Below are 72,089 nucleotides of genomic sequence, written 5' to 3'. Positions count from 1 at the left end.
TACCACTGGTCAATAACCCTTCCCCCTTCTCTCCTTCTCCATTCCTCCTCCCCTCACCCCCCCCCCCCCCCCCCCCCTCTTCCCGCCAATTCACTTTCTCCTCCAGTGAACCGCTCCATGGAGGCCACGATGAAGAAGAAGCTGTCACAGCAGACGAAGCGGGAGACCCTGCGGCGTCTGGTGGACGCCAGGGAGAGAGAGGGGCGGAGCCATGTCGCCGTCCACGCCCACCTTCAGGACCTCCAGGCGAGAATGGTGTCACAGCCATCAACGTGAGTGCAGTACTTATTAGTGGGTCCTTTTTGATGGATTTGTTTGTTTGTTTGTTTGTTTCACTTCCATCTGAGAAGATGGCTGGATAGCCCATATTCAGCTGAAATAGCTGGTCTTTTATGGGGTCCACTTGGATGTAAGGTGGTACCACTTCACCAGGTTAAACACCCGGCTCTTTGCAATGAATAAATGAAGCGGGATCTTTTAGGTGCATAAGTTGTGACTCTCTCACACACGGGACCTCCAGTTTATATCCTATCTGAGGGGCTGAGTGTTTTGCCTCTTACTAGAAGGGACAGTATGATTACACACAACATTGCCCAGTGGGACTCGGGAGTTGAACTTGGGTCGTTTGGATCGTTAGGCAGACGTGCTCCCAACTGAGCTACACTGTAACTCACCACCATGGAGGCAATCCTTGTATTGGGTAAAGCTACTGCAATTTTTTAAAAACCACAACATAGTTCTCAGATGCACTCAAAATTCATCTTCCACCATTTGAAATTTGCTTGCGATATATCGAAAGGTTCTACCAAGAAAGTTGTCCGGCTGATGAGGTTTTGCCAGGGTAGTGAGTTGTTATGCAGTATTTTGAGATCAAAAGTGTAAAATAATTTCAAAAGTGTAAAATAATTTCTTTCATTTTTGATGTGTCCTTTCCATTCAGTGGTGGGTGTGTAGAACATTGGCTGTACAAGATCTGTGTGTATAGTATGATGTATTTGTCATTTTGATCTACTGCATCTTATCTCCATAAGACAAAAATTTGTACTATATCATAAGTATCAATGTTATTATTTGGCATTACTAGTGTGGTCAAGGTGTTCATACCGATGATATTGGTTGCCTACTTCGCAGGATGCTGGAAAACTTCCCAGAAGAGTGGACAAACAGCGGGGATGAAGAGCTTTCCGAACCCTTACTCAAAAGGTGACGCCTGCCTCTGATGTCTGTTTTGAATCACTGGCTCATATTGCTGTTTATAAGATACTAATTTCACTGTGTTTTGTTGTAGTGTCTTAGACTTTAATGTTTTGGAAAGGGAATGTAAATGTTAGAGTCTTAGGTATAAAATTGTGACTGTAAAGTGTAGAAAAGTATTTTAGATTATGCTGTTTTACTTGGTGAGAAAGATTTTATGTGTACAGTGCACTCCTGTTTTAACGAACACCGTTATAATGAAGTTCCAGTCACATCAAAGTGAAAATTCAGGCCGCAACATTATCCGCTCTATGTTTTTTATTGTTTATTTGTTCAGTTATAATGAAATTTTGATATAACAAAAGAAAACTGCCCGTCCTGAGGACTTTGTTACAATGGGAGTCCACTTTGTAATTTCAACATTTTCATAGTATCTAGATTTATGTCAATGTGCTTACAGGAATGAAAACACAATTGCAAAGTTTTTTGAGAGATGTGTGCACAAAAAGAGAAAAGAACAGACAACCCCAACCCAGCTACACTCCAATGTGGTTGGGTACAAACCTGCAAGGCTTGTTTTCTTTTTTATTCCAAAATTATCACACAAACGTGATTGCAGTGAATTATGTTGGTTTCTTTGCTCTCTTCCTGTCGCATTAGATACTCATCCATGAGGTCACGTGTTGGCGAGATGGTGGAGAACCTGTGTATGGAAAAGAGACAGCTTGGAGAAAACAAGGTAGGAGGATGGGTGATGAAGCTACTTTAAGGTTGTCAATGCAGTGGGGTATAGAGGGCGCATCTTGCTGATGGTCTCTCACTTTGGTTTGCAAATGCTGTCACACCTATAAAATCTCGGCGAAGACTCTTACTCTTGCCGCAAACTCACAGCCGTCACCTATTTGTCTGTCTGTCATAATAAGTATCGTGAGATGCATGATGTACATCATTGGATGGTCATGTTTGTATGTTTGTACAGTATTTGCTTTGAGAGATATGCACATGTCTTGTTTCAGGGTGTCCGATTAGAAGTAGCTTAAAGGGATGGCACAGTATTGGTGGAGATGAGAATTTGGCTTTTGACTTTTTGTGAGATACCAAGAAAACACTTATGATATAGTACAGAGCATACAATTTTAAGAGGAATTCAAAGTTCATTTGATGAAAATCGGGTTTGGAATGACTGAAACATTTAAAACCAAAATAAAACAAAGTGATTGTAATAAAGTGTGGGTCCCACACTTTATAAGAATCACACTTTTTTGATATCTCAGCTATTTCAAAACCAATTTTCATCAAATAAACATTGAATTCCTCGTGGATTTACATGCTCTTTTATATTTCATACGAGGTTTCTCATTATCTCACCAACAAATGTTAGAAACCTGAAATTAGGTTTCAACCAAAACTATACGATCCCTTTGATGGCAGACTGGATTGTCATTGATAAAACCCATGTACACAGTGTAGGTCTATGCCAAGGTGGACAGGGATGGGGTTTAATGTTTCCAGGTTAGCATGCCTGTACAGTGACAGGGCATTAGACTGCACATTACTTGAATATGAGACCGTTCTGAAGCAAACAATTGAGTATATGAATATAAGAAAGACCCAAGTCCATGGAAGACCATTTTGAGTAAACTAAAAAAAACTTCATACCTTTTTTGTTTGTCCAATAATATTCTATTTAACTGTGATGGGATGGCAACATTGTATATATACAAATTAGAGCATATATTATTATGACAATTAACATTAACATTAATTGTGGAGAGGCCATTTTGTGTGATGGACTTGGGTCGTTCTTTGATTCATATACATGATATTCTGCTATAGAGATGAGAGAAGGACGAGAGAGGGCGCTATAATATGAATGTAAGAATGACCCAAGTCCTCCATTCTTACATTCATATAAGATTTAACTCATTTATTTCAGGCACTTCCGGGGGTAATTAGGATTTATCATTTATACACAAGATGAGTCCATGCATAAGCTACAATTTCCCATGTCAAACTGAATTTGGCCAAAAATTGGACTTGGGTCGTTCTTATATTCATATACTCAATTTTCACACAACAATAGATATATATTGTACTCTTAAATAGATCCCACAAGAATTTGAACAATCATCCCCCAGCATTCCCACGGATTCCCACTGATCAGTTACTAGCCATCCCCTTTAAGGCAATAGGGAGACTTGGTTCTGTCAGACAGAGGAGTTTCTTACAGTGGACTTGGGACCAGTCAAAATCCATACAGTAGATTAAACTCCCTACGGTAGATCAAACTTTTGTTATAGCAGGGTTTGAATACTTAACATAGCAAAGTAACTTTGAATTGTCAGGTAAGAAACATTTTTTTTTTTTAAACTGGTTATGTCAGTGTTCTGAATAATGAGAGTTTGCTGTAGTGTAGCTGATGATATGTAAGACTGAAGCAACAACAGTGAGCAAGTCCTCAATATATGGTTTGGTGGTAAGGCTTACGATAAATGTGTTATCTGTATATTTGTTAATTCTTGTTTTTGTGGGGTGATAATTCCCCTTTTGCCAACAGATGCTTGTTGAGACCTTGCAAAGCCTGAATGACTTGGATGTGCCCAGCTCAGAAGAAGTCACAAAAGAACTGGAAAGGAGTAAAAAGCTAGGTACTGACTGCCTGTGTTTCTTGAAACTCTTACACAATTTCCTTATACAGTGTATTTTAGGGGAAAAAAAGTGAAGCATGGACCAGATAGTTTAATTGAATATGAAGCATTTCTAAGACAAAAGTATGTTTTCTGCCCCTGTCCAGGTGCCAAACGCAATATATATTTTCTTTTATTCCCACATCATGTTATCAAGATTGACAGAAACCTGATCAATGGATTATCTTGATAACTGACTCAGGTATGCCACGTGAGGTATAGATGTGCTGATAAAGATTTTTTGCCAAAACCCATGACATCAAAGGTCAAAGGTCACTAAACTTTGACTGTAAAATGGCAGTTTTAAGCTATAACTTCCATTTGTGAATGTCCAATAATGATGTATCAGAGTTGATAGACAGGTTTGAAATAATTGACAATTATTTGCATGAATATGATAGGTGATTGGTCAACTTTAAAGCTCACTGTATTTTGGTTAAATGTATGAAATGTGTCATTTTAGAGCTCTGATTTCAGCTGGGAGTGCCCACTGGCAATACTTTTCGGTAAGCAGGATAGATGTAAATCAACAATTTATAACCTGAATGACAGGTGAAAAATTAAAATTCAAGGTCAGAGGTCAAGAAAATTATCAGAACTCCTAGTTTTTGGCCCTAATTTCCACTAGGTATTTGCAGTCAAATAAAATAGTTTTTGATGTGATGTAGCTTCTTGTACGTACCTAAATTCAAACAAATAAGGGAATATTTTAGTGAGCTAGATGTACCGTCTTTTTGAAAAGATGATTCTGTTGAACAACTCTAAATCCCTCTTGTAGAAAAGAAGAAAAAAATTATCTGGAAAACAGCAGTGGTAATTGTTTCAAGATAACAGTCCAATTTTTCGCAAGTCTTTCTGCGGGGGATATTCTTGCTGATGGCCTGTCTGTTGTTTGTTATTCACTGTAGTGGCCCTGGTGGTCGAGAAACTGAAGAAGCGTAGCCCCAAGAAGACACCTGCAAGTGCCAAGGCCAGCTCCAAGATGTCCTCCGCGCCTCTTCCAGACACCCACGTCGCCCTCAAGAATATGTTCTTCAACGTCGGCAGCAGCCGCCCTTGAGCATATGATGATCGACATCTGCAACTTCAAGGTTCACCCAGCCGTCTCCCGTTGTTGAGTTTTTACCCAGTTTGTGGAAGGAAACACTCGTACCAGTTAGTTTGGTTTAGGAGAGGCTGCCGAAAGATCGCTTTGACGTGAACATTTTGGGACCTCTTGCGGACGACACGCAATCCAACTACTTGGACAGCCCGTGAGTCTAGACTTTGTCTGTGATGTTAGGTCCCATTGCCAATTGCTCGGCATTGGTGCAGAGGTGGTGTATTGTCAAACTGCGGAGAAATGCTCTTCCTTTCATGTATTCTGTTTTTTGTTTTTCAGATTATGATATGAGCATTTCATTTTGTTTTGAGTGACATGCAGGTTGACACCATTTGCAGATGACAAAGCTCTTGTGTTTGGTTTTATGCCTTTATTTTCAAAGCTCGTACATCAACATTTAAAGCTATCTTGGGTATTGGAGCTTTGCCAGTGTGTGTATTGGCAATGTAAACAAGATCCTCTTTTGAGCTCCCTATACCATGCAGCCGTACCCGCTACATGCTATGAGGATTACAGTCAGCACTGGCTTTCGGCAGAAGCTCGGTGGTGTAGTGGATAAAACGTCTCTCCGGTATTATCAAATCAAGAGATAATTCGTGGTGTGCCGTCACCTTCGTGCTTATTTCAACACCTGCATATTCTTTCATTCTGTTGTTGTTTTTTTTCCTCTCTCTCTCTTTCTCTCATTTGCCTTTTTGTTTAAATCATTGATTATGATTGTGATGTTAGCCTGTTCTACTCTCTCTCTCCCTGTTCTCTGTTTTGTCTCTTTCTCTTCTCTATAGTACTCACAATCTTAGGTTAAAGTAGATTAAGCCAAGACTGCATGAAATTTTCTCTCTTATTTGTGATATTGACTTTTGTTATAAACCATTGCAAAAGATTTTTGAACAACCCCCCCCCAAATAAAAAAAAAAAAAAAAAAATCAGCTGTGATACTTGATACAGTTTCCATTATCATTCCTACTGGCATGTGTTTTCATCTTGCACCCGGTAATGAATATTTTAACATCTTATTTCATTTCGTAGTCAACTAAACTGATTCAACACATAACATGTGTGCAGTAAGCTAACATGGACTCCAACTGTTAAATGACACGAAGTGCAGTGTTTGCTGACACAAAGATCTCGGCAAATTGATGTAAAGAATCGGTGAACAAGTAACATCCTATACATTGAAATACAAGCTTTGTGTGTTAAAAAAATTCTCGAAGGCGTCAAACTCCTCCTACGTGATGGACATACCAGTCCTCAGCTGTCTCATCACTAATGAAAATTGAAGGCGGTCACTATTAACATTGTGTAGAAATCTTTTGGGCTATATTATGACCTGAACAATTGGGGGAGATTATTCCCATCCCAAAACTTCCTGAAATGAATTCAATTTGAAAGTTTTCTTAGAGACAAATAATACAAACTTGGAAGCCCCTTTCTTTTTGGCCTAGCTTTTCGTCTTCTTTTCTTTCCTGTGCCGTTTATGAGGCTGGTCTGTTTCATCGCTCACACAACCCCAACATCATCAACCTCATCTTCGTACGTGTGGTTTTCTCCCCACCCGAAACTCCTCAGACTTGATATCATCAAACTTCTGTATGGTGTCAACTGGCTGCGTATAAAACCTATGCTCCAGATACGTAAACTGTTTACAAACCATACACAAGTCTGCCCACACTCGTCAACCGTTTTGTGTTTCCTCAGCAGATTGACATTACGTAGTAATACTGTTACAAAGTGGAGGTTTGTAGTATTTCCAACAGACTCTCATTTCTTTGTGGGTGCAAAAACTGATAGTTCTTGAAATTTCAGCTACCCCTATCGCAGTGTTGCAATGTTGCATCTAGCTGGAGCGGAACAGCGTTTACCGTAACATTCTCACTTTTTGTTTGTTTTTTTGTGCTCTGTAACTTTACATCGTACCCCTTCAGACACTTCTCACAGAAGTAAGATCTGCGATAAAATGCGCCGAGGGAGGTAACCAAGTCGAAGTGTTCATTCTGCCAGTACAAGTTATATGGCTTGATCTCGATCTTTAGGGCCAGAATAAGCGTGTTCAATTTGGCTTTCGAAATGACAATGACTCTGTAGTTACTCATTTTTGAAGTGTTTTCAAAAGACTGGATCTCTTCTAGACCGCATTTCCCATGTACGGGACATTTACTCCTCTATGCAAATCTCTCTCGTAGTCCGCTTGTTGTCCATAACTTTTCCTTATTGAGTAACAGTCTGGGTCATATTTTATGTGAGCCATTCCCGTCACTATCGCTCTTGCGCAACACATCTCATCCACGCCCTGATATTTTATTTGGATGATGCTACGCGTTTTCAGCAGCTTTTCATTGAGGTTCAAACCTCTTTGATTTGATTTCTTTCTCTCAGGCAGGACAAAATTTGTGACATTGAGTGTCCAAAATTTCATCGAGTGACAGCTCCTTGTGTGATTTGGGCATTGACTGCAATTTTGTGCTGAATGTATTGTGCATCAACTGGTTGTTCCTAACGAAAGGCATGCTGATTGATTTATCCAGTTTAGAAGTATCAAAGACAACTCTTTTTAAAGAAATGTGTGTCCCGAGCACCTTCAACCACGTCATCTACAATATTGTTGAACAGCCCATTCGCACGAGGCAGCATGTCAATAGTGGGACCGTTTCTCCCAACCAGATTTAAAACAAACAAACAAACAAACAAACAACGTATTCAGTCATGGTGGCATTATACTTCTTACAAAGTCTTTGACTGACCTTTCTCACACTGTAAATCGGCAACTGATTTTGTAGTTGGGGGAGAGTGTGTTCCTCCGCTTGCCGCTTCCTGACTGCGGTGGATGAACCGTGTCATCTACAACCATTTCTGATTCACTCAGATTAAAACATTCTTCGGCACTACTTGCATGTGACTCTTCCTCACCCAGAAATTTGTGCGCAGGCACAACCTTTGGACTCACTTTCTGCATGTAGCACTGATGCCTCGTGGAACAAATATTCTGCATATTTTGCAAAGTGTCTGGCCACATCGTGGTTAACATTGTTTCTTTTCAACATGCTTACACTACATAACACACTGCACGTTCCACATTGAAAATACTTGGGAGACGTCCTATTCTCCTTGTGATTTTTGAAGTATTGCTCATTTTTGAAGTTTCAATTGCATTTCTTACAATGTTGAACCTGATCGGCCTTAGATAGGGAAGGACAAGAAGTGGAACAGCAGAATTTGCAAGCGTTCTGGCACTTATGTTCGAATTGACATCATAACCCTTGAGGCACTTTTCACAAAAGTATGATCTCTGATAGAACGCACTTGGCGATGCCACCAGGTCATAGTGATCATTGTACCAATACAAATAGATTGCACGCTGCCTGTCATCAGGTCCCGCATAGACGATTGTGTTAAGATTCTCTTTTGATATCAGAATGACTCTGTAATTATACATTCGAGTCGTATTTTCAAATTGCTTGATTTCTTCAATACCACACTTGACATAAGGTACGCTTGCCTCTCTGTGCCAACTCTTGGCGTACTCCTGCTTTCCATAACCCTTTCTGATTGAATTCCAGTTTTCTTCGTTTTCAATCCTAGTAATGCCAGTTACAATGGCTCGTGCACAACACATGTTATTATTACCCCTGTCTTTAATTCTATCGCATAGATCATTGTGTTCAAATTCTCTTTGGATATCAGAATGACTCTGTAATTCCGCATTCGTGTCATATTTTCGAATCGCTTGATTTCTTCAATGCTGCACTTGACATGGCGTACGCTTGCCCCCTCTGTGAAAACTCTTGGCGTACTCCTCCTGCTTCCATAACTCTGCCTGGTTGAATTCCAGTTTTCATCATTTTCAATCCTAGCACTACCAGTTACAATGGCTCGTGCACAACACATGTTATCATTTCCCCTATCTTTGAATTATGATGCTCCTCATTTTAAGGAGTTTTTCTTTGAGACCAAGATGCCTCTTAGAACCTTTGCCTCCTTCTGGTGTGTGCAGATGGATAATGTTAAAGGAAACATTTTCATCCAAGGTAACCTCTTCATGCGATTGCAAAACCGATTGGAGTCTTGCAGAGAATGCATCGTTATCCAATTGGTCCCGCCTTACAAATGGCATACTGACGGGCTTATCCAGTTGAGGTGCATTGAACACTACCCTGACAAAATCCCTATCGTTTGCTCCCGCAACCATATCATTTACGATTTCATTGAATATACCACGCACTCAATGGATCATATCAACTATCAGACCATTTTGAGCAACAGGTTCAAATGAGACGGTGTAACCAGTACAATTTGCATTGTACTTCTTATTACGCCTGTGGCTTACTCTACTCACATTGTACAGAGGTAGAGGTTCCTCAACTCTTGACAGTGTTTCGGACGCCGAACGCTTGTTGCTAGCAGCTGACAATAGTCCACCATTCTCAGTCTTGTTTTTCCTCTTCCCAACTGGTTGCTTGGGTGGTAGTCCACTGGTAGAGAGTTCCCCTTGGGTGTAATCCACTGTAATGTTCTGGGCTGGGGGTCTTGCCACTGGCTGTCCAAACCCGACAGAGGTACAGGCTCTATGTACGGATGATCCTTTGACATCACAATATGTTTTCATAAGGATATTCACCATAAAGCGAATATTCATGCAGATGCCTATATATTTGCAAATATAAATTGGAGCATACAAATTTCATATTGTATCACCGCTATATCGTTATCACATGAGTGTTGAAAGAGCATGTCTGCATGATATTCACTGCAAATAATCATCGTAACACACACACACACACACACACACACGCAAACAAAATAAGTTTATATCTTAAATGTACCTGCTTGTTGGGGAATGTTGGGTGTCTCTTCCACCTCTTGCGCTAGAAAATGTATTGTCCAAGCGAAGATCAAAGAATAATGTGTACAGTTCTGGCTCCAGTTCCTCTTACAACTCCTCACGCATGGCAGAAACATCAGCCAAACATGAGCATGCTTGCAAACGTAAAATTTTAGCCGTCGTGACCGTGGTTATGCTGAATAGATCTGCTATCGGCGAACAATGTTAGAGGGCATCTTCTTATGAGCTCAAAACACCATTCCCTAACCTGTGCAACATGCCACAGGGGTTGTAAGACTTGGTATCAGGGAATGGGCCAACATAATGAGCATTATCTTCTGTACTGGAGAAATGGGGGAAAAGCCTTTCTTCAATTCCTCGACCCCAAATGTAGGTGGCAAAGAGGCCAAAGGCGTAGATAAACAGACGTTGAAAATACTTGGTACACGTCCTATTCTCTTTGTGATTCTTGAAGCATTGTTCACTTTTGAAGTTTTGATTGCATTTGTTACAATGTTGAACCTGATCGGCCTTAGATGGAGAAGGACAAGAAGTGGAACGACAGAGTTTGCAGGCATTATCGCACTTATATTCGATTTTGACATCATAACCCTTCAGGCACTTTTCACAAAAGTGTGATCTATGATAGAATGCACTCAGCGATGTCACCAGGTCATAGTGATCATCTTGGCAATACAAATAGATTGTATATGCTGCCTGTCATCAGGTCCCGCATAGACGATTGTGTTCAAATTCTCTTTGGATATCAATATGACTTGTAATTCTGCATGCGAGTCATATTTTCGAATGGCTTTAACATTTCTTCGATGCCGCACTTGACATAAGGTATGCTTGCCTCTCTGTGCAAATTGTTGGGGTATTCCTCCTGCTTTCCGTAACTGTGCCCGGTTGAATTCCAGTTTTCATCATTTTCAATTATAGCACTACCAGTTACAATGGCTCGTGCACAACACATGTTGTCATCACCCCTGTCTCTAATCCTTATGACGCTCCTTAGTTTAGGAGTTTTTCTTTGAGACCAAGATACCTCTTAGAACCTTTGCCTCCTTCTGGCATTTGCAGATGGATAATGTTAAAGGAAACATTTTCATCCAAGGTAACCTCTTCATGCGATTGCAAAACCGATTGGAGTCTTGCAGAGAATGCATCGTTATCCAATTGGTCCCGCCTTACAAATGGCATACTGACGGGCTTATCCAGTTGAGGTGCATTGAACACTACCCTGACAAAATCCCTATCGTTTGCTCCCGCAACCATATCATTTACGATTTCATTGAATATACCACGCACTCAATGGATCATATCAACTATCGGACCATTTTGAGCAACAGGTTCAAATGAGACGGTGTAATCAGTACAATTTGCATTGTACTTCTTATTATGCCTATGGCTTACTCTACTCACATTGTATATAGGTAGAGGTTCGTTGACTCTTGGCAGCGTTTCGGATGCCGAACGCTTGTTGCTAGCAGCTGACAATAGTCCACCATTCTCAGTCATGTTTTTCCTCCCAACTGGTTGCTTGGGTGGTAGTCCACTGGTAAAGGGTTCCCTTTGGGTGTAATCCACTGTGATGTTCTGGGCAGGGGGGTCTTGCCACTGGCTGTCCATACCCGACAGAGGTAGAGGCTCTTGCAGTATTCTTGGTCACATCTGGAGCAATCTCTTGGATTTTTTCTCCCTGGAACTGTTCTCCCCCGGTCTTCAAGTTTGGCATCTTTTCCTTATGCTCCACTCCTGTGTTGGGATGGTGTATGTAAGTAGTTTTGTGTCACTCATTATGCCCAGAGCGACATACTCTGGACACAGTTCCGACTATTTCATGGAGATTTGCTTTCTCCTTTATCAACTCCTCATTATTGATTCTAGCTTTGAGTTTGTCAAGTCTGATGGATAGTTCGCTCACGGCAGAGACTACTTGACTGAAAGTTTGTAGAGATCACCATTGTCCGTACTTGTCTCCTGGTCAATTTGACTGCCATTATTGGCATTTGTGTGGCGGAAATCGTTGTTTAGTTCATTGTCTATTGCACTTTGCAGCCTTTTCACCAGGTATCTTTTACATAATTGTTATTAAGTCAGCGTTTCTGGAGTTCCGCTTTTAGTTCCTTTATGCAGAGAGATTTTATATTAGCAGTGACCACTGTGACGTCATAATAGTCCAGTTCAGAAAAGCTCAGCAACCATGCGTAAAGCTGACACAGATCGGTTGGGCACACAAAATGTGCGCATACTTGCTCTCACAGTCATGCGTAGTATCCAGGGTGAAATGTGCGTAAAGTGTTTATATATTTTGCCCACGCTCGGAAAATAAACTCAAGTTTAGAAATTGATCAGGATATTTGTATAAAATTGCCAAAATCTTCAAAATGTCCTATATTTGAGAAAAACATAAGTCTCACCTCCGTCCTTTTGCCGTCAGTATAGTATATTAAAGTCCTTTGAGTCTGCTATTTAGCTGAAGAAAGTGCATCTTTCCGGAGCTCGTGAAAAACATGTCCTTCCGATTTGAAGACCAGAAACACCCTTAGTTTGTCGAAACGGGCGGATGTGAGAGCAGCCTTAGTATGTTGAGCTTAGGAGCTAATTTCAGTTCCAAGTTTTCGTGAAAGTTTGTCAGATCCTTCTGCGGCTGAATACTCACAACTCTGGAACTCAATTTGTGTTTTGCAACTGTTCCTGTTGTCAAAGTTAATTTTATTTTTCTCTTTCCCATGTGTGGGTTGAGACTGAACATGTTGGGCCAACCACTCTCTACTAGCAAACTTAAGTTTGCCATGCTGTTGTACCCTGTGCAGATTTTTTTTGTCATATCATCAACGATGAATCTATGACACCCCAGCTTTTGCATCTTACAGTATTCTTGGTCACATCTGGAACAATCTCCTAGAATTGTCTCCCTAGAACTGTTTTTCCAAATTCTTGAGATTAGTAACTTACCCACCAGCTCTGCTTCTCTTTAGCGTTACAAGTTCACTTTTGGATCTTGCTACCTTTGCTACCAAAGTATCTGTACTGTTAAAGTGGCAGAGTTTGTACTGACTTGAGTTATCCTAGAGTCAAAGCCCCCAAAATGGAAATTCTTGTGAAATCACAAACTCATGCTCAGGGAGAGGAGGAATACTGTCCTATTGTGTCGATGGTAGTAAGGCAACATGACTTTTGTGTATCAGGTGAGCATTGTATGGTTCATTTTCCTCAAAGTATTTGAAACAAAGAAGCAGTAAGCACCTGTGACTAGCAGCAAAAAATCTCCACCTGGCATTTGTGGCTCGTATTTTTGGACAATCCAATATTAATTATGTAAGACTTAAAAATAAGGTACAGTTCAAAGTCGTCTTTACTTGTATTCTAAGCACTTCTACGTAGTATTAAAGTATACATTTCCTAAATTGAGCTCAATGCCGGTATTATCTAAATTGCAAAAGCAGATACCTCTGGTATAAAGTTAACTTCCAAACAATCTGTGTCCTGGTAGAGTTGAATCATGGTCATCCTCACAATGTACAGATATATTCTGATATGCGGTCATTGGCTGCATCCTTCATAGGAGAGACTGGAGATAAATTTGGGGTCTCAACACGCCCTCAATTTCGCAGTTCAGAATCCTCAGCTTCCACTTGATGTGGCCACCCCCAGCGGGACGGAGATCGTGGTCCTGGAAATTCTTCGTCTTCGTTGGGAAGGTTCCTGTTCTCACCAGTGTTACCTAGCTGCCGCCATCCAACAATATATGCACAAGTTGTCACTTGTTACCACATCTGAGGTATTGTTGTAAACTGGGTTAATGATGACACTGTACGACGCCGTCTCCAGTTAAAATCAGGATCGTTTTATTAGGGAAACAAAACAGCCCCAGTCTGTCGATACAATGATTACGTTAAACTCCGGGTTCCCGCAGCTATGTACGTGTACGTAGTGCTTGTAACGAATGTACAAATGTACTGAGAACTCACAAAAAGTACATCCAAATGTCTCTGAAGTAGATATATGAAAAATGAATTAAATCTGCGTCTCTGTGTCTTTGTGTATTCTCGTAAAAATAAAAGTTGCGTTGTGCCTATGCCAACGATGCCAACTGCACGCAAGCTGCATCATTGGCATGGTCACAACGCGCCCTAACGCGCTTTTTGCAACAATAGCGCATTGTCCCGTTTACCACAGTATCCCATTTCTGTAGGTAAGGTACACTTCTATTTGTAGGTAGCAACTTTCCATTTGTATAATCCTATTCTTTTTTGTTTGTTAGATCAATGCAGTCTATACAGGCCTATGCCTCTGAATCTATCAAAATCAAACACAGGTAAAATTAATAAGTACATGCATCTCTTTATCAGTCTTTCTAATAAGTTTCTCGACATAAAGTATTTAATGAACATGGAGTAAAACAGGACTGTCAACCTCTGCAAACCAGCATTCATTTTGATGGACACTGAAAACTGATTTTGAAGGGGAAAAAAGACATAATAGATAAATTACACTCAGATAGCAAGCAAAATAAGTGATAAAAAAACATTTTTCATCTTTAAAAAGAATCCTCTTCTTCAATATCTAAATATAGTTAAAATCAAAGTGACATACTAGTTGGCATCACTGTCCAAAAAAAAAAAATTATAATAAAGTGTATTAAAGCAGCTAAAAAGTGACTCAGTCACAAGTTTTCTTTTTTATTTTAAAAACAGCAACTTTCACTTAGTCCGAGGCATTGAGCCAGACTAGGATCTCCATGTAACTGCCAGTGTAATGAACACACTTAAACTTAAAGAGTTGTTAAATAGATAACATTGATAAATGATATCATTTTGATATACCAGGTAATTAAAACTCACCTCACTTTTCAGTTCACACAGGGCTTTTGTCACCCTCCTCACCACCCTGCTGCAAGTTGCAACACTAATGCTGTGCATTGCAGCACTGTTGTCCAGCACAGACCCTGTGGCATAAAACCTTAATGCAATGAAAACTTGCAGACTTGGAGGCCTGCACGGTTCCTTTCTGTTGGATGTTCCAGCTGGCCTTCCAGGCTGTCAATGAGGTATATAACTCCTTCACGGTCAAATTGGTACTTCTTGAACATTGCGGTATTGTTATAGCAGTCAAGAGGAATGTAGCGATCCCTAAAAACCCTCCTCTCTCCTCAATCACCTGTTGAACAGCATAATATGCCAGCTTGATCTTGCTTGTGTCGTCATAGTAATGGTAAGTTGTCGCTCCGGCATGTCTTTCACCATATGGTATTATAGTTGTTCGTTCCAGTATGTCTTGGTCCTAAGTCTCTTTTACAGCAACTTTCCCTCAGTCTCATGGCATTGAGCCAGACTCGGATCTCCGTGTAATGGACTCCCATTACCAATTCACTGCTCCTGTGGGATCAAAGGTGGCGACCAAGGGTCCATGCATTGAAATGCACATCAGCTTGTGCAGCATTGTCACTGCCAGGCGAAACCTCCAGTCAGTTTTGGTACGCTTGAGGAGGGAAAATCCCCTCTCACAGGCACCCATCAACAGGGGGAAGAGAAGGGAGTTGTCGATCACTGCCAGGATGTTGGGGCACTTCTCTGTTAAGTCTTGGTAGGAGAACTCCTGCTGCCAGACCTGTGAATGGTGTGTGGGTGCCTCCACTAGCTTCCTGGTAATTTATAAGACCCACTTCGAAGGCATCCTCCGGGAAATGGGCGCTGCATACCAAGCTTGAGCTGCTCGGCCCAATTCCCAATCGGCCCTCGTCAGCTTTTCAGTTTTACTCTTGCAGTCCAAATTTTCTGTAAATTTGGATCTTTCAGAAAGGAGTGAAGACTCACCCCATCCTTTGCAATGTTACTACATCCTGCAACGATGCATCGTCTAGGCATGGTTTACAAGGTGTGGCTAAGACCTCCTCAAACAATATTTTCCTTGCAATACAATGTGGATACTTACATAGCGCTCTTGCAATGAGCGAACATGTATCACATCGTTTCACAGAAATATAATATCCACCTTACACTTGGGAGGTAGGTTGATGAATGATATTATTTTGATATAATTAAAACACCTCATTTTTCAGTTCACACAGGGCTTTTGTCACCCTTCTGACCACTCTGCTGCAAGTTGGAACATTTATTCTGTGCATTGCTGTGCTATTGTCCAGCACAGACCCTGTTGCGTAAAACCTCAATGCAATGAAAACTTGCAGACTTGGAGGCACAGCATGATTCCTATTTGTCGTGTGTTGAAGCTGGCCTTCCAGTCTCTCATTGAGGTATATCACCCCTCTACGGTCGAAGTGGTACTTTTTTAACATTTCAAATCGATAATTAGATTAAGTTTAAAAATGAAGAAAAAATAGCTAAGTTACTATGTCATTTTATAGTGAGTCATAGAGAATTATGTATAATATTCGACTTAATGTTGGTGGAAATGTAAACATTTTTGGAAAGTAAGAACATTTCATAATGTTTCTATGTGATATCTTGATATTTGATCTAAGTAAACTTTTCATTCTTGTTAAATATCTTAAGCTATTTATGATAGGCTAGTATTTATTACTATTCACATTTCTTGAATCGTCTAAACCTGAATAAATAAAACATCTATAGAAATGGGGAAAAAATAAACAGTATATGCACTTCATTTGATAGATAAATGTGATTACTTCGTTTTGTGGTTCCGTGTTGACTCCCTCAAATTACTGTCTATGCACTAACTTCTTGACCAAAGGACCCTTTTGTTCACCAGGTGCCTTCTCGAGGGCCATCAGTCCATGATCACACATTTTGAGAGCACTGATTCCTCTTGCAATTGTCAAATTAATCCTCCCGAAGTTTGAGGCTCAATCTATTGTAGGAAAAAAGTCAAATAGATTGTAAACCAATAAATGCACATAACACTCACAGTCAGTTACTACATACATTGTATTGTATTCAATTGATAGACCGTACGAACACAGCTGAATCTTTTATATATTGATATCAACGTCTATCAGTGTGTGTGTACAATAGCTCCTTGGTATACTGTAATAAGCGGTATTCAAGAAATATATAGGAAAAGAAATACTATAATAATGATATTAACCAATATTCATTTATTGCTTTTTCTAAACAGACACAGAGCGCTTCAACAATTTTAGCAAAATACAAGAAATCAGCAATGTTTACCAAACAAAACTAAACAGAGAAAGTACAAAGCAAAACAAATAAACAATGACTTTACACTTGTCAGATCACTAGCAGTGGAATTAAGTAAGAGCTATAAAGAGGTCTTGCTTTTGGAACAAGTAAGTTTTCAACAGTTTTTTAAATTGATCTGTGTTAAATGCTGTTCGGGTTCTTGGGATGGTTAGCACAGTACGTGTAATGGACGGACCTGAGGTTATAAATTGACTGACGGATGTGGAGGAGCTCCGAAAGATACACTGGTACTTCATTATGGAGGGATATGTATGCAAGTGTAGTAGTCTTGAATTCAATTGTCACACGGGTAAACTTGGGCTTATTGTACATTAATTTAGCATATGTATGGGAGAGAGTGTGAATTGCGGTTGAGGGTAGCTCTTTACAAACTTAAGATAAGATTAACCTATTTAGATAACTGCTGTAAAGGGGAGAAGATGCATGGTAATCTTCTGGAATTTATTGTAATTTTGATTTGTGACCTGTCAATAAAAATTAGGTTGCAAAAAATTATGTCGTTATCGAAACTAAGCTACAAAATTAAAATTAGGATTAAGCTAAATTGGACACCGGAAAAATAGTAAGATGCAATATAATTTTCTGTCTTTTCCTTTTACTGATAAAAAATTTGAAACAAAACGTGATCATAATACATGTGCAATAAAAATGCAGGCATGTACTTGCGTACAATTTGAATTCAGGTCAGATTGTGATAGATCTTCTAATAGTAGAGTCTTACTGAAATATTAATTAAGTCTAATCAACTGACAAGCGTTGAAGTAGAAATTCCAAATAAATGAGTCCAAATACTTGGCAATGTATTATCTGGACAGTGTGGCTCAGTTAGTCAAACAGACTTCTCAAATTGACAAAGTCCCCTCAAATACATGAAAGGGCTTCTGGCTGAGCCCAACGAAGCCCTCAGCCCAGAGACCCTTGGGAGATATATCCTGAAATATGTAATACGTGTACATTGTATGTAATAAGGGGGTACGTCCATTAGGCAGTCTAGGGGGATCCCCCTCACCGCTGCTCTCTGGGGATCTGGCAGGAACCGCACTAGCGCCGACACCCCACAATAGCGATGGGGGAATCAGGCTGTCCAGGCCCTAATCTGGAGACCCTCTCCACTGATGGAGTGGAGAAGGATTTGCTGATCCCCAGGGCAGTGCCACTGGGGAAGGCACCGGCTGATGGTGTGGACCCCCGTTTGGTCTCCACCACCCCTGAGGTGGAGGATCAGTATCCTCCCCCTAGTGCCCAGATCCAGGAGAGCCCTGAATAGATTCTCTTGGTCTGGCCACTGCTGGGCGAGTGCGCTCAATCCTGGTGGGTCTGGAATAAGTCTGAGTGAAGGCATTTGGCTGGCTGCGAGTTTCCATTGTACGCATGATATAACCGTTGGGAATTCTCTGAAGAATTAAGCATGTACGGCAAGCTTGGTGAGAGTCTGCATTGTTCCATGTGTATCTGGGTCATTTCCCATGTGCGTTTTACATGTATGCATCACAAACTCTTTGACATATTCCTCCATTGTTCCTGTTTTGGATACCAGGGCTCTCCTTGTGATGGTTGTGGCTGTGGAGGAAACTAACTCCTGTCTATACATTGTTTGAATTTCCATGTACAAGAGTGGTCACATGTCTGAGTAGTTTCTTGATGCCATATTCTTTTTGCATGTCAGCGTGATACATTCTGGTGGTGACACTTCTCATCATTTCGTTTTGGGCACAGTACCAGCTCACTTTAATGCATTGTGATCCTTGATTGACTCAAGATGGGCAGCAGCAAGATGAGAAATGAGAGTTTTCAGTTTGATTTGAATGTTGGCGCATCACTCGCATCAACACTCTACCAGCTGTGGTTTCTGCTGAAGCTTGGCACCTCTTGGGCTTAACAGAGCAAACTTTGCTCTTTTGATTTTTACGTCAGGATGGGCTTTCATAGAATTTAGCTTTCATAGAATTTTGATGGAGATGATCTATTTTATAAAATGGGTTCAAGAATGTAGCCAATAGGAAGCGCTGAAATGAGTCACGTGGGCGTTGTTTATTGTAGTCCCATTGCACTTGCGTGTTATCTTATGGTAAATTGCCGATCGTCTGTGCGCGCGGCTCCTTTGAATTGCATGCAATGCTTATATGCAAAGGTTGATATCGCGATTGAATGACGAGGAATTGGATGAATTAATCAATGGAACTGATTCGGCGAGCACGAAGCGATCTCTGAAATTCGGATGGCAAGATTTGAGGCCTTTGTGAAATTTACCAAGACTTCATTGACGGATATTTCCCGTGAAAATTTGGATCAGCTACTGTCAGCAAAACGTAGTAAGCTTACCGTAAATACAGTATTCAGACAATCAGGTATGCAGTACAGTACAGTACAATATTAGATCTACTGTTAGTAGTATTCAGACAATCAGGTATGCAGTACAGTACAGTGTTACCGGTACTGTTAGATCTACTGTTGCAGGTGAAGAACAGTACAGTGTTAGATCTACTGTTGCAGGTGAAAAACATAATCATAGTCCCATTTTATAAAACAAATGATGCACAGGATTATTTCGTGGCGTTAGTGAAGGTGTGGCGTTAGTGAAGGTGCGGCGCACTCTCGAGTATTGACAGTGGTGCAACATGCACTCGGCGCATCCTGTGCATCATTTGTATAATAAGAGCGATCTAGGTGCATTGAAGCCAAGCCTGATGTTCTTGGTAACTGCGTGTTTGTCCGGTATTTCCTATGCTGAGTCAATGCAGAAGAACTTCCTGACGATATTCATATACTGAGGGTGAAGGTCCTTCATACACAACTACGTCCCTTCTTTTAGAAAGAATTGTCCGTCTTGCTGCTGATCTCACAGAAATAAGAATGATGATGATAATAATGATAATAATAATAATAATATTAATAATAGTCAGTCTTGCTGCTGATCTGACAGAAATAATAATAATAATAATAATAATAATGATAATAATAATAATAATAATAATAATAATATTATTATTATTATTATTATTATTATTAATAATAATAACAACATAAATAATTTACATTTATGAAACGCATAATAATCATAAATTCTCTATGCGCTTGACATACAGTGTATATGATCAAACATGCCATCCTAATCATTAGTACTTGCACAGGTAAGTTTTCAGTGCATTCTTGAAAAAAAAATCAGTGGAAGATATGCTTCTGATTGAAAGGGGTAATGAATTCCCGTGAGAGGGAGCTGATGATATGATGGATCGGTTACCATATATTTGTGTGTTTACAGGATAGCCTGACAAAAGATGCTGTGAGAAGAGTTTTTGTTGGAATGTGATGGTGAATAAGTTCTGTAATGTTGAAAGGAGAAAGATTATTCTGAGCTTTAAAACACATAATAAATAAGCTGTTTTATCCGGGTAATTGGGCAGAAAGGGGATCAGGCGCTCAATGTTAATTGGGGATGGGCCGAGAGTCTTTGTGGGTGCCATTGACAGTGCCCCGCGTGCAGGCTTGAGCTGTGTGGGCAGAGGAGCCGCAATTTGCGCAGACATGTGCGAATCTATATGTCGCCCGCTTGCAAGAGCCCACGTTGAATGCGAAGCAGTGATTGGCTCGTCCGCGTGCAACGTCTGCCCCTACTCGCCTATCTCTCGTGGGTGAGGAAGGGGACCCCCCGCGACGACCTCGCAGGTATGATGTGGCGGCTCCTGACCCAGCCCGGCCCCGCCTGAAAGGGCTGCAACGGAGTATAGGAACGAAACGCTGCTCTGGGCTGGGCTGTGGCCATGGTCAGCCTCAGCTCTGTGTCAATAGTCACCCACGAACGGAGCACCAATTGTAGCCTCCGCAGCGCATGAAGATCGAACTATGTCCATATATTTGAACAACTTGCTTGCTCGACCTCCCATGTTTTCTACGTACACAGAGGCGTATGTCAGAAAGGCCGACATCCACATATCGATATTCGCAATTTGCAGGGTGCGACTCGTGCTCCTGACCAGCAGAGACCCTCCAGCCTGCACAAGGCTGAATGATGTCTCCTCACTCAGGGAACCGACGTCCGATTTGAGGAGGATGCCCAAATCAAGAAACTCCCCCTTCCATATTTTCTCTTTAACCGACACGGGGAAGACGCTCCCCAGATCATCCCCTACGCATGACAAGGGCTGGGGGAAGCGCACCTTAATTGTCAGGTGGGTCAATGAACTGACCAACCTGGCTAGTATCTACTGATTTGATTGCATTGTGGTGCTCACACACCACCGCGTCAACCACGGTGGGCCAAGAGGCGCCACCATGCACACACGCAGACACACCGCACTCACCGGATGCTGCAGGCGATCCGCCTTGAACAGCTACTGTGTCCCTCAAGAGTATAAATTGTTCTAACTCCCTTGCAGTCCGTTAAAACGCATTAAATACAGCACATTTTTCATCTGATAACCAATGAAGTTTACGCAGAATTGGTGTAATAGAATCCCTAGAGCGTGCACCCACTATCAATCTAGCTGCTGTGTTATGAATTTATTGAACCCAACTCCAGACCGCTGCTCGCATTTCCTCACAAGTTCTTGTTCTCCTGCTCTTCCTGTAGATTGTGCTCAAGCTCTTCAAGATGTTTCTGTTCTGCCCCAACTTCCTTTCTTTTCTGCTCTCCATAATTTCCTGTCTCTTTATAGCTGGAGTATACTTTTCACATTTGCAAGGCATTTTTTTTTTTGAGGGGGGGGGGTTGGGGTGGGGGAGGGGGTCTCGTTCCTCCTATGTCATTTTCACCCTTCCATGTCTTTATTTCTCTCCGCTTCACCCTTTGAGCATCATGTTAGTCTTTTTCATCTGGTGATTGTGGCTTGCGCTTGTCTTCCTGCGATGCTACTCTGTTTGGTTTCACCTTGTCCCTTGCTCTCTTTTCTCTCATGCGCTTAGCAACTCCCTCCCTATATATCATCTGTCTTTTGTGAAGTTTTATAACTCAACTTTCTTTCTTTGTCAGTTTGATTCTGTTTTTACTTTACTGCTACGGCTGCATCTGCCCTATGTATACAGGCAACTGTACAGTGAACAATTGCTTTTGAGATGAACTGTTGGTTTGATTTGTTGACTTTACCTTTTGCAAAAGAGGAGATTGACTTTTCCTATTTTGATGGGACTGCACTCGCAGTTTAAAATGATGGAGGCATGATTCTATAATTTCTTCAACCTGAAAATGAACAAGAGGAGGAGGAAACCTTAACAGTTTCTTGGTGTGGGTCTTGAGGAAATGTACACAACAACCTATCCATTCACAGAATTTTGATAAATCTATTTGCATGTGGGTATTTCCACAGTCAAGAAAATCAAGGACCTTGCGACGCTCATCCGGCAAGTACTCTTCCGAGAGTTTATTATGGATGGCTGTTCATATTCTTCCCTTCAGGAGATAACTTTTAAATCACCATAATTCTGCACCAGTGACACCTATGTTTTCAAGTTTGGATAGGATTGTAGCTTGATCCACCATGTCGAAGGCTTTTTGCGAACTGACAAAAATCGTGCCAATGTATTCACCTCGATTAATGTCAGAACGAAACCAATCATCCGTCACTGTAAGAAGTGCAGTAGCAGTGGAATGTTTTGGATGAAAGCCTAGCTGATTTTGGCTATAAAACGAGGAGTGAGGTTTTAAGTAGCCAAGTAATTGTTGTTGAACAACCGATCTTTCCTTTTCTTTAGATGTCCAGGGCAATTGACATGTAAGAAATGTCCGCAGTCGCCGACCGGGCTGAGAAGCATTCATGTATATGAAAATGTGTGTGAAAATATGCTTCTTCATATCAGGCGGGAGAGCAGTTACTTCACAGTGAAGATGGGCCTTGGCTATTGCGGTACTGTGTTCTAGCAAAGTTTTCTGAGTGATGCTGTGCCCTAGTCCACTGAGGAGACTAACAACCTTTGCTGAACCAGTGAGATGATGAACTGCAGTGGCAGTCTATAGTGCTTTGGCATTGGCTTCTTTCCTTTTGATGTCATGGTGATCACATCTTGTGCAGTGGAGAGGGTTCTCTTTTCAGTCTTCAAAGGCACTGATACAAATTTGTCTATTTCTGGGTTGTCTGAAGCCCCAACCAACCATGCCAAAAAACTGCACGTACTGTACGCCTATACCGTATCAGCTGTGTGTAGAGAATTTGCACGTGGCCGGGCCAACACAGCAAACCAATTAGCATAACAAATTAAAGTTGTAAAGAAGAAAGCACATGCAACACACCCACTATTTATTTTTGATTGACAGCTCTACTTCAGCAATCTTCGTATCAATTACTGTAGTATGGCGGCAAGCGTCATGAAATTTAACAGTGCCCTCTTGAGTCGTAGGTCAAATTCCTTTTAACCTGCTTGAGGTTTCGGATAGAGTTTCAACAAAAATTGAGAAAAGCGTCAGTTTATTATTCAGTGGAATTCCATATAATATGGATCGTGTGACAAGGAACATTGAAACAAATTTTCAAAACTGCTGTAGCACGTACCAACAAGAAAAGAAGTATGGGGAACTATATTTGTTGGCTACTTCGTATTACAAGTACGATGACACATTGTTTGTCCAGCCATTTCAGAAATCCATTTGCCAAGAGTTTTGTGCTGAAGCCTATCTATGTTAGTCCTAGACTTCCTTTTCATAATATTTGTTTAAAATTTTCATCAATTAAATTCATCGCAGTCTAAATACACAAACACACACACACACAAAGTTTAGTTATGGTTTTCAACTATTTTCTCAGAACTGTGCCCGCTATAATGATTGCAAGGCAGTGCTTATTGTAAATAGTGGGAAAGATAATGCAGTGTTGTTGCATGGTGTAAGGGTGCATCATTTCTCTTCTGTGTGGACTCGATAAGCTACTCTGAAATTCATGTCCTTGAAATAAAGCAATCTTGGATGCAGCGACATTTGACTGAGACTTGTGTCCATTTAGGTTGCTACATATCAATTTCACCAAATAGAAAAAAGCAAATTTCTAACTTTAATTCAGTTTCATGAATTGATTTGTAAAAATTGTAAATTGTGATGCGACATGGTTCAGTATTCATGTAAATAAAGAGATGAAAGGGAAAGAAAAGGTTTCTGTGTTCAGTTGTCTTTTATTCCCATGAAAATGAGTTTCTGTGTTCAGTTGTCTTTTTTATTATGCCTCCGCCACGAAGTGGTGCCAGAGGCATTATGTTTTCGGGTTGCCTGTCCGTCCTTCCGTCCGTCCTTCTGTCCGTCCTTCCATCTGTCCGTTCGTCCTTCCGTCCGTAATGAATTTTGTGGACAGCATAACTAAAAAACCCTGTGAGGTATCCTAATGAAACTTGGCATGTATGTGTATTAGGGGGTGAAGTTGTGCCTATCAACTTTTGGGTGCACATGCTCAAGGTCAAAAGGTCAAGGTCAAATACGTAAGATGTCACTATTTCCACCATATCTATGCAATGCCCGAAGATATTTTCTTGAAACTTAGTGTATACATGTATTACCCAATTAAGATTCTTTGGTGAAAGTTTGGGGTCATGAGGTCAAAGGTCAAAAGGTCAAGTAAAAATATTCAAACTTAACTTTTTTTCTCTGTATCTTGGAAATTGTTCAAGGTATCTTCATGGAACATAGTATATATGTACTGACATGTACTGACTGGCAGTGAATATCTAGAGAATTTAGGGTTCATGGGTCAAAGGTCAGGGGTCAAAGGTCAAGGGCAACACTTCAAGATTTTACTATTTCCCTCATATTTATGCAATGCCAGCAGGATTATCTTTTTATGCCTCCGCAACGAAGTGGCCGGAGGCATTATGTTTTCGGGTCGTCCGTCCGTCCGTCCGTCCGTCCGTCCGTCCGTACGTCCGTCCGTCCCATTTTGTTTTTGTCGATATCTCAAGAACAGTGTGGTGGTTTTACATCAAACTTGGTATGAGGGTATATCCTTGGGGGATAATACTTTGTGTGGATTTTAGGGTCACAAGGTCAAAGGTCACAGGTTATTTTGTGGAAAAAAAAATTGAAATTTCATGCTTTTCTCCATATCTCGCAAATGGTTCAAGGTATTTTCATGGAACTTAGTATATATGCTTGTACCGATGGGCAGTGATTATCTAGGGAAGTTGGGGGTCATGGGTCAAAGGTCAGTGGGGTCAAAGGTCAAGTTCAACTCCTCAAAATATCACTACTTTCCTTATATTTATGCAATGAATGAAGGTTTGTTTTTTTTTAACTTGATGTATGCATGTATTACCCAATATATATTCTGTGGGAAGTTTCTTGCCAAAAGGTCAAAGGTCAAGTGAAAGTGCTGAATTGCACTTTTTCCTCCATATCTCAAATGTAACTCAAGGTATCATCATGAAACTTACATATTTATGCATGTTCAACCTAAGAGTGATTCTCTTTGGAACTGTGAGGTCAAAGGTCAAAGGCCAGGTTTAGATAATGCTATTTTCTCATTTGATACTGAAATTATACTTTTTCTCAATACCTTGAAAAATTACTCAATGCATAAACTTATAAAAGGGTCAAAAGTCAAGTAAAAATCATCAGTTCCCCAAATACCTGCACTCTGACATTTTAATCATTCATCCAATTGAACCTACAAATTGTAGTTCTAGGAAAGTGAACATTCAGCACATTTGTGTCAAACCTGTCATTTTAATATTTTGCCAATTGTTTGAAACTGTCATCACACATTGTCAAGACATTGTACTATAGACCTATTAGGAGAACCATGCATTGTGGCGGAGGCATATCAGTCGCCGTAGCGATATATCTAGTTTTTTTTACACTTGGTGTATGCATGTATAACCTAATAGAGATTCTCTGGAAGCTTTCTTTTTTCTTCTTTTTTTTTGTCTCAAAGGTCAAAAGGTCAAAGATCAAGGGAAAGTGCTGAACTAATTTTTCCTCCATATCTCAGAAGTGGCTCAAGTTATCTTGAAACTTACTACATATTTATGCATGTTGTGCCTGGCAGTGATTACTGTAAAACATGATATATTCGCGGCACGAAATTTTCGCGAATTGGAGCCGACGGCCTTTTTCGCGGCAAGAAATTTTCGCAAATTGCCTCTTGCGTTCAATGCATATAATGTAGATAAGAAATTTCGCGTGCATTTTAATTTCGCGAATCTTGGCACTACACTGTAAAAACATCGGTGTTAGATTTAACACCACGGGTGTTAAATCTAACACCGATCAAACTTCAATAAAGGACCACACCCACAGGTGTTGAAAATGCACTGTGATGGTGTTGAAAAGTGTTCACCTGACACTTCGTGGTGTTAATTTGACACTGTACCTGGTGTTATTTTGACACTGTACTGGTGTTAATTCAAAAATGACACCACATGGTGTTGATTTGATATTTATTGGTGTTAATATCAATGGTCTAACACCCGTCCAGCTTCAATAAGAGACCACACCAGCTGGTGTTACTTTGGTGTAAATTTATTTTCACATTTTTTCAAAAATCTAGTATTTTAATGTAAAATTCTTGATCGTCTTGTTTAAATTGAAAATCAACAAGAAGTGCAGTTACTAAGAAACTCTTCAAAAAACAGTTTAAAATTTGGAAATGGCACCCGGAGGTGTTAATTCAACACCATAAATGAGCACCGAAAATTTAACACCAGCTCGGTGTTCACTATTTAACACCGGATTTTTTGCAGTGTAGCGAAATTCGCGAAATTAAAATGCACGCGAACATTTCTCGTTTTACAGTATCCTATGAATTTTAGGGTCAAAGGCCAGATGAAAATGGTAACAATGAACTTTTCATTATAGAAATTGCACTTTTTCTCCATACCTTGAAAATTACTCAGTGCATAAACTTATGAATGGGTCAAAGTCAAGTTAAAGTCCTTCAATCCCCAAGTACATTGCTCTCCTATTCATCCAATTAAACCTAGGTCAAGGAAGGTGAACATTCAACACATTTGTGACAAACTTGTCATTTTAATATTTTGCCAATTTTGTGAAAATGTAATCACACATTGTCTACATGTACTATAGACCTATTAGGAGAATCGTGCATTATGACGGAGGCATACCAGTCGCCTTAGCGACATTTATAGTTTTCATGAAAATGAGTTTCTGTATGTGTTTGATTGTTTGATCGTTGGTGTATTCTTTCATGTATGAACATCACATAAAATTATCCGCTGTCAAACACAATGTAAGGCATTTTTTAACTGTCAGGTCTAATGTTGTTATGGGTTGGCTCCTCACTTGTCTTACGATCCGCTACACACGCCACAATAAGGTCATTGGTAGCAAATCTTGTATTTATACATGTACTACAGTTTGCGTAACACTTGAAATCGTGGTCTGAAACGTGGAGTGATCGTGGTGATAGTACCAGATAATAGGGAACTTTAGATATTCACGACGGGGACGTTCAAAGGGGAAAAAATGTTCTGAGCATGCACAAAATCGCGCATCAAGTCGATCTGTTGTAACGGATTGCTCGACGATTTGGACCACAATTTTAACAGTGGTGCAGATTGTGATACACGAATATCAAATGGAAATTCCGCAATCAGCTACAAAAGGTCAATCGTGGCATGCGTCGTGTATCTCACGACAGCGGGAACGAGCCTTAATGCACGCACTAAGTGTGTGATAGTCTAGTGGGATTTGAGGAAAATATAAATGTATGAAGCATTTTTTAGTAAAAGTTGGAAACTCCTCTATTTTGTATAATTCAAGTACACTGAATTAAAAAATTCTGGTTCCCAAGTGGAATTTTAAGTCTAAGACCCTCTAATTTGCATAAACAAAATGACCGCAAATCCATTGCTTTTTAAAGGTACAGTTTACCTTTGGGAGAAGTGATTTAAAAAAAAAAAATGTTCAAGATATCACATTTGATGCATATGTGTAGGTCTGTTGTATCACAAAACATCCTACCATATACAATTTTTGCTAAAAAAGCCTAAAATATAAGGAGATATCAGTGTTTTTCTCAATAAACCATAACTGTATATGGTTTAGTCTGGACACATTTTTATTATAACTATTGTTCACACTTTGTGTATTTAACAATACTTCACATCGATTATACAGATTCAAATTTTTAAAGTGGTTGTTTCTATCCCTAACTCACATTTTAGAACTATTTTAATGCACTAATGCTGGGTTTTTGTTTCATCTGCAAATGGTAAATTATGCCTTTAAGGTGTTTCGGGGATTTGATTTTCATAAAATCTCCACAGAAATGCAGAAATAGTAATAATTTTAATAGTAATCAAAGTGCAAAAGTCAGAGGCTAGATCATCAATTGTTCATAACATTCACTTTTATTCAAATTAAGAAATGAAATATGCAAATTGCTGGTTTCCATCGGTACAGCATAATATGCACATGTATTGTGTTTATATATGTTCACTTCTGTTTTTAATCATATTTACAAGTCATCAGGCAAACAAAAAGTACATGGTGTTGTCAGAGCTCAAGTAAGAGTAAGTCCTGCATCTCAATCAATTCAAAAGAACTGAATTATACATATTATGCAAATATCTCTATGGAAATTGGCATACAAGAGGATACAGGACTGGCAGAGTTCTAGATTCCACAATGCATTGCTGCAATATATAAATCTGAATCATACCGCTGATAATATATAGTAATCATTGTATCAAGACTGGTTTACGAATCCTAGTGTGATAAAGGAATGCAAGAACCAACTTCAGCTATTAAAATAAAACACATCTCATTTGCATAATGAATTATGCAAATATTTGTCCATTATTTCAACTGTTCCTCCAAAGTCTTGCTATATCAAACTGTACCTTGGCGTAGTGAAAAATAGATAAGGTATCGGTCAAAGAAAGCATACATGGTGTCATCTGAGTAAATCAACTACACTGTACTCGAATCAAATTCAGAAAAATTCATTTTGGAGTGACCTCAGGGATCACTCCAAAATCTTCGAGTGATCCCTGAGGTCACTCTAAAACAAGTGAAAATTGACATTTTCACTCAAAATTCACTCCAATTTCACTCTAAATTCACTCTTTTTTTTGTACTCACTCTTTCAAGAGTGAATATTTTCACTCGATTTTTTTAGAGAGTAGTGTTGTGTTTACAACATTCATCCATGTCAATGTAAAGTAACACATAAATCATAAGTTATAAGTTAAGTATTTACAAATAGCATTTACATAGCACAAAATCAATTGAAACCATCCTCAAGGGTACATTCATGACGGATGAATAAACGTGTGCGGAGGGATCCTATATACATAGGAGCAGATGGTTAAGGGCAGGGCGGCGCAGCCGTGGGGGCCCCCACACTTTTTTCAACCCGGAAGTACGTAAGAGGCACTAAAATGGGATGGGAGAGAATGAGCTGAGGACCTTTTTTTTTTTTTTTTTTTTTTTGCTTGTCAGCTGAAGAAACCCGGAAGTGGACGGGGACGGGGAGAGATGAGCTGAGGACCTTTTTTTTTTTTTTTTTTTGCTTGTTAGCTCATGAAACCCGAAAGTGGGCCCCCACACTTTTGAAAACAGTGCGCCGGCCCTGAAGGGGGTAGATTCCCCGAAAGAAAATCAAACACGGGCTGTGTTACACTCACACACACAATCTGCACGCACGCAAGTGCACGTGGACAAGCATGCACACACACACACACACACACACACACACACACACACACAACAAGGAGAAGAGAATGAGAAAGAAGAAGAGGAGAACTCACCAACTAGACCGTCATAGGGACATCATTAATGACGGTACCTGCAGTTGCAAGAGGATAGAAATATGAAAGAAAAGGATTGAAAATAAATTCATGTAGACCTGTTCTGTAAATATATCATGCCAAATAATCTATTTCTGATCAGTATTCATGATTTCAAATCAATGGCGGAGTATTGCAAAAGAAGCTTATTTTCAAGCTTACGTTTGAATGAATACCAACCGGGAGTTTGTCGTAATTCACCATCTAAAGAATTTCAAAATTTGGGGCCATTGTGAATAAAAGTGTTCTGTAATATTCGTAATCTAGTTTTCGGTATATAAAACATATCACTCTGTCGTGTTGGATATCTGTGTATATATTTATTTATTTATTTTTCTTAAATAAAACACAAAAACTTAAGGCAAAACACAATTATTCAAATTATACATCAACATTTCTACATTTATCGAATACAAATCACCAATTTTTACGATTTTACTCTCTATGAAAAGTGCATCAGTGTGTACGTATCAATTACATCCATAAATGCATCTTTCAACTTTTTTGAGTAACCAATAACTTATCAATATTCATCCTACCTGAGCTTCCCCACGCTAATATTCCATGATTTAAATATGACAAAATCGTAGTGAAAGAGAACATCAAAAGTATTTTAATTGAAAAAAAAACTGCTTTTATCTATAAATAGATAGGTTTATTATTATTTATCATAAATAAAAAAAAATGACCCTAGCGCACGCAATTTAGATTATGAATCCGGTTCCTAACCTGAATTAAAAAAAAAAAAAGAAATCCACCAGTGCCTTTTTAGAGGATTTGAAAAAAAAAAAAGAAATATCCGACGGGGGTATATAGGCTAATGGATGAACTGCATGTTTATAAAAACTCATGAAGCCTGTATATGATTTGCATACCAATTACAATATTTGCATATATTTTGACAGCACTGAGAAGGAATTCTAGTTTTCATCTAACCCTCAAAACCTTACAGTCTACATAGTGTTTAATTTGCCTTTCAAGAAAAAAACAAATGTAAAAAGTACTCTTTCTAATATATATATATATATATATATTTGCATACTTCAGTACTAATTTGCATAATTATGAATAAGAATACTCACCATCTGAGAAACGCTTATCCCTCAAATCGCTAATTCAATTCTTTGTATAGAGATTTCAAATCATTTTTTCCCAGCTTGTTGCAAGGAATTTTGTAGAAAATGTGTCTCTAAAATTGACAATTTCTGTGACTGGGCAGCCATTTTGTTTATGCAAATTAGACGGTCAAGGTCGATGAATTTTTTTCGGATTCAGCATACTCAAATTAGCTGAAAAGAGACCAGTTTCCAACTTTTACTCAAAAATGCCTCTAACACCCTTTTAGAGAGCCCTTTTTTTAAAAAGAAATCCCACTAGACTATGACTGGGAACATTGTATGGATTGTCTAGCACATCGTCTGGACATCAAGCCTCACTCCCATGTACTTCGTATCCCTAGCCAACGTTTTGTTGCGAACTTTATATACAGTGTATTTGAGTATGGTGGGGGTACAAAGAGCAATGGGCTTTGTATTAGTTTTTTGTAGCATTCAAACAAGATTTGAAAAAAAAAGTTTTATGGAGATATATACATAGTGCATACATGTATTACGGTGCTCTGTTTATCTATTATTTTCATGCTTATATAGACATACAGGGAGCTTTAGATTTTAGACGCGCGGACGTTCAAAGGAAAAAAAAAATGTTCTGAGCTTGCGCAGTAGCGCGCGTAAAGTCAATCTATTTTTAGCTTGCGTCGCCTGAGTTGTTTACTACGCGTACTGGGCTATTTTCACGTCCGCACAGTTTGCGACGTAGAGAGCTTCTTCATGCACTGATCATAATATGGGGGCGCGATTTTATTTTTTATACGTTGCGTCCCAGCGTAATCTAAAGCTACTTTTCCACACGACGCAGGGAGAGGAGAACGTCCAGCGCAAGCGTCGGCTCAAACGTCCGCGCGTCAAAATCTGAAGCTCCCTATTATAAGCAACTGTTACTGAACTCTGGTTCCCGCCGGGCCTTCATCCAGGCAGCATGCACCTATTATATTCTGTTCAGATGGCTTTGCTTGCATTTGTGTATATAATGCCAATATGCTTGCCTGCTGCACCACTCTCAGATGGTGACGAAGACGACGGTCATGATGGTGCCGCAAGTGGTGATATTAGGGAGATTTGCGGCGCGGACGTTTGAGATGACGAGTGCGTTGGACGTTCTCCTCTCTCCCGCCTGCGTCGTGCTGAAAAGTAGCTTTAGATTACGCTAGGACGCAACCTATAAAAAACAAAATGGCGCCCCCATATGATCGGTGCATCAAGTAGCTCTCTGCGTCGTGAATTGAGCGGACGTAAAACTAGCCCAGAACGCGTAGTGAAAAACTCAGACGACGCAAGCTATAAATAAATAGATGTGAATAAATAGACTTGACGCGCATGCTCAGAACATGTTTTTTTTTTTTTTTTTTTTTTTTTTTTTTTTTCATCTGAACGTCCCCGCAGGTCGCGAAAATCTAAAGGTCCCTTTAATGATTATGATGAGTGTTAAGTGACGGTGGTAGTTGTGATGACATTGATGATGAATCAATGAGGAGGAGGGCAATGATGACGAGGTTGATGCATGGTCTTCTATGTTCATGACGGGGAGAGATAACGGAAGCGGTGATCATTTCGATGACAATAGTACGTGATGTGCTATTGTCGCCCTCTCCACAATACATCTTACACTTTCGTATCCTAATCAACTGAACTCTCAGTTGGGTAAATCCCCCATTTATAGGTTTCGTTATCTTACTTTTCTTTCATAATCAAAGTCATAATATGGGAATACGGATTGATTATGCCCTCTAGGAGCCCTTGGAAGAACTGACCTGTGGTCAGTTTCGGAAGTAGGAAACGCGAAGTTCGTGAGTAGGGCGATGATCCGCGCGCTGCAAACCTTTATAGAACACGGTTGTGTACAGTTGCCCTGGACATGGGTGACTCGCATTGCATCTCCCCAGTGTGCGCACATTATTCGTGACTATAAAGCAACTAGCGCCGCCGATGATATGTTACTTTTCTTTGCTGGGTGCAACCAAGGAGGTTCAACCAACCAACGTTCCACTCCATTTCGAGTCTACACAGACGTCGGGGACGTGAGTGGATCGTAGTTGAAGATCACGACGAAAGATTGAGGTATGTTTGCTTTCATGGCTCTAATAGGGAATGGCCGATTAGTGAATATTATACTATAGAGTAATATATCACTCTGTATTTATATAATAATACTCTGTATTTGATATGCGTCTATAAATTACATTCAAAACTGTACATGTAACAGCAGTATTCTACACGGTGGTTTCACTGTAGATGAATAACCATGATATGTCTTTTTTAGGCTTTTACATGTTTAATTTGTTAATGCAATGTGAATTTTATCATATCAGTGTCATGTAGAAAGGGAAAATGTCGGCAGGTCTGTGACATATATACAGTATACGGGTGTGAATTCTTGGCGTGTTAGACGTTCCAGTTCGGAAAAAGAGGGGGCGAAGGATGGGAGAAGGAGAAAATATGTTGGGGGTATAAAATTCATATACTGTAAGGCCTTAGGCATTATGCTAAATGTGAGCACTCGGTCATAGTGTTCCCATTGCATGCCTATTAGATGTTTTCATGCGAAACACGCTGCCTTGCAACTTACTCTACTCCAGCCGCGTCCTTCTGTTTCCCAGGTTTGCAGTACTGTTTGCCCCGCCTATGACTCCATGAGCGGTGTTGGTACAATGTATAATCAAGGAGGTATATACCTCCTTGGTATGATTTACAGACGGTGTGACCGGGGGAGGTGGTACAACACTGGTATTGTATTTACCGTATGCACAACATACAGTGACGCAACGGCCGTCGTTGTTCAATAGGCCTACAATAATGAGCACAATGTGTTCTATACTTCAATGGTATAGTGTCCCCATGTCCTGTTCATAAACACGGGTTTGGGGGCTTTTCAGTCCAAGGAATGCACACGGTACACACATTCAATGCAGACATGTGGAATACCAATACTTTAACTGCAATCAACCTTGTCGAATCTATTTGGACTGAAATAGCTTCGTCTCAAACAAAATTCGACTTTATGAGGAATTGAAATCAAAAGATTAAGAGAAGAGGACTTGAAGAAGACCTTCGACAATTTTCATTTTAATCTCCGTTCGTGCATTGCTTCTTTGCGTACAGAATGATGGGCTTGCGTGTAACACAAGTGTATGTGCAGACAAGACCGTCTTGTCATGGGATCGGAGGTCAATAAAATTGACATTAGTGGCCGACCTCACCGCGGGAGCAGACAGACAAATGGCTTGCAATGACATTCGGATTCTGAGATCACTCTCATTCCACGATTATCCATGAAATTGAGAGAGAGAGAGAGGAGGGGGAGCATGGAGCTACTGCAGTGAGGGGCTGGCTTGGTGAGGGGGAGGAGTGGGGAGAGAAAGAAGGGGACGTGAAGAGTAATAATTAAGTTTGGTGTGAGTCTCCTTGATCATGTGAGAGTAACCTTGAGAAAATGTTGTAAGGTACAACCACAGAACTCTACACACAGTTCTGTGGGTACGACTGAGCTAAATCAGGTAACTCAGTAATCAGATTTAAACGTACAAGTATATTTCACCTCAGCAATATACTGCCTCACACTATAGCGACACCAGAAGAAGTATACACAAAAGGTTCGATGTCTTTCGTGTGTTTACTGCCCAGGCAAGTCAATTAACTTTTGTCCCTGCTCATTCCAAACAGCTGTAAACAGTGAAAGGCCTGAGTCAATGATATTGTGTACCGTATAGTTACTGTATATTCCACATGTACTCTTTGCTTCGTGTCAGAGACGAACGGAGAGGAATTTACGGACCGTGCGAGAAAGTCGGCTACCGACGCCACTAACATGCAAATTTTCGAATGAAACTTAGAGATGATAACAGTCTACCCCTCACCCAAAATTTGCAAATAGTGTATGGCTGTATGCATTTGGAGGGGGGGGGGGGGGTCATCTTCTCTAAACATGTGGTTGAGCCCCATGGATAAACATGGAGCTAGCTCCATGCTCTAACTCTACGGGGCTACTAGCTCCATGCTCTGATAAACTGCTTCGAGGTCTTGTCAGACTGTGGTTTATTATACACATTTTTTTGTGAACTATGGCGAAGCAAATTAAGTATTCCTCCAAACTTAAAACAAATGTGGAGTATCCGCATGTGGTACATTACTTTAATCATGTAACTTCGTGGTTTTGACAGAGGAATTCTCATAGAAAACAAGGTAACTAACGTGAAATGTAGCACTTGTTTATGGGACCGTTACACATCATTCGTTTCACCAATTTAAGTGCCTATACATCAGTGAAAGAACAGCTCTCATAGGACAGAATTAATATACATGTAGGATAAATAAATCATAGATATAGATAAACGACAGAATCAGGTGTAGATGATGTACAGTTAATTAAAACTCAAACAAAACCAACACGATAGTATACAATATACTATAATTATACTGTTGGTTTTGTGTTTGAGTTTTGATTAACAGCACGTACATCATCTACAACTGATTCTGTCGTTTTGTGAATAAATTCAGATCATATTCTACGTGGAAGTCGTGTTTTTAGCCCCATCTAAAAACCTTCACAGCGATGCTATAGATATAAAGTGAATAGATGAATGTGTAAATGCAAATTTACTTATTTACAAATAGGAGTCAAAAGAGGCCTGAGCTTTCGATGATTCTGCTGGACGAAGATTCTGCTAGGATCGAAAGCTCAGGCCCCTTTTGACTCCATTTTACTCCATTTGCTCGCCCTTACTGGATAAGCTTCTTTTTTTTTTTGCTACACATATTTACAAATAGATGAAACAATCATTGTGGATAGGTAGCCTATATACGAAGGAAATATTAAGAGAATAAACATGTGAGAAAGATGAGATCAGAGATTTGGAGAGACAGAGGGAAGGGAGAGAGAGAAAAGAGAAGGAAAGAATATGTTTATATGCTTGCAATATATTCCATCTGATACAAGCGAAGGAGAGAGTGAAATAAGAAGGAAAGAATTTTATAATGTATATGCTTGCAATATATTCTATCTGTCACAAGCGAAGGAGAGAGTGAAATGAGAAGGAAAGAATATGTTTATATGCTTGCAATATATTCCATCTGATACAAGCGAAGGAGAGAGTGAAGAGAAGGAAAGAATTTTATAATGTATATGCTTGCAATATATTCTATCTGTCACAAGCGAGGAAGAGAGAGAAAATGAGAGAAGGAAATAATCTTTTGATATTATGCTTGCAGTATATATTCCATCTGTGACAAATACTTAAACCTTGCAAAGAAACATATTACGACCATCACAAGTGGAAGACCTAAGTTTTGACGCTCCCATGTGGCAATAATACCCTCCTCAGAAAGAATTACTAATTTTGAGTAAATTGGCAGGCCCCTGTGCAGGTGAGCTAACCACAACAGTGACACGAAATCGACATGCACTTCTATATTACATTGTTTGTGTCTACATTGCAATGGGGGGAGGGGGTGGTTTGGGTGATGAAGCTGATTTTTAGTGTTGAACCCACATCTAAGCGGAAATGAACCCTATCTATATTCCGATAGAGAGTGTTGTGTAGTTTCTATTGCATTGTATTACGGGTGAGACGGATGCGGGCGGGCTAGCGTTTCCTCAAATTTCACTGTGGACGTTGTGTTTCACTAAGTTTGCTGCTATCACTGAGTTCACACGTGCTTGGGTTAATTTTCTTTCTAGGTCGTCTAGTATTACTACTCGCATAGTGGTGGTATGTACTGTATAGAGATATTAATGTAATAGAAAAGGTAAAAGAGCGCTGGTAGGTTAGAAATTGGTATAGTGTTGTGTTACTGAGGTAGTTACAGCAGTGCGTTTATCTGAGACGTTGGTGTTGATCCGAGACTGATAAAGAGCAGTCTTCAAGTGAAAATGAAATATTGGGAGCATGCGCCCTAACATAGTTGTGCCAGTATGATTGAAACATTTTTGCTTGGGATAATCACTGTATTAGTTGCACAGTACACGGCCGGCGCCACGTTTTTAAAAGTGGGGAGGGGCCCAGTTTATATTTTTTGGTGCCACTTCCGGGTCTCAGCAGCTAACAAACAAACAAAAAATTCAAAACAAAACAAAGCAAAACAAAAAGGCCTTCCCCGCACTTCAAAAAAACCCTCTGGTACAACTTCCAATCGGCTTCCAATCGATATCTACTAACGAGCAAAGAAAGCTTTTTCTGGGTCCCGTTTCATAAAAGATGTTGGGATAGCAACTCTTGCTGGAATGGCAACTTCCAATAGTAGCAGCCAATCAGGAAGCTGGATTCTAGTCGTTACCATGACAGTTGCTATTCCAGCAAGAGTTGCTATCATACCAACTTTTTGTGAAATGGGGCCCTGGTGCCACTTCCGGGGCTGAGCGGTTAGAACCTATATGTATCATGCAACTCCCCCGGTTGCGCAAAGTAACGGTTTTGCAGCAGATTTTTGTTGGTGGCTGTCGCGGCTTTAACTAACTTGTGTTATCACGGCAGACTCGTACATCAATCCGGAAATGCCAGTAATAATATTCTGCGATACCTCTTCTTTCGACTGTCAGGTTTAAGTTACAGTGTTTTCAGTGGCGTGCTAATGTCGATATAGACTTGGGTATAAAATTGCGGCCGTATTATGATGACCTGATTTATATCTGGGGGTCATATTTATGTCCGAGGTTGGTGGATGCAGACATAGTCAAAGGTATAGTTGTTGAATTCAGAACGTTCCCATAGCGCCAAAAGTGACGAAATAATTCATAGTGAAACGCAGTAGTAGGAAAGTGTAACTTCGATACATACCATATGTTGACAAAGCAGCGACACGTTTTGTGGTTTGATTTTCAGAATTATAATTATACAGTATTGCCAAATACCAGGGTCATTTATAGCATGTCTCTGTTTATGATCAAAGACGAATTTTATTTAACTTTGTAGCCGTATAAACCAATCTTTTATTTCATGTTAAGGTTGGATGTCTTAGGGATCTGAAATATTATATTTATTAGCCGTTGTCACAGAAATCAGCCAGGGGTCAAAATGGAGTCGTCATTGATGTAAACTTTATTTTACTTTGGCATGTAGTAGAAAAGTATGATGTTAACCCATTTTCCCTCTACGTCTGCCCATAACCTTTATCAGAGAGAAGATTCCGCAACCTTCGCACCTTTAAATTTAGATCAAGATTAATTGGGGGCGCTGTTGCATAGTGGATTTATAAGACTCCGGACTCCCAGTCGGAGGACTCGAGTTCGGTTCCCGCCCAGTGCTTACGTCCGTGGACAAGATGTTTTTATTCATAATGTCCCTCTCGATCCAGGAGTATAAATGGGTACCTGGCAACACTAGGGTAATGATAATGCCAGGGCCCTTTGGTAGAGCAGTGGCAACACTGGGCAACACTGCAGAGGCTACACTGAATAAAGGAGACATTACTTTTATTATTATTATTATTATTATTATTATTATTATTATTATTATTATTACTATTATTATTATTATTATTATTATTATTATCATCATCATCATCATCATCATTATAATCATCGTCATCATCATCATCATCATTACAATTTTTAACATTAACTGTTATTGTTGTTCTTGTTAATAATGTTATTGTTATTATTAAAGGACAAGTTCACCTTCATAAACATAAGGATTGAGAGAATGTAGCAATATCAGTAGAACACATCATTGAAAGTTTGAGGAAAATCGGACAATCCGTTCAAAAGTTATGAATTTTTGAAGTTTTTGTGCAGTAACCGCTGGATGAGAAGACTACTGCAGTCTGTGAATAACTTAGATGTCACATGCGTACAACAATATAAGGAAAATATAAAGAGAATTTCACAAAATGTCATGTTTTGAAAAAAGTACACATTCCCCCGACTCGTTACCGACAAATGTTATGGGTAATATTATTCCCCCCGCCTTTAGGAAGAGGCAAGTCAAGTGCTCTTTTATTGTGCGAAAAAAGTGAAAATATGTTGAATTTTCTTTGCATTTTCTTTATACTGTTGTACGCATATGACTCACAAGCTGTAGTAGTCTCCTCATCCAGCGGTTCCAACACAAAAATTTTAAAAATTCATAACTTTTGCATCGATTGTCCAATTTTCCTCAAACTTTCGCTGATGTGTTATACTAATATTGCTGCATTCTCTCAATCCTTATGTTTATGAAGGTGAACTTGTCCTTTAATGTTGTTTTGCCAGAATCATGGCGTCTCGAATAGCGCTCATTACTGGCTGCTCATCGGGTATCGGCTTGGAGACGGCTGTACGACTGGCCCAGCGCGCCAAGGACCCGCTGATCGTCTACGCGACCATGAGGAACATGTCCAAGAAAGGCGAGCTGGAAACGGCGGCAGGGGACGCCCTCAATAAAACCCTCTTCATCCGAGAACTTGACGTCACAAAGGAAGACACGATCGTGGAAACGGTCGCTCATATCTTGGATACCCATGGACAAATAGATGTGTTGGGTATGTCATTTTTGAACTTCTATGTTTATTTTCAGGAACACAGCTACATATCATTGTGTATTCAATTTTCGTTACAGTATGACGCGGATTTAAAACATTGCTGAGATTCAAAACTTTATTGTTCTAAATTCAGAAAATAAATATCTGGGACTTAAGCGTAGGCTACAAGATTAATAGTCAGCAGTGTTTTGAATCACGGAATTTCAACACCTAATTGGGTCATGGGGTAAAGAGGAAGAAATTATTGGTAACACCAACTTTTGAAATGATGATAACGATTTGGCAATGATAGTATTTGTGTTGTCATTTTTATTGTTTATTAATGTCTTGGCTGGAACTCACAAATCATTGATGGAAACAGCGATTTCATTTGATTGCGACGTACACGCTTGCAGAAGGGTTTCAATGACGTAATCGTGTTGTGTTTTCTGGTGTGATTGTATCCGATATCACCGTTAAGTTTGCGCAGAAGCTGTACAATTTGAAAACTATATCATTTTTCTATGGTAGATTGACCCTCACTTATCTTATCAAGGTAAACTTGGATACTGAGTAACATTTCCGTTGAGTGGCATTTACTATTCTTGTTGTTTTTTTCCCCCAATTCTTTCAGTGAATAATGCTGGCATTGCCGGCCCTTGTATCCCCGATGTGACGAGCATTGCTACCTTCAAGAAGATGTTCGACATCAATTTCTTCGGGGTCATTCGGATGACCCAGGAAGTGATTCCGCACATGAAGCGGCGGAGGTCGGGCCGGATCATTAACATATCTTCATTGGCGGGAATTATGGGTGAGAAACCTTTCGTGAGAGTTAGATTGGAATCATTTTTGTTCAGTAGTGACGACATATTGTATGAGGCAATGTTATGATGTCAAGCATGAAAAAATAATGGCTTCTCAACCATAAAATGTGACTGTTGGTTGCAGCAAAGAGATTTATACGCACTAGAGTGCTCATTGGACATACGAATGCTTTCTAACAGGACGTCTAAAAGTGAAGGGCTAAAGCGCACGCGCTGTATACTGATGGCAATCTATAGCTACTTTCAAGTCTTATTTTTGGATTTTAAACAGTAGTTATCTTCTTTAAAAAAATCCTAGTGTTTTAGTTGCGGGCATAATAGAGCGCGAGTTTAAACTATATTGCTGAGGGTCTTTTTCATCAAGCATTCAATTGCTAACTCTCTTGGAGGATTCTGCGCCTCTGAATGTTTCTACAATAGATATTTGGCGCTACACAAATGCTGTGGACCACCATCATCATTTGTTTGCTTGTTTTATTTACGACATAAATATCTGGGACTTCAGCGTAGGCTACAAGATCAGCAGTACAAGATTCATATAACCAGCCTGATAACTTCAACACATACAGGGTCACAGGGTCCTCCACATAGGGTCATAGGGTAAGCACTTATGAGGCGACAGTGCTTCTCGAGAAGTGGTTCCCACGATTATTGCCCCTAAAGGTTACCAATATTATTCATAAGCTGGCGCCGCAACTGGCGGAACCATTATGAATATGCACGAAAGGGCGGCTCCCATCTCGCACTGATGTATGAGTGGGCTGCGTACGCAAGCTTACACGATTGCGACTGAGTGTAAACGCTTGCACGGTCGCAACTGCCAAGAACAATGTTCGCCAAGTTTGATCAATTAGGAGTACTTAATTTGTTCGATCATTTTGGTAACGTTGTTTCTGAAGGAGATGAGGGGTATTCTCAGTTGAATACGTTTCTTTTCATTTGTTTATTGGGGATAGAGATGGGCTCGAAAAAGAAAGATCGAAAAATACACTATTGAATTGAAATCTGCTATTTACGTAGAATGTATTTACTACATGTGGAAGTTCATCTTAACCGTACTTCATCCGAATTTATTGTTGTAATTAATGACATCATTTTTATGGCAGGTACGTATATAAAGGGAAATAATTGTCAAAGCATAATTTCATCAACAAGACTTAGGGTGCATAAAATATGAATACGAAGAAAGAGGTTGACACGATTTTCGTGGAGATAAATCTCAATCAGAACAGTAACAAAAACGAAAACTAAAAAACTAAACTGATGCGACGGCCGAGTGATGTGAGGCAATAGTATATACAGTGAGGTCTGGTCATTAGTGGATTTATCTATGAAATTTGATTTCTAGCATAAATATCTGGTACATGACAAAATAGAGTTACAAACTAAACAGCTGTGGCCTTGAATTATGTGTTGTGATGTGATCTGAGCGTGGAAAATGAGAATACCTTAGTTTATATTATTCTTCTCATGTGTCGTGTGTTGTATATAGATTTAAAAAAAAATGAGGCGGCCGTAGAGTGAGGTCTGGTCACTAATGTATTTATCTGTGATTTTTTTCCTTCTATTTCTAGCACTAATATCGGGTTGTTGAGTTACAAACTAAACACCTGCAGCCTTAAATCATTGCTGTGATGTGATTTGCGTATGGAAAATGAAAATAACCCAGTATTATTCTTTTGCCTATTTTTGTTTTAAATCTATACAACACACTACGCATAAAAATAATAATAGACGAGGTTATTCTCATTTTCCAAGCTCAAATCACATCATAACACATTCTCATTTACAATGTTTAGATTGCAAATCTCGCAACAGATATTTATGTTGCAATTCAAATTTCATCAGTATATTTGCACATGACCAGACCTCACTCTATACTGTCGCCTAGTTTTTTAATCTATATTATAGAACACGCATAGTATGTGAAGAATATTACCAGTGGCGGATCCAGAGGGGGGCGCAACCGGCGCACGCCCCCCCCCCCTTTATTTTTCGTAAAAAAACAAAAGAAATAAAAAGAAAAACAATGAAATGAAACCCGGAAGTGGCACCAGAAATATCAGTCACGCCCCCTTTACAGAATTCCTGGATCCGCCCCTGATTACTGATATACTCTAATTTCCTTTTCAAATCTATGAAGGAAAACCCTACGACCTGATCCCATTCTATTATCCCCTCACACCAGTCGCCTCATTTTTCTGTCCGCATCCCCTATACCATGCACGCATATTCAATAAACACATATGTAATGACTTTGATATCTTAATAAAATATGTTATAAGGCCTATTTTCAATGTTTTACTGCTTTGATCAGAATGATTCTTCTCTCAAAGTAACTCATGATATTGACCTCATTCTTTGTATTCATTATTCTATGCGCTATTAGTCTTACAGAGGAGATTATGCTGTAGCAATTATTTCCATTTATATACCTACCATAACATTGTATGGTATCAATAACTAGAACAATTAACTCAGATGAAGTACGGTCAAGATGAACTTTTACAGTAACAAAGATATTCTACGTGAATAAGATATTTCACTGAGTGTACTTTTCTATCATTCTTTTTCGAGCCCATCTCTATTCCCCTTCCCCATAAAGAAATGAAAAAGAAAGGTATTAAGATACCCCTCATCCCCGTCATACACAACGATACCAAAATTAGGCAACGGTCATAACCCCCGAAATCAGCCTGCTCGGCGACCGGTCGGCGAGTTTTTGGCCAATTTTGGTCGGACAACGACCGGTGATCGACCAGTGACCGACCAGGCACCACTGATTTTTAGGGTATCTGTCGGTCGCCGCTGAAGTTTTAACGCGGGGTTAAAATATCAGCGGCGACCGACCAGTTTTCACTCGCTGCCCAAAATACGCTCGGTGTCCGAGCGGCAACCGCCCAGGCACTGGCCTACTCAAACGGTCACCGCCGAGCGATTAAGGGAACAAAAATAATAGAGACAAAAATGACAAAAGCACAGAAGAAAACCGAGGGAATGGATTGAGCGGTCGCCGTCGAGTGATTTAGCGACTGAAAATGATAAAGATAAAAATGACAGAAGCACTGAAGGAAACCAAGGACTAGATGGGGAAGAGAAGCCAAGGCAATGTAGGAGAATTAATAAGCAGGGGGAGGGATAGAGGCAAGGAATCCCCACCAATATCTCAGCAACTCATCATCTCGGCAACCAACATGAGGGACATGGAAGACATGGACAGCCACTTTGGGGCAAAAGAGATGAAAGCTGAAAGTTAGTGTCGGTATGTAGACTAAGTAATATAATGGTTTGGTTACCTTATCATTTATTAAAGGCCTATTGAATGAAGAAGTCATGAATGACAAGAGATGGGGAAATGAAAACATGATATTAAATAGGAATAGAAAAATACTGTTAAATATAGAAGCAAACAAAGATATTTAGGAAAATTCTAATGTGTTCTAATCTTTGTTCCATCTTGGCTTTTCCTCCCTTTCGTTTAATTTCCTACTTTCTAGTTATCGGTGGTTTCACATAACTGAGGTTTGGTAGCTGTTAATCTAACTCTTTAAATCTAAATCTTTAGCCTCGAGTTTTATCTTAATTAATTAATTTATTATCACATCACAAATCATATAGGTACAAGAATATACCCAGGTAGCTCGTGGGAAATTTTCGGCAGAGGCCGCCGGTACGCCCACGGGACATCGGTAGATGACTTATCGATTACCCGTTGGTCGCTGAGCGATTTCGTAAAAATCGGCCGGTGGCCGGTGGGAGATCGTCTATACAGTTGCCAGTGGTGCATCGCTTGGTGACTTAGCAAATTTTTTCACGTAAAATCGACCGGTGACCGACGGGAAATAGACAGGGCAGCGCTCGGGCATCGCTGGGGTTTTATAGCCTGCTCGACATCTCCAAAAACTGCTGGGCGGTGCCAAAATTTCAGCGGCGACCGAGCAGGCTACAAATCGGTCGATCGCCGCTCTTAGTTGTGACTGAAGTCTTATCAAAACAAGTAAGGACTCCTTGATTACAAACTTGGTGATCCTTATTTTATAATCCTTGGCAGTTGCGACCGTGCAAGCGTGCACACTCATCGTGCAGGAGTGTAGCAGGCGTGTACGCGGCCCAGTGGTGGGAACCTCGCACCTTTTACATACTCATTAAATATATAATATATATATATATATATATATATATATATATATATATATGTATATTCATTGTATATAGATTATATGCCAGTTTGGGCGCCAGCTTATGAATGATTGATAAGCGTGTGACCTTTGGTGGTCAATCCTGGGAACCAATTCCACTTCCCTTTAAGCATTGTAAGTGCCTATACCTCAGCCAGGGAGGTGCGTCAGTCTAGGAGCTAAAATAGCTCCCCCGTGATTTTGCTATCAATGTTTTAGAAGTAGAGTTAAGTGATCTTCTAACACAGGTTGTTCTGATGGCTGTATCATGGTCTCTTTTACGCTTCCGAGCCCGTTGGTATATCCTTTACGTTCCAGCGCGCTGGGCATCATCTTGCATTATCATAATAGTGAAAAGTGATATTGTTTTCTCATCGTCTGTGTTTCACTGAAGGTGTGATGTTTTACGAGATGTACGGGTCGTCCAAGTTTGCACTCGAAGGGTTCTCTGAATGCTTGGCCATATCCCTGCGCCATTTCAACGTCTGGTGAGAATGATATTTTGAATCCCGCCGTATTTTGCTGTCGTCTGTCCCTCAATTATATTAACTTATGCGGTGCACCGTTGCTGCGTTTGTCATACCGTAACTAATCAGTATCTTCATCAATGTCGTGTTGTTTTATTGGTCGTCATTCTTATTGGGTGATTGAAGTGATAAAGTATGTTAAGTTCAATGCAATTCAAATCTACTTTCATTTTTTTGACGGCACGTGACATACACTTCGCTCTTTTTTGTGACAAAAGAATATTGTAAACGGTACATTGTAAAAGGGACAGAGTGTATAACATTAAGGTAACATTATAATTCATTGTTGTAGCACGAAACTTTCTAATAAAGCATTGTAACGACACATTACACTTTGGCTATTAATTACTCTTCTGTTTATTTCATACTTCTGAGGTAGGTTATCCACTTTTCCGTGTTGTCGTATTCTTTATTCTTCTTCTCTCCTTTTTCTTCTTTCTCTCTCATCTCTTCCTCTTTCCTACCTTCCTCGCTTTGTCTCTCCCTGCATGTCTCCGTCAATATATCTCTATCACTCAGTCTCTTTCAACTCTTTCATTTAAATGCAATTATTGCAGGGTAAGCAACGTTCAGCCAGGACCTGTCGAAACCAAAGTCCTGACCAATCCAGATGTGAGCGACGTTCTCCGCGAGCAAATGGACGATCCGAGAGTGGACGAAGAAACGCGCGAAATGTACAAGACGATCTCGAAGCGCCGGGAGACGATGCTGACGGCCGCCGGCGGGGCGCAGCCGGCGTCCGAAGTCGTGGATGTGGTCGAGGAAGCGCTGGACTCTGAAAAGCCGCACTTCCAGTACCAGACCAGCGAGGTGACGAGGAATCTGGCTGCGGAAAGGTTCAAGGATCCCACCGGGGACGAAGCGATCGAGAAGTTTCTCATGAGATAGTCATGAGCGCGTCGATGTTTGATAACAGCCTAGCCTTTTGCAATGCAACAGCTCGCTATGCACTCGCACGCACACAGCGGTCGGATCTCTCGCAGCTCGCCTCTCGCGCGCTGTGTGTGCGAGTCCACTGTCACGACTGTCACTGCTCTCTGTGTGCGTGCATGTCCTCGAATTATAGCGAGCAACCTTTGCAAAAGGCTACCCAGCAAACACATAACGTTTTCAGAACGTTTCCATAACTTTTTTTTTTTGAGGTTCCGTACGTCTTCGTATAAAATGGACGTTTTTTGAAACGTGCACACAACGTCAAAGTTGGGACTTAGCATTTACCGCAAAGCACAGTTGTTGTTTTTTTTTTGAAAACGTTTTAAATACGTCAATGGACGTTACAAAACGTATTTATTATGTCTGCTACGTCGACTTCGTCTTTAATGAACCTTGAAAAAAAACACGTTTTTATAAGGTCCGCTACGTGTTCGTCATTGGTTTCTTTATCATGAATATTCATGCCTATTTATGAATATTCAAATAAGAAAATATAGGATTTGAAAACTAGTGGAAATAGATAAAAGTCATTGAAATCTAAAGATTTATGCTGTTTTCAAACTGTTTTCAAACTTTCTGTGTTAAAAGATAAACTTACCAACGTTATTGTTCAGTTATTCACAATCTCGTATTGTGTTATGAAGAGGTATTTTCATATGTTAATAGGCCTAATTAAGGTGTGTGTGATCTAATTTTAATAACCACGTCTTCATGCATTACAACATTTTGCTGGTAGATAAAAGAATGTGTTACAGATTCATCAAATTTGAATTTGATGTAGTATAGGTATAGGTGGTAGGACATTAGGATCAGGTTTGGATAGGATTATATAGGATTAGGGTACATTGATTCCAGATTGTGCCTGTATAATCTCATAACTATAATTTTTTAATACCCAATAAAAATAAACATTAGACGTTCTTAAAAGATTTTCTGGACGTTCTAGACGGATATGACAGGTTCTCTAAACGTTCTGGAACGGGTAATAAGACTGTTTAGACGTTCTTGAAACGTTTTTTTTTAACGTTCTACACGGTTTTCAAGGGTTTTCTTGACGTCCGCAGAAACTCCACAGAATGTTTGAATATTCTTAAAAGGATTTGCTGACGTCTATAACGTCAAAAAGGATTTCTGCAGGTCCTTAAAATTCCGAAAGGTTTTTATTGGTGTTTTAAACGTTTAAAAAACGTTTTTATAACGTCCATTTGAAACGTTTTAAATACGTCGAAAACCTTCCACAAAAAGACGTTCTGAAAACGTTTTGACAAAAACGTCCAAATAACGAACTTGGAACGTTTTAAGAACGTTCAGAAAACGTCCAAACGTTAGCTGGGTAATAATACCCTGGCATAGTGTAGTGGATGTTGTTTCGGAATTGTAAACAGGAGATTAAAGGTTCGTCTCCCTCCCGGCGCATACATACTTGGTCAAGATATTGACATCGACTCGTTCCTCGTGATACAGGGCCAAGTAGCATGATAGTACATAAACTTAACAAGTAACGGTGATACTTCAGTCAGTGATAACTACCATGGCAATACTATATTCCATAACCAAGGAAAGCCCCAAAAAACACACATGGTTACCGTTGATTGCAGAGTTACCATTCAATGGTAAAGTTATCATTGTTTTATAACACGGGGCCCAGGTTTTTAACGCTCCTGTAAAGATAGCCAGCTATAGATGGAGAGGACCCTGCCATAATTCTTTTGTCATCAAGAGTTTGCGTGGTCCATTACACACCTGTCACGCAACATTTCACCCGTACCTACATGTGGGTTACGTTTTCGTATATGTTCATTGTGTAAGATATTCTTGTATATAGGCTTCCGTGTTTTTCCTCTCTTGGAAAATATCCGGAAAATGACGGATTTGAGAGTATTGTAAGCTTTTAAATATCTCAAATTGAAACAATCCGTTTGATATTTGTATACTTTGCTCGTGTCTTCTTCTCTTTTCGTCTATTTGTTTATTTTGAGACAATACTCGTTGTTCCAACACCAACCAGTGAGGAGAAGATCGAGATAGAAATTTTGATTTTCTGAAAGTCTTTCTCCAGCACTAGTTTATGTTTTTGCCGTTTATCTTTTATTCATTTGCTCTCATTATTTTGTCATTTGTTTGATGTTCCTGGTGATAAATAAAGACAACAAAAAAGGTATTATCTATGACAGAGCAGTCTTTGAGATAAGTGCTTAATTCGAGGAGTCTATGTTTTGTAGGTAAGACCAGATTGATTTTCATCAGTATTTTCATAAATTATCATTTACCCAATTTGGTGATTTTCTCCAATTATGACAATACCATAATGGATTTGTAACCCAATTTTTTTCATGTGGCCCTTCAGATGAAAGAAACCCTCCGACAGTAATGTCTTCCACGGAAAGTTTTGCAGCACAGTTTGCATCGTACGCATATACAGTGGTTATTAAAAAAAGTAAAAAAAAGAAGAAAATATCAACAACACTCATTACTTTCCGAGCGGGAAGGGGTAAGGTGCCATTGACCCTTGACACAACCACGAGCTCTACCCTTGACACTTTTTCTTTTGTTTTCAGTGATCTTTTTATTAATTCCATTTCCTTTGAGAATATAACAATTAAAAAAAAAATTACACACATTCTACATAACATCTGTCATAAATCATGTAGATATTCCTACAGTTATGAGACATAATCCATAATCCATAAAACAAGAATAATCATTCAATTCATTTTAAGGCAGATATCAAACAGAAGAGAGGAAATAGAATGAATTATCCGATCATTCCTTTTTAACTACAAAACAAACAAGCAGAATTCATATATGCAATTGTGAGCAATTTAGCCAAACACTAAAAAAACAGGAAATGAAATTTCTATTATATCAAAAGAACGATGACAACAACAACATAAACCACCCTCATTCCCACCTTTCCACCATACCCAACCCTCAAACTACTCATAACTTTAAACTTTAAACTTTAACTTGACACGCCCCCTCCCCCTCGTCCACACACACACACACACACACACACACACACACACACACACAAACACACAAACACACACAAACACACACGCAAACACACTATAAACAGTAAAAACTGTGCCGTAGTGATAAACTCATATTCATATTTTGCAACTATACTGTACCAGTAAATACCCTTAACCCATTAACCACATCCCTTTGTGACAGCATGCAAACCAAACAAATTGTTTACCTCCTTTCCACCCGCTCGTTTCGAAAAGCTAATGTGGCTCTGGAGATAAAACAATGAGACTTTCAATCATGAGGTCGCTGGTTCGAGTGTGGATATCAGCGGTTGAGCTCTTAGGGAAAGCGCTTTATCCTCATCGCCTACCTCTGAGGGAACTAACAGGCATTAATCCCGTGAATGCTGGCTTACAAGCATTCGTTTCTGAAGTTACAAGTCAGTTTAATTCAATTTCTATACCTGGGTAGGCCCTACCAGGGAAGGAAAGGAGTGCTCAAGTGAATTGAATTGAATTGAATTGAATTGAATTGAATTGAATTGAATTGAACTGAATTGAATTGAATTGAATTGAATTGAACTGAACCGAACTAAACTGAAGTGAAGTGAAGTGAAGTGTCTAGCATGCAGGGACCACCATGGAGCTTCAAGACATTTATGTCCGTGGGGCAGGGGAAAAGACAACGGGTATACGCTATGGGAGAAGCGTTTTATTTTCCGAAGGTTCCTCGTGGAGATTTTCCTCCCGGTCAATACGAGCGGGAGGGGTGGGGGGGGGGGGGGGGGGGTGTCAACATCGCCAATGGAACGTTTTACATGTATCATGGAGCTACAAGATGTATTCTATAGTCGTTCAACGCGTTTTGAAGTAAGAAAATTGATAAAAATCAACACCGTCAGTTTTCAGTACTTACAGCAGTGTCGTAATGATATCCATGCCAGTTTCAACAACGCAGTGGGATGCACAATGTGTGATAAACCCTAGCCCTGGGCTGTAGTTCAACGTCGAATACTTAAAGGGGAATAGGCCAACCCCCAAAATACACAATGCATCACGGTTCCAGTTGATGCAGCATTACATGTTGCTGTACATGTATATATTACACTTTTGTCCACAATAACTGAACCCATAGTGGGGTAATATCTCTTAAATGCAGGCTTCGTTATATTAATACAACTGTACCTTTTGGACCTCAACTTTTGAAAGTCAACTTGAACATATGGGAGAATCTTTGTTCTGGAAGAATTGGGAGCAGATTTTGGAAGTTCGAAACGGGAGGTTCGTAAAAAAAGGCGATAATCTGTGTGCTGTAAATCTCTATTAAAACATGAAAGCTGCATGCCCTTGACCGTGGTCCATCGCGTTGTACCTCTCGGCCAGTATATAGCACATTGTTCGTGACTAACCAACTCGAGCCGCATTTATGCTTCTGTTTGTGTCGCTGGATGCACCAAGCGTTCCATTCCATTTCAAGTCTGCAGAGAGGGCAGGGGCGGAATTGTAGGTGCGTCGATCATAGTCGAAGAGTGACGAAAATAGGTATGCTTTAGTGGCTATAATGGCAGTGACCAGTTAGTGAAAAATACCGAGTACAACGTACTCTACGTGCTGCATATGAATTAGCCTACATTTACGACTTTATAACTATACAAAAGTATTCTAAATGATTATGGACGTGGAGTGAAGATGATAAGCATTCTGTCAGTCTGTAGTCTTATACACTCGAGATTCTCGTTTTGTTTTGTCAACCCAAGGCGAAACACCCATAGGACATATTATAGGCTACTAGTCCCATAGAAACCAATTAGTAGGCTTACTGGTTTCTACGTGGAAAAATGGTATATTGGGAAACCCAAAGAATTTCTATAAGTCTAAAGACCCATAGAAACCAAGAGAAAATTTCAAGTATAATGGGAAACCCACAGAATTTCTGTTTGTCAATTGGACCCACAGAACCATAAGAAAACACTTCTATTTGACCTTTAGAATCCTATCCTGATGGACCAACAGACACTCAAAGAGAATTAATACCCGGCATAGAAATGTGTTATATAATAAAATAGAAATCCGCAGACAACTCACTGCACTAAGTACATTGTACAATCAACGTAAGTGAACATAATGTGCAGGCAGATTAATACTGTACTATAGGTTTTCCAGGCTAATCTCACACTTTTGTCAGTCTATTTGATGGAAGGTTCATTCAATTTAGCAAAAACCCTCGTTATCGCTCAGTCTATCTTTCAAAATTGCAACTGGTGCGTTCAGTTTAGCATTTCGATCAATGCACATGCGGCTTTCGAATTCGTAAAAAGGGTATTCATATTGGCTTGTACTCTACATTCATTCAAATTCGCCATTACTCGCCGAAAAGGGTCTGTGAGTCATTCAATTTCGCGAATGGGCAGTCAAATTCCAAACATTTTCATTCAAATTTACGTCATGTTACTTCTTTTTTTTTTGAAAAGGTGAGAACATTCAAACGTGTATTTCTATATAACTTTTTGTTTCACCCACATCTTGATACTTGAACTTTGAGACTACGTCTGTAGGTTAGTTTTATATTGGTTCCAAAAGAAAACCAATATAAAACCTGCAAAACCACAAGAAACCAACAGAGACCAACAAACCAAGAGAACCCTCAAGACCGTATCAGGGCAAATACTGGTTAGTGGTCTAAGGGTAAAGTAGAGATTGGGGTTAGGGTTACATTTAGGGTTAGAGTTTGGGTTAGGGATAGGATTAGGTTCAGGATTAGGATTAGGGATAGGATTAGTGGAAGGGTCCGGGGTGATTTCCCTAGACCCCTCAAGACTTGTTGAACATCCTGTTGGTTTGAAGATTAATGGGTTTGTATTGGATTGCAGATTATGTTTATATGAAAGCAACTGTTCTACTTTTGGATTGAGTTTATATTGATTCTAACAAGAAACCACTGAGAACCCACAAAACCGATAAGTGATTCTTAACTATTAGATTTCGTCTGGGTCACCAACGGTGAAGATGCACGGGTATTTGATCCAAAGCAACAGACCAATGAAAAGCATACCATGCAAAAGAAAAGAGCTATCATTCATGATGAAGATTCTTGTTTTGCCAGAACCATGGTGTCTCGCGTAGCGCTCATCACTGGCTGCTCTTCCGGTATCGGGCTGGTAACTGCACAACGACTGGCCCAGCGTGCCAAGGACCCGCTGATTGTCTACGCGACCATGAGGAACATGTCCAAGAAAGACCAACTGGAAGCGGCGGCAGGGAACGTCCTCAATAAAACCCTGTTCATCCGAGAGCTTGACGTCACAAAAGAAAAGACGATCGTGGAAACGGTCACTCATATCTTGGATACACACGGACAAATAGATGTGTTGGGTATGTCATAGGGAAATTCTACTTAGCATTTGTACTCAAAATGAAGTTGATAATCACTTTTAGTGATGAATAGTATATGGAACGTGATTTCTCCTTTCACCGACAGGTCATTGCCAACTCAAAACATGCACTTGCAAAATGGAATTTAGGTACAAATTCGTATTCAAACAATGGGAATGAATTCAAGAGGAAGAGAATTATTATTACCTTTTCATTAACTTTTGAAGCGATCGTTGCGGTTCACCAATTACAGTTTTTCATGCCTCCGCCATGATTTGTCACCAGGGGAGTTTCGGGTTGACTGTCCGTCTTTCCGTCTGAAATCGAATTTGTGTGACGACGCGACGTCGCGTCGGTCACTTAAAGGGATGGTACAGTTTCAGTAGAGATGAGAATTAGGCTTTTAACTTTTTGCGAGATACCAAGAAAACACTTATGAAATAGTACAGAGCATACCACTTTAAGAGGAATTCAAAGTTTATTTGATGAAAATCGGGTTTGGAATGACTGAAGCATCCAAAAACAAAGTAAAACAAAGCGATCGCAATAAAAGATGGGTCCCACACTTTATCAGAATCGCTCTGTTTTGGATATCTCAGCCATTTCAAAACCAATTTTCATCAAATAAACGTTTAATTAATTATAGAATTACATGCTCTTTCATATTTCATAAGAGGTTTCTCATTACCTCACCAAAAATGTTAGAAACCTGAAATTAGGTCTCAACCAAAACTATGCGATTCCTAACTGTAGTTTGAGGTATCTGAAGGATACTTGGCAAAACGTTTAAGAGGACGAAACTGCGTATATCAACTTGCAGGAGCACAGGTTCAAGATGAAAAGTCATAGGTAAAGGTCAAATTCTAAAATTTCATCGTGTTTTCTCTGTATCTTTGCAATGCCTGAAGATAATTTCATGAAACCTAATGTGTGCTATGTTTTACCAGGTATGAATATTCCAGGAAAAGTGATAAATCATTGGTCAAAGGTGAAAGGTCTAAAATTCTGAAATGTAACGTCTTTCTCCATGGCTCTGAAATGACTCACTAACTTCATTACTGGTACATATGTAACTAAATTGTCAGACTGTGAGTTTCTTTGGAAGTTTTGGTTCATTATTATGGTCAAAGGTCAGGTCAAATGCTAAAAGTGCGCTACTTATGCTGAAATTACCCTATTTTCTCCATACCTTTAAAAGTTCCATGACGTTTATTCCTGCGACTATTGCTTCCATGGAATACCTGCACGCTGAGGCAGAAATAAATTCTAAAACTAAAACTAAAACTAAAACTAAAACCCTATCACAACCCTAACCTAATCCTTAGTCCTTGGAAAAACAAAACAAAACAAAGCAGGAAGAATTGCCGCTGGAGCGAATGTCCGGTCACCCCTTTTAAATGACTCAATGCAGCTTATCAAACTCGATGCGCAAGTGCATTACCGCACAATGATTTTGTAGGATATTTGAATGATGGGGTGAAATGTTCGGGGGAAATGCAAATACATGCATAAGTTTTTGCATATTTTGACTTGGCTTAAAGTATTGTCATTGAATTTTCTGTATCGGTATTGACAATTAAGTAGTGGTTGCTTGAAGATAGTTGTGGGCTATGGGGTTAAAGGTCAAACGAAACCTGGTTCAAGAAATGTATATGTAACTACTCAACACATTTTGCGCTGTGCTCAAACTTTCAAACACGTCATTTCCATCTCTCTTATTGTCGAAATGTATTTCTGTAGATTTATTATTGAGAGAAAAATGCGATATTGCGGGTGCATCAGTCGCAATAGCGCCATCTCTATTTTTTAAGATCCCTGGGTTAAAATTCGGGTTACGCTATGTAATTTTCATTGTTAGATACTGCCTGTTTGTTTGACCCCACTCATCTTGTCAAGGTCAACTTGGCCACCTAGTGAATTTTTCCTTTTAATTGCATTTCCCATTATGACTGGTTTTATTTTTTATCTTGTCAGTGAATAACGCGGGCATTTCTAGTCCGAATATCGGAGAAGTGACAAGCATTTCTACCTACAAGAGGATGTTCGACATCAATTTCTTCGGGGTCGTTCGGATGACCCAGGAAGTGATTCCGCACATGAAGCGGCGGAGGTCGGGTCGGATCATTAACATATCTTCATTGGCGGGAATTATGGGTATGAAACCTTTCGTGAGAGTTGTAATAATTTGTTCACAGTGGTGACGACACATTGCATGTGTAATCGAGCGGTATGTCTTATCTACCAAAATGATGTCTACCCCACTGAGGTGGTCATCTGTACCGCATCCGCGTTCCTGATTTTTTTATAGGAAAATAGGGTACATTTTAGGAGGCAATACGGGGAAACAATCCCGAAATATCTTTGAAAAGGGGGTTATGAATTATTTATTATGGTATATAGTTTTCAAATCTTTTTCCGAACAATCCTAAAATAGGGTCCCGAATAGGGATAGTTTTAATCCCCCGAAAAATTTGCGGCTTCTTGGTGTGTGACATTGATTCTATTCGTCACGCTGCTTGTGCGTATGCCTTAGCAGGCTTTCCTTCGAAAACCCTGATAGGGGGTAATTTTGATGGCTTCCATTCCAAAAGCCCGCATTATAGGGGGACAACATTCAACTTATTTCAATTTAGAAAAGGGGTATCTGTAAGAATCATGAACCAGCGGAATATGGTGAATAGGAAGCCGGAGAACATTCGTGACGTGATTACCGTTACAATGAATTGGAAATACGTTTTAAAAGTAAATGATCTGGACATTGATGTTTATTGATTCTGGTTTAGTTTGTTAACCGCCTGACCTGAAGAAGCGCTCTACTACATTTGGTAACTCTATGTTACTCTATCATGGTCGAATCTTCCAATGAGTTCATCCGCGGGGTTAAGATGGTTTGCCAATTAGATCTCTCTTGGCCTTGTCATAATGACGGCGGGGGGGGGGGGGGGGGGGGGCTGTTAGAAAGCATACTTATACATATACTTTTGCCGCAATGGATGAAAATGACGCTCTTTTCTTACCGTTTGCGTTCCCCCAAGGTGTGATGTTTTACGAGATGTACGGGTCTTCCAAGTTTGCACTTGAAGGGTTCTCTGAATGCTTGGCAACATACCTGCGGCATTTCAACGTGTGGTGAGAACAAAATATTGTGAATACATTTTCTACCATAATGTTGTTTTCGCTTGTCCCTCAATTATACCAATTTACCAGCTAGGCCATTTCACGTTTTGGCGAAATTTTCCCAAAGTTGAAACTCATTAGATAGGGCCTACGTGTATGTTACCATAAAAAGAGCACACGCATCCATGACATTAGCAAAATTGCAACAGCTACTCTACACCATTGTTACTTCTGTCATAACTTTACTCATCGTTGTCTTTATCAACGTATCATGTAGCATTTGTTGTAATAATCATTGTTCATGAATATGGTTAAATCATAATTTGAGGTAGGTTGATTCTTATTATGCATACTTCTTCTCCTGTATACTTTTAGTAAGACATAGTAAGATATGCCATTTCTCTCTCTTTACTCCAATACTATTGCAGGGTAAGCAACGTGCAGCCAGGACCTGTTGAAACCAAAGTCCTGACCAATCCAGATGTGAGCGACGTTCTCCTCCAGCAGATGGACGATCCCAGGGTGGACGACAAAACGCGCGAAATGTACAAGATGATCTGGAAGCGCAGGGAGTTTATGCTGACGGTGGCCGGCGGGGCACAGACGGCGTCCGAAATCGTCGATGTGGTTGAAGAGGCGATAGACTCCGAGAAACCACACTTGCGGTACCAGACCAGCGAGCTGACGAGGAATCTGGCTGCAGAAAGGTTTAGAGATCCTTTCGGGGACGACGTGACTGGAGATCTTTATACGAAATAGGTGTCGCTGTTTAACAATACATGTAGCTAGACATGGTGTAGTGGATGTTGTTCGAGACTTGCGAACGGGATATCACTGGTTCGAATCCCCCACCCGTCGCATTCATCCGCAGTCAAAATGTTGACACCAACCCGTTACGAAATCACCAGTGGTGTACCACCGATTGCAGATATACCATGCTATGGTAAAGTTGCCATTTTATAAGACGGGGCCCGAGGATTCTGCCATAGACAGTGTTTTTGTCATCGAGAGTTTTCATCGAGAGATTTTCCACACATATTTCCCACAACATTCTACACCCTAACCTACTTGTGGTTTACTTTTCTTGTGTTTATTGTGCAAGGTATTCTTTTATGAAGGCCTACCTGTTTTATTGTCTCTTGGAAACTATCCTGAGAATTTACTTCAATGCTACCTTAACAGTGCATTACGGTTTTGAATATCTGAAGTTGTAATATTCAGTTTGGTTATTAAAATAATGTTGATAATGTTATACAATGCTTACTTCTTCTCTGTATTTGTTCCTCTGTTTGTTTGTGTGTTTGTTGTTTGTTTTGAGACAATATTCTTTGTTCCACTAGTACTAACCAATGAGGAAAATATCGACGTAGAAATCGTAATATTCTGAAGGTATTCCTCAGGCACTATAATTCTTGCTTTTGCCGTTTATTTTTTATGTTCTTCGTAATAGATAAAGATAACTAAAAGATATGTATGACAGAGCTGTCTTGGAGATAAGTGCTTAATTCGAGTCTGTATGCGTGATAGGTAAGACCAAAATGATTTTCATCATGATTTGCATACGCGTATATATATATATATATATATGCGTGTATAGATATGTATATGGGTGTGTGTATAATATATATATATATATATATATATGCGTGTATAAATATGTGTATGGGTGTGTGTATATTATTTATATTATATTTGTTAAATTTGTAATATTCTGCTACTAACATGTAGATTGTCTGTGTATCTTTTCATTTTATTCATGTTTGTATTCTCAACACTATATTATCTTTTATATCTTTTGTGTCGTTATGTGCAATCTTCAAGTATTGTATTCACTGGTTTGTCATATTGTTATTTATATTTTTTGTTTGTACTTTCATGTGCAATTTGGTGATTTTTATTCCACAATTTGACCATGCCATAACGGATTTGTGCCACGCAATTTTCATGTGGTACTTCCGATGTGAGAAATCCCGCGACAGGGTATGTCTTAAGTTTTGTAACACAGTGTGCACCGTATAGTATCACGTTTAATAATTATTCATATGTGGCCCTTGAAGAAGACTGACAACACACTTTTAATGAAGTTTTGTCAGTTTAAGTGGTTATCATGAATAAAATGTGGTGTAGTGTCGTGGAATGTAGTGAAATTTTATCGCGATCGAGGTAGGCAAAACTACATCGTTGAAAAACATGAACTCTCGCACATTTCCTTGAGAGTGCTATGTGTTATCGCGTATGTGCTTCCCATAAAACTGATCAATCCCAATGAGAATAGAATAACCAGATTGTAAAATTTGCCGCATTCTTTCATCATAAATGACAGAGACTCTGGACAGCTATAGTACATTACACATGATCAGGAAAGAAATAAAGAAGAGACTTTTAGCAAAACCCAGGGAGGTATAAGGGCTTAAAGGAAACCAAAACCCAAAGAGCAATGTGGATCGAGTGAAAGCAGCAACATTAGTAGAACACATCAGTGAAAATTTGAGGAAAATCACTGACAATCCATACAAAAGTAATGAATTTTTAAAGTTTTGGTGTTGGAACAGCTGGATGAGGAGACTACTAGAGATTATGACGTATGTGTGGACAACAATATAAAGAAAATGATAAAGGGAATTCCTTAAAAATTCATTTTTCATGAAAATTACACTACATCAACTTGACACTGACATATGTTAAGGGTGGCAATTATTCCCCCTGCTTTCTGAAAACGGTTAGTCATAGTGGACTTTCATTATGCTAGAAAAGTTAATTTTTTGTGGAATTTTCTTTATATTTTCTTTATATTGTTGTCCACTCATACGTCATAATCTCTAGTAGTCTCCTCATTCAGCGTTTCCAACACCAAAACTTTATAAATTCCCAACTTTTGCATTGATTGTCCGATTTTCCTCAAACTTTCACTGATGTGTTCTACTAATGTTGCTGCTTTCACTCAATCCACATTTCTTTTTGGGTTTTGGTTTCCTTTAAAAAGTACCATTGACCCTTGACCCAACCACAAACACTACAATGACTCTGTAATAAAACCATGGAGAGCACTTTCAGCTAATAAAAGGAAAAACGGAAAAACTGATTTGAGGAAAATTTACACCAACAAACCTCATGACTTTCCAATCGAGGGTTCTATTCCGAGATTTTCTTCCCATTCGAAGGGGGGGGGGCATCGCCAGTGGAACGTTTTATGATGCGCCAATTGAAATAAGGACATTCACGTTAACACCATAATTTTTACAGTCTTATAGCGTCGTGATGATATCCCCCACAACGAAGTTCGGATGCACAATATTCTGGCTAGCTTCAGCCCCATACAAATACTGTATTTAGATTCACCACAATTATACACAGTGCTTGCTCGTTCAGTAAAAAAGCAGCTCTTTTACACTTTTGTACACAAAGGGGTTGTATAGTTTTGGTTGAGATCTAACGTCAGGTTTATAAAAATTTTTGGTGAGATAATGAGAAACCTCTTATGAAATATGAAAGAACATGTAATTCCAAGAAGGATTCAACGTTTATTTAATGAAAATTGGTCTTGAAATGGCTGAGATATCCAAAAAGCGAATTCCTAATGAAATTGATAGGCCACGACTTTCATTTAATTGGATCACTTTGTTTTGCTTTGTTTTTGGATATCTTAGTCATTACAAAACCGATTTTCATCAGATAAACTTTTGATTCCCCTTAGAATTGTATGCTCTTTAACATATTTTCATAGAGTGGTTTCTAGATACATGTATCTAGCAAAACGTTACACTTACAAGCTGAATCCTCGACACCTCAACCAGGGGCAGTCCCTTTGACAGTGGGGTAAATCTCCGTTTAATGGAAGCGTCATATAATTTTCATACATTTTTTCCCTCTCTCTCTCTCACACTGACGAATCAACATGAGAGTAACTTTGCCCTCTAAGAACCCACGGAAGACCTGTGATCAAGTTCAAAACGATACTACATTGTATACAGTTGTATACGTTCGTGAAGGCAGCGATGGTTCGTGTGTTGTAAACCTCCATTGAGATAGATGTACATGTACATTGCATATGTACCGCTGCCCTTGACTGTGACCCCTCGACGCATTGTATTCCCAGTATGCGCACATTGTCCGTGACTATTAAACCAACTCGAGCCGCAATTATATGTTTCTCATGATGTTGGCTGCCACCAATGTTCTTCTGTTCCATTGAAAGTCTACGCAGAAGACACGAGACGGAATTCTCGGTACGTCGAACGTGGATGAAGATTGACAAAAAAAACCAGGTATGATTGCTAGTGAATATTACAGTACACTCTACAGTAATGGATACGTGAATCAAACAGCTTAATCGGCATGTACTATGAATTACATTTACGACGGTATTTCTCGGCGTTAGGATACAGATCCATTTATATTTGTAATGCTATGCTGAGTGCCCGGTCATAGACCGCATTTACACATAAGACTGACGCCGGCGTGAGGCCGGCCTCACGCTGCCTCGAACGTAAGTGTAAACACACAAGTGGACTGACGGCGGCTTGAGGCCGCCCAAGTTTCGGTCCACCTCTTGAGGTGGTTTGAGGTCGGCTTCAAAGCGGCCTCACGCCGCCTTCACGTATGTGTAAACACAAAGCGGACTGACGCTGGTTTTCGAGAGTCGAGAGTCACGTAGGCTTATGCAATAGTGCTGATACGTCATCATTCGTGATTTTGTTACCTCGCGACTATAACTTCTCGTACAGATAATCCAGGGGCGGATCCAGGAATTCTGTAAAGGGGGGCGTGACTGATATTTCTGGTGCCACTTCCGGGTTTCATTTCATTGTTTTTTCTTTTAATTTCCAACACCAACCAGTGAGGAGAAGATCGAGATAGAAATTTTGATTTTCTGAAAGTCTTTCTGCAGCACTAGTTTATGTTTTTGCCGTTTATCTTTTATTCATTGCTCTCGTTATTTTGTCATTTGTTTGATGTTCCTGGTAATAAATAAAGACAACAACAAAAAAGGTATTATCTATGACAGAGCAGTCTTTGAGATAAGTGCTTAATTCGAGGAGTCTATGTTTTGTAGGTAAGACCAGATTGATTTTCATCAGTATTTTCATAAATTATCATTTACCCAATTTGGTGATTTTCTCCAATCATGACAATACCATAATGGATTTGTAACCCAATTTTTTTTTATGTTGCCCTTCAGATTAAAGAAATCCTCCGACAGTAATGTCCTCTACGGAAAGTTTTGCAGTACAGTTTGCATCGTACGCATATACAGTGGTTATTAAAAAAAGTAAAAAAAAGAAGAAAATATCAACAACACTCATTACTTTCCGAGCGGGCAGGGGTAAGGTGCCATTGACCCTTGACACAACCACGAGCTCTACCCTTGACACTTTTTTTTTTTTGTTTTCAGTGATCTTTTTATTAATTCCATTTCCTTTGAGAATATAACAATTAAAAAAAAAATTACACACATTCTACATAACATCTGTCATAAATCATGTAGATATTCCTACAGTTATGAGACATAATCCATAATCCATATAAAACAAGAATAATCATTCAATTCATTTTAAGGCAGATATCAAACAGAAGAGAGGAAATAGAATGAATTATCCGATCATTCCTTTTTAACTACAAAACAAACAAGCAGAATTCTTATATGCAATTGTGAGCAATTTAGCCAAACACTAAAAAAACAGGAAATGAAATTTCTATTATATCAAAAGAACGATGACAACAACATAAACCACCCTCATTCCCACCTTTCCACCATACCCAACCCTCAAACTACTCATAACTTTAAACTTTAAACTTTAACTTGACACGCCCCCTCCCCCTCGTCCACACACACACACACACACACACACACAAACACACACAAACACACACGCAAACACACTATAAACAGTAAAAACTGTGCCGTAGTGATAAACTCATTCATATTTTGCAACTATACTGTACCAGTAAATACCCTTAACCCATTAACCACATCCCTTTGTGACAGCATGCAAACCAAACAAATTGTTTACCTCCTTTCCACCCGCTCGTTTCGAAAAGCTAATGTGGCTCTGGAGATAAAACAATGAGACTTTCAATCATGAGGTCGCTGGTTCGAGTGTGGATATCAGCGGTTGAGCTCTTAGGGAAAGCGCTTTATCCTCATCGCCTACCTCTGAGGGAACTAACAGGCATTAATCCCGTGAATGCTGGCTTACAAGCATTCGTTTCTGAAGTTACAAGTCAGTTTAATTCAATTTCTATACCTGGGTAGGCCCTACCAGGGAAGGAAAGGAGTGCTCAAGTGAATTGAATTGAATTGAATTGAATTGAATTGAATTGAATTGAACTGAATTGAATTGAATTGAATTGAATTGAACTGAACCGAACTAAACTGAAGTGAAGTGAAGTGAAGTGTCTTGCATGCAGGGACCACCATGGAGCTTCAAGACATTTATGTCCGTGGGGCAGGGGAAAAGACAACGGGTATAAATGGGAGAAGCGTTTTATTTTCCGAAGGTTCCTCGTGGAGATTTTCCTCCCGGTCAATACGAGCGGGAGGGGTGGGGTGTGTCAACATCGCCAATGGAACGTTTTACATGTATCATGGAGCTACAAGATGTATTCTATAGTCGTTCAACGCGTTTTGAAGTGAGAAAATTGATAAAAATCAACACCGTCAGTTTTCAGTACTTACAGCAGTGTCGTAATGATATCCATGCCAGTTTCAACAACGCAGTGGGATGCACAATGTGTGATAAACCCTAGCCCTGGGCTGTAGTTCAACGTCGAATACTTAAAGGGGAATAGGCCAACCCCCAAAATACACAATGTATCACGGTTCCAGTTGATGCAGCATTACATGTTGCTGTACATGTATATATTACACTTTTGTCCACAATAACTGAACCCATAGTGGGGTAATATCTCTTAAATGCAGGCTTCGTTATATTAATACAACTGTACCTTTTGGACCTCAACTTTTGAAAGTCAACTTGAACATATGGGAGAATCTTTGTTCTGGAAGAATTGGGAGCAGATTTTGGAAGTTCGAAACGGGAGGTTCGTAAAAAAAGGCGATAATCTGTGTGCTGTAAATCTCTATTAAAACATGAAAGCTGCATGCCCTTGACCGTGGTCCATCGCGTTGTACCTCTCGGCCAGTATATAGCACATTGTTCGTGACTAACCAACTCGAGCCGCATTTATGCTTCTGTTTGTGTCGCTGGATGCACCAAGCGTTCCATTCCATTTCAAGTCTGCAGAGAGGGCAGGGGCGGAATTGTAGGTGCGTCGATCATAGTCGAAGAGTGACGAAAATAGGTATGCTTTAGTGGCTATAATGGCAGTGACCAGTTAGTGAAAAATACCGAGTACAACGTACTCTACGTGCTGCATATGAATTAGCCTACATTTACGACTTTATAACTATACAAAAGTATTCTACATGATTATGGACGTGGAGTGAAGATGATAAGCATTCTGTCAGTCTGTAGTCTTATACACTCGAGATTCTCGTTTTGTTTTGTCAACCCAAGGCGAAACACCCATAGGACATATTATAGGCTACTAGTCCCATAGAAACCAATTAGTAGGCTTACTGGTTTCTACGTGGAAAAATGGTATATTGGGAAACCCAAAGAATTTCTATAAGTCTAAAGACCCATAGAAACCAAGAGAAAATTTCAAGTATAATGGGAAACCCACAGAATTTCTGTTTGTCAATTGGACCCACAGAACCATAAGAAAACACTTCTATTTGACCTTTAGAATCCTATCCTGATGGACCAACAGACACTCAAAGAGAATTAATACCCATAGAAATGTGTTATATAATATAATAGAAATCCGCAGACAACTCACTGCATTAAGTTCTTTGTACAATCAGCGTAAGTGAACATAATGTGCAGGCACATTAATACTGTACTATAGGTTTTCCAGGCTAATCTCGCACTTTTTTCAGTCTATGTGATGGAAGGTTCATTCAATTTAGCAAAAACCCTCGTTATCGCTCAGTCTATCTTTCAAAATTGCAACTGGTGCGTTCAGTTTAGCATTTCGATCAATGCACATGCTGCTTTCGAATTCGTAAAAAGGGTATTCATATTGGCTTGTACTCTACATTCATTCAAATTCGCCATTACTCGCCGAAAAGGGTCTTTGAGTCATTCAATTTCGCGAATGGGCAGTCAAATTCCAAACATTTTCATTCAAATTTACGTCATGTTACTTCTTTTTTTGAAAAGGTGAGAACATTTAAACGTGTATTTCTATGTAACTTTTTGTTTCACCCACATCTTGATACTTGAACTTTGAGACTACGTCTGTATCTATAGGTTAGTTTTATATTGGTTCCAAAAGAAAACCAATATAAAACCTGCAAAACCACAAGAAACCAACAGAGACCAACAAACCAAGAGAACCCTCAAGACTGTATCAGGGCAAATACTGGTTAGTGGTCTAAGGGTAAAGTAAAGATTGGGGTTAGGGTTACATTTAGGGATAGAGTTTGGGTTAGGGAGAGGATTAGGTTCAGGATTAGGATTAGGGATAGGATTAGTGGAAGGGTCCGGGGTGATTTCCCTAGACCCCTCAAGACTTGTTGAACATCCTGTTGGTTTGAAGATTAATGGGTTTGTATTGGATTGCAGATTGTGTTTATATGAAAGCAACTGTTCTACTTTTGGATTGAGTTTATATCAATTCTAACAAGAAACCACTGAGAATTAACCCACAAAACCGATAAGTGATTCTTAACTATTAGATGTCGTCTGGGTCACCAACGGTGATGATGCACGGGTATTTGATCCAAAGCAACAGACCAATGAAAAGCATACCATGCAAAAGAAAAGAGCTATCATTCATGATGAAGATTCTTGTTTTGCCAGAACCATGGTGTCTCGCGTAGCGCTCGTCACTGGCTGCTCTTCCGGTATCGGGCTGGTGACTGCACAACGACTGGCCCAGCGCGCCAAGGACCCGCTGATCGTCTACGCGACCATGAGGAACATGTCCAAGAAAAACCAACTGGAAGCGGCGGCAGGGAACGTCCTCAATAAAACCCTGTTCATCCGAGAGCTTGACGTCACAAAGGAAAAGACGATCGTGGAAACGGTCACTCATATCTTGGATACACACGGACAAATAGATGTGTTGGGTATGTCATAGGGAAACTGTACTTAGCATTTGTACTCAAATTAATGAAGTTGATAATCACTTTTAGTGATAAATAGTATATGGAACGTGATTTCTCCTTTCACCAACAGGTCATTGCCAACTCAAAACATGCACTTGCAAAATGGAATTTAGGTACAAAACAATGGGAATGAATTCAAGAGGAAGAGAATTATTATTACCTTTTCATTAACTTTTGAAGCGATCGTTGCGGTTCGCCAATTACAGTTTTTCATGCCTCCGCCATGATTTGTCACCAGGGGAGTTTCGGGTTGACCGTCCGTCTTTCCGTCTGAAATCGAATTTGTGTGACGACGCGACGTCGCGTCGGTCATTTCAAGGGATGGTACAGTTTTGGTAGAGATGAGAATTAGGCTTTTAACTTTTTGCGAGATACCAAGAAAACACTTATGAAATAGTGGAGAGCATACCATTTTAAGAGGAATTCAAAGTTTATTTGATGAAAATCGGGTTTGGAATGACTGAAGCATCCAAAAACAAAGTAAAACAAAGCGATCGCAATAAAAGATGGGTCCCACACTTTATCAGAATCGCTCTGTTTTGGATATCTCAGCCATTTCATAACCAATTTTCATCAAATAAACGTTGAATTAATTGTAGAATTACATGCTCTTTCATATTTCATAAGAGGTTTCTCATTTTCTCACCAAAAATGTTAGAAACCTGAAATTAGGTCTCAACCAAAACTATGCGATCCCTTTAAGAACTTTTGTTTGAGGTATCTGAAGGATACTTGGCAAAACATTTAAGTGGACGAAACTGCGCCTATCAACTTGCAGGAGCACAGGTTCAAGATGAAAAGTCATAGGTAAAGGTCAAATTCTAAAATTTCATCGTGTTTTCTCTGTATCTTTGCAATGCCTGAAGATAATTTCATGAAACCTAATGTGTGCTATGTTTTACCAGGTATGAATATTCCAGGAAAAGTGATAAATCATGGGTCAAAGGTGAAAGGTCTAAAATCCTGAAATGTAACGTCTTTCTCCATGGCTCTGAAATGACTCACTAACTTCATTACGGGTACATTATTATGTAAGTATATTGTCAGACTGTGAGTTTCTTTGAAAGTTTTGGTTCATTATTATGGTCAAAGGTCAGGTCAAATGCTAAAAGTGCGCTACTTATGCTGAAATTACCCTATTTTCTCCATACCTTTAAAGGTTCCATGACGTTTATTCCTGCGACTATTGCTTCCATGGAATACCTGCACGCTGAGGCAGAGATAAATTCTACCCACAAGCATACCCCCCCCCCCAGTCGTAATCCTCACATCAAACTTAAACTAAAACCCTATCATAACCCTAACCTAATCCTTAGTCCTTGGAAAAACAAAACAAAACAAAACAAAACAAAACAAAACAGGAGGAATTGCCGCTGGAGCGAATGTCCGGTCATCCCTTTTAAATGACTCAATGCACCTTATCAAACTCGATGCGCAAGTGCATTACCGCACAACGATTTTATAGGATATTTGAATGATGGGGTGAAATGTTCGGGGGAAATGCAAATACATGCATAAGTTTTTGCATATTTTGACTTGGCTTAAAGTATTGTCATTGAATTTTCTGTATCGGTATTGACAATTAAGTAGTGGTTGCTTGAAGATAGTTGTGGGCTATGGGGTTAAAGGTCAAACGAAACCTGGTTCAAGAAATGTATATGGATGTAACTTCTCAACACATTTTGCGCTGTGCTCAAACTTTCAAACATGTTATTTCCATCTCTCTTATTGTCGAAATGTATTTCTGTAGATTTATTATTGAGAGAAGATACTGCGGGTGCATCAGTCGCAATAGCGCCATCTCTATTTTTTAGGATCCCTGGGTTAAAATTCGGGTTACGCTATGTCATTTTCATTGTTAGATACTGCCTGTTTGTTTGACCCCACTCATCTTGTCAAGGTCAACTTGGCCTCCTATTGAATTTTTCCTTTTAATTGCATTTCCCATTATGACTGGTTTTATTTTTTATCTTGTCAGTGAATAACGCGGGCATTTCTAGTCCGAATATCGGAGAAGTGACAAGCATTTCTACCTACAAGAGGATGTTCGACATCAATTTCTTCGGGGTCGTTCGGATGACCCAGGAAGTGATTCCGCACATGAAGCGGCGGAGGTCGGGTCGGATCATTAACATATCTTCATTGGCGGGAATTATGGGTATGAAACCTTTCGTGAGAGTTGCAATAATTTGTTCACAGTAGTGACGACACATTGTATGTGTAATCGAGCGGTATGTCTTATCTACCAAAATGATGTCTACCCCACTGAGGTGGTCATCTGTATACCGCATCCGCGTTCCTGATTTTTTTAAAAGGAAAATAGGTACATTTTAGGAGGCAATACGGGGAAACAACCCCGAAATATCTTTGAAAAGGGGGTTTATGAATTATTTATTATGGTATATAGTTTTCAAATCTTTTTCCGAACAATCCTGAAATAGGGTCTCGAATAGGGATAGTTTTAATTCCCCGAAAAATTTGCGGCTTCTTGGTGTGTGACATTGATTCTATTCGTCACGCTGCTTGTGCGTATGCCTTAGCAGGCTTTCCTTCGAAAACCCTGATAGGGGGTAATTTTGATGGCTTCCATTCCAAAAGCCCGCATTATAGGGGGACAACATTCAACTTATTTCAATTTAGAAAGGGGTATCTGTAAGAATCATGAACCGGCGGAATATGGTGAATAGGAAGCCGGAGAACATTCGTGACGTGATTACCGTTACAATGAATTGGAAATACGTTTTAAAAGTAAATGATCTGGACATTGATGTTTATTGATTCTAGTTTAGTTTGCTAACCCTGACCTGAAGAAGCGCTCTACTACATTTGGTAACTCTATGTTACTCTATCATGGTCGAATCTTCCAATGAGTTCATCCGTGGGGTAAAGATTGTTTACCAACTAGATCTCTCTTGGCCTTGTCATAATGACGGCGGGGGGGGGGGGGGGGGGGCTGTTAGAAAGCATACTTATACATATACTTTTGCCGCAATGGATGAAAATGACGCTCTTTTCTTGCCGTTTGCGTTCCCCCAAGGTGTGATGTTTTACGAGATGTACGGGTCTTCCAAGTTTGCACTCGAAGGGTTCTCTGAATGCTTGGCAACATACCTGCGGCATTTCAACGTGTGGTGAGAACAAAATATTGTGAATACATTTTCTACCATAATGTTGTTTTCGCTTGTCCCTCAATTATACCAATTTACCAGCTAGGCCATTTCACGTTTTGGCGAAATTTTCCCACAGCTGAAACTCATTAGATAGGGCCTACGTGTATGTTACCATAGAAAGAGCACACGCATCCATGATATTAGCAAAATTGCAACAGCTACTCTACTCCGTTGTTACTTCTGTCATAACGTTACTTATCGTTGTCTTTATCAACGTATCATGTAGCATTTGTTGTACTAATCATTGTTCATGAATATGGTTAAATCATAATTTAAGGTAGGTTGATTCTTATTATGCATACTTCTTCTCCTGTTTACTTTTAGTAAGACATAGTAAGATATGCCATTTCTCTCTCTTTACTCAAATATCATTGCAGGGTAAGCAATGTGCAGCCAGGACCTGTTGAAACCAAAGTCCTGACCAATCCAGATGTGAGCGACGTTCTCCTCCAGCAGATGGAAGATCCCAGAGTGGACGACAAAACGCGCGAAATGTACAAGATGATCTGGAAGCGCAGGGAGTTTATGCTGACGGTGGCCGGCGGGGCACAGACGGCGTCCGAAATCGTCGATGTGGTTGAAGAGGCGATAGACTCCGAGAAACCACACTTGCGGTACCAGACCAGCGAGCTGACGAGGAATCTGGCTGCAGAAAGGTTTAGAGATCCTTTCGGGGACGACGTGACTGGAGATTTTTATACGAAATAGGTGTCGCTGTTTAACAATACATGTAGCTAGACATGGTGTAGTGGATGTTGTTCGAGACTTGCGAACGGGATATCACTGGTTCGAATCCCCCACCCGTCGCTTTCATCCGCAGTCAAAATGTTGACACCAACCCGTTACGAAATCACCAGTGGTGTACCACCGATTGCAGATATACCATGCTATGGTAAAGTTGCCATTTTATAAGACGGGGCCCGAGGATTCTGCCATAAACAGTGTTTTTGTCATCGAGAGTTTTCATCGAGAGATTTTCCACACATATTTCCCACAACATTCTACACCCTAACCTACTTGTGGTTTACTTTTCTTGTGTTTATTGTGCAAGGTATTCTTTTATGAAGGCCTACCTGTTTTATTGTCTCTTGGAAACTATCCTGAGAATTTACTTCAATGCTACCTTAACAGTGCATTACGGTTTTGAATATCTGAAGTTGTAATATTCAGTTTGGTTATTAAAATAATGTTGATAATGTTATACAATGCTTACTTCTTCTCTGTATTTGTTCCTCTGTTTGTTTGTGTGTTTGTTGTTTGTTTTGAGACAATATTCTTTGTTCCACTAGTACTAACCAATGAGAAAAATATCGACGTAGAAATCGTAATATTCTGAAGGTATTCCTCAGGCACTATAATTCTTGCTTTTGCCGTTATTTTTTATGTTCTTCGTAATAGATAAAGATAACTAAAAGATATGTATGACAGAGCTGTCTTGGAGATAAGTGCTTAATTCGAGGAGTCTGTATGCGTGATAGGTAAGACCAAAATGATTTTCATCATGATTTGCATACGCGTATATATATATATATATGCGTGTATAGATATGTATATGGGTGTGTGTATAATATATATATATATATGCGTGTATAAATATGTATATGGGTGTGTGTATATTATTTATATTATATTTGTTAAATTTGTAATATTCTGCTACTAACATGTAGATTGTCTGTGTATCTTTTCATTTTATTCATGTTTGTATTCTCAACACTATAATATCTTGTATATCTTTTGTGTCGTTATGTGCAATCTTCAAGTATTGTATTCACTGGTTTGTCATATTGTTATTTATATTTTTTGTTTGTACTTTCATGTGCAATTTGGTGATTTTTATTCCACAATTTGACCATGCCATAACGGATTTGTGCCACGCAATTTTCATGTGGTACTTCCGATGTGAGAAATCCCGCGACAGGGTATGTCTTAAGTTTTGTAACACAGTGTGCACCATATAGTATCACGTTTAATTATTCATATGTGGCCCTTGAAGAAGACTAGGCCCTCATAAAGAATCGCCCTCTCTCGGACAACTCGGGGCAGGCACCAGACACGGAGCGAGTCGATCTGGAAAAGGCTGTGAATGTGACGTCACCGTATCGAGCCTGCACGCGCACGCTGCAGCTAGCTAGCTGCATGCATGTGATATGCATTGCTAGACTGTAGATCTATGTTTTTCTGCTCGCGATCGCCTCATCGTCAGGAAACTCGGAAGTTTAGTAAAATCAAATCTGTCACTGTAAAGTTCTGATTTAAAAATACGGGATTATCAAAGTAATATAACATTTCCGTGGAAATTCAAGCTTTTTGATATCAGTAAGTCATTATTTTACCGGTGTACAATCGTCTGCGATATTTCGTTTGTGGGAATATTGTACCTATTCACCTGGATGATGTTTTCTGTTTATATGAAATGCAATCAATAAAGATCACAAGAAAATGAATCTTTGATATTTCTTTTGTGTGATTTTATTTCATTTCTGTGTAAGCCTTTGCTTACACACGGCCATCTCTATTCCGCTATTCAAATATTGTTATCGGCCCTTTTGCGCCAACAGAAAATATGTACTGACTTTAGCAAAACGAACTAGAAAGGTTCTACACATGTCAATTTACTGATGAAATCTCACACGAAGTACTGCAAAAACTGTTATTTAGTAAAATTGCAATATGGGGCTGAAATAAACATGTTAAACAATATTTATTAATTTTTAAAAGGAATCTCTTCAAAAGCTTTTTATTTAGATCAAATTTGTGGGGAATATTCCAGATATGTAAAATGAAATTGGCATCATTGTCCGAACGTGCTGCCCATAGAAAACTGTGTGTAAAAAAAGTAACGTTGCACTAGATTATACATTGATGATGAGCGATAGTTAATGGTTCGACATCACAGTTCAAACTATCTAACGAAGATGAGGACTGAGTGATTCTTAAAATCTAAATCCAAAAAATAGTCAACGGCAATCACGGTTTACGCCTAGTTAGAAGAAAACGGCACTCAGTACATATAGACTCTAGACTAGAACTAGGACTAGGACTAGTGAGCAGTCAAGGACCGAGAAGATTCTACTCGCCGCTCCGTCGACAGCTGTACGTGCACAGCGCTAATAATAGGCACAGCGTAAACGTTTCGTATGCAATACATACCCCGAATGGCCCTAGCCCTGCTGCCAGAACTTGAAGAAAGTCCAGACGAAAGTCCAGACTCCAAGGTCTAGCGTTGCCGCTAGAGGCCCTGGTGCTGCAGGCCCTGTTGTTTCTGTGCTGAATTTTGCAGGTAAGGTATCTGCTTTATGGATTTTCAATGTTTTTGTGGTCGAGATAAATCTCATGGTGGTCGTATTAACACCAAGGTCAATTTAACATTCAAACAAATAGTTACAGGGATAAAATCAGTATCATTAATATGTCTCATGCATTTTTGTGTGAATTTCTTACATATTTCCTTGTACATTTTGACCTTTTGTTTACTATATTATCTTTTTTTGGGGGGTGGGGTATTATGGGTTTAAATTTCTTACAATACTGTACTATTTCTTTTGGCTATGCAATTAAGGCCTGTATGCGTACGTTAAAAAATCAAGGGGTATTAATTGGTAAATCCAAATCAAAAATGCATTTTGAGGCCAGATATCTTGATTCAACAACAAAACTACCTTTGCTAATTTCCCCATTTTGGCATAGTCTAAAAAGTTAGGCCCCTAGCTCACACAAAGTCATGCTAATTGAATTACTAACAGTTAGGCCCTTGCTCTCATTCCAAACTCAAAATCTCACAATCGAACTTCTTGAATCTTGTTCTAGTTCTATTGAACTGAAACTGAAAGGTCTCTAGAACAACGATTCTATACTCTGATACTTTCCCAAATTCATGTTGATGGCCTGTGGCTGGGCTAATACATACTCACATTTCACATTATTCAATTTGATATGAAATCTGCTACAAATGGTGCTAAAACTTACCAACTTTGAACATTAGCTGGGTCAAGTCTACTGCGGAGATCGATTTCACCCGCGCCTTCGTCGCCATCTCTCTCCCGCTCCACTACCCGGCCAGCCATGGCGGGATTGCGAGGAAGAGGCTCGTTTTGATACGGTACAGGCTGGCGTTCAACTGCACCTGCACTGCCTGATGATCCTTCGACGTCACTTTCATCTTCGTCGTACTCGCCTATCTCCCCATGGTCGTTATCGTAAGAGTCCGAATCATCAAACGAATCCTCCGAATCTGGATCACATTCCAAAATGAGGTCCTCGATATCCAAGTCAGAGGTACCTTCTGCCATTTTCAACAAGAAAGTCTAGTCGGCTTCGCATCCTACACGTATTAGCTTGGCTTTGTATAATACTAGCTAGCTATACGCTAGCTAGCGCTAGCTCGCGCTCGCTCTCTCGCATAAGATCGAGGCCTCATCACGGTGACGTCATCTCCCCGCTGAGAGTACAAACGAGCTGTTCTCTGGCTTTATTAAAACTAGTTATTCGTTTTATTAAGAAGGGCCTATCATTGGTAAGCGTTTCTAGGTGAATTCGAAACATGGTTAGGTGGAATCTA

General features: G+C 39.7%; 3 protein-coding genes across 3 annotated transcripts; all 3 read left to right on the top strand.

Moving 5' to 3' along the window:
- Positions 1-32,787: 32,787 nt before the first annotated feature.
- LOC139719221 (retinol dehydrogenase 8-like) lies at positions 32,788-45,743 on the top strand. The gene is made up of 5 exons (XM_071630651.1): positions 32,788-32,888; positions 39,013-39,281; positions 39,895-40,074; positions 44,660-44,753; positions 45,350-45,743. Exons 2-5 carry the CDS (start codon positions 39,017-39,019, stop codon positions 45,678-45,680), a joined length of 870 nt encoding a protein of 289 aa, XP_071486752.1. The 5' UTR covers positions 32,788-32,888; positions 39,013-39,016; the 3' UTR covers positions 45,681-45,743.
- Positions 45,744-51,804: 6,061 nt separating this feature from the next.
- On the top strand, positions 51,805-55,945 carry LOC139719220 (retinol dehydrogenase 8-like). Its single transcript, XM_071630650.1, has 4 exons — positions 51,805-52,069; positions 54,044-54,223; positions 55,105-55,198; positions 55,615-55,945. The coding sequence occupies exons 1-4, from the start codon at positions 51,805-51,807 to the stop codon at positions 55,943-55,945; spliced, it is 870 nt and encodes a 289-aa protein (XP_071486751.1).
- Positions 55,946-64,057: 8,112 nt separating this feature from the next.
- Positions 64,058-68,239, top strand: LOC139719219 (retinol dehydrogenase 8-like). Its single transcript, XM_071630648.1, has 4 exons — positions 64,058-64,322; positions 66,340-66,519; positions 67,399-67,479; positions 67,893-68,239. The coding sequence occupies exons 1-4, from the start codon at positions 64,058-64,060 to the stop codon at positions 68,237-68,239; spliced, it is 873 nt and encodes a 290-aa protein (XP_071486749.1).
- Positions 68,240-72,089: the final 3,850 nt, after the last annotated feature.

This window comes from Diadema antillarum, unplaced genomic scaffold (assembly GCF_040938485.1).
Source record: "Diadema antillarum isolate AM-2024a unplaced genomic scaffold, OU_Dant_1.0 scf00000107, whole genome shotgun sequence".
NCBI classification, from domain to species: domain Eukaryota; kingdom Metazoa; phylum Echinodermata; class Echinoidea; order Diadematoida; family Diadematidae; genus Diadema; species Diadema antillarum.
This window is presented reverse-complemented; position numbering and strand designations above follow the sequence as displayed.

Bases quoted from the DNA above. Each gene is read 5' to 3' on its own strand.
- LOC139719219 (XM_071630648.1), top strand. From the start codon at position 64,058: ATGGTGTCTCGCGTAGCGCTCGTCACTGGCTGCTCTTCCGGTATCGGG. The intron at 66,520-67,398 runs GTATGAAACCTT...CGTTCCCCCAAG, and splicing joins TTCATTGGCGGGAATTATGG to GTGTGATGTTTTACGAGATG. The intron at 67,480-67,892 runs ATTTCAACGTGT...CTCTCTCTTTAC, and splicing joins CTTGGCAACATACCTGCGGC to TCAAATATCATTGCAGGGTA.
- LOC139719221 (XM_071630651.1), top strand. From the start codon at position 39,017: ATGGCGTCTCGAATAGCGCTCATTACTGGCTGCTCATCGGGTATCGGC. The intron at 39,282-39,894 runs GTATGTCATTTT...CAATTCTTTCAG, and splicing joins TGGACAAATAGATGTGTTGG to TGAATAATGCTGGCATTGCC. The intron at 40,075-44,659 runs GTGAGAAACCTT...GTTTCACTGAAG, and splicing joins TTCATTGGCGGGAATTATGG to GTGTGATGTTTTACGAGATG.
- LOC139719220 (XM_071630650.1), top strand. From the start codon at position 51,805: ATGGTGTCTCGCGTAGCGCTCATCACTGGCTGCTCTTCCGGTATCGGG. The intron at 52,070-54,043 runs GTATGTCATAGG...TTATCTTGTCAG, and splicing joins CGGACAAATAGATGTGTTGG to TGAATAACGCGGGCATTTCT. The intron at 54,224-55,104 runs GTATGAAACCTT...CGTTCCCCCAAG, and splicing joins TTCATTGGCGGGAATTATGG to GTGTGATGTTTTACGAGATG.